Source organism: Coenobita brevimanus, chromosome 66, assembly GCF_032717465.1.
Source record: "Coenobita brevimanus isolate Jiangsu-jjx chromosome 66, ASM3271746v2, whole genome shotgun sequence".
Lineage (NCBI taxonomy): Eukaryota > Metazoa > Arthropoda > Malacostraca > Decapoda > Coenobitidae > Coenobita > Coenobita brevimanus.
Window position 1 is genome coordinate 8,080,866 of NC_137019.1, and position 72,089 is coordinate 8,152,954.

General features: G+C 41.7%; 1 protein-coding gene across 2 annotated transcripts; it reads left to right on the forward strand.

The window, feature by feature from the left end:
• The first annotated feature begins 10,822 nt into the window (after positions 1–10,822).
• Positions 10,823–48,042, forward strand: l(2)k09848 (WD repeat domain 74 lethal (2) k09848). 2 transcript variants are annotated; one of them, XM_080276790.1, is made up of 9 exons: positions 10,823–11,037; positions 14,484–14,596; positions 16,370–16,491; positions 23,620–23,830; positions 37,608–37,709; positions 41,496–41,596; positions 45,586–45,790; positions 47,459–47,674; positions 47,966–48,042. In XM_080276790.1, exons 1-8 carry the CDS (start codon positions 10,941–10,943, stop codon positions 47,648–47,650), a joined length of 1,143 nt encoding a protein of 380 aa, XP_080132916.1. In that variant the 5' UTR covers positions 10,823–10,940; the 3' UTR covers positions 47,651–47,674; positions 47,966–48,042. The 2 variants fall into 2 exon arrangements, with proteins under 2 accessions (XP_080132916.1, XP_080132915.1); XM_080276789.1 differs by lacking the exon at positions 47,966–48,042 and having other exon boundaries at positions 47,459–47,863.
• Positions 48,043–72,089: the final 24,047 nt, after the last annotated feature.

Consider the following 72,089-nt stretch of genomic DNA (forward strand, 5'->3'; position numbering starts at 1 on the left):
TGCACCTTTCATTTTGAAATGGAGAATATACCATTGAAATTTATGTTGCTTCAAATACAGTGTATATCTCCATCTATCTATCTATCTGTCTCTATCTATCTATCTATCTATTTATTGACTTTCTTCCCTTCACTCTTTCCTCCTCCTTTTGTCCAAGGGTGACTCTACACTGAGTGACACGCCAAATGGTTTCCTGTACACCAGGAAATCATTTACTACACTGGTTGGTAACCATATACCAAATTATGGCACCTGGTGGTTTAGAGGGTAATTAATGCACTCCAGTCAGATTGAGCAAGAGCAGGTTTATATCTGAGGGGTGGTTGGGGGTTGTTGCTCACGTAATGCCACTTATGGATGAGTGAGGATGGTCACTTTCATCTTAAATGTCAGGACCAACTTGGCTAGCATCAGGCTCCTACGGTTCTCATGGGGCAAAATAGGATTAGATGAATGAATGAAAATGTATACAGTAACTATATATATATATATATACTGTATATGTAAGAAGGCATGGATGAGTGAAACTGTGCCAGAAGAGTGAAGAAAGGCTGTGATTGTAGCTCTGAACAAAATTAAATGTGAGCGAAGTGAGTGCAGGAATTATTGTGGCATAAGTTTATTGAGTGTGGTAGGGAAGGTATATGGAAGGGCAGAAGATGTGTGGATCAAATATTTGCAGTGAGACAGATAGTGGAGAAGGCTTGTGAGAAGGACTATAAGGTGTTTATGTCATTCATGGATCTGGAAAAAGCATACAACAAAGTAGACAGAAAAGGATTGTGGAAGGTTGTGTGCTTGTACAGTGTAGATGGTAAGCTGCTAGGTGCCGTCAAGAGTTTTTATGAAGCGTGTGTAAGGGTAAATTGGCATCTAAGTGAGTGGTTCACGATCAGTGTGAGCTTGCGACAAGGTTGTGTGATGTCCCCGTGGTTGTCCAATATGTATATGGAAGGGGTGATGAGAAAAGTAAAAACACGAGTAATGGAGAGGGGGATGGCATTGGTAATGAATGGTGATGGATGGAACATCACAAATTTGTTGTATGCTGATGATGCAGTACTACTTGCAAATTCTGGACAAGAACTTGGTAGACTAGTGCTGAGTTCTGCTGACGTCTGTGAGTGTCGTGCCTTGAGAGTAAATGCAGAAAAGAGTAAAGTGATGGTTATGGAGAGAGAAGGTAACTCCTAGTATGATTTTACAGTGAATAGGGAGAGACTGGAACTGGTGAGAGAGTCTGAATACCTGGGTACAGTTATAGAAAAGAGAGAAAATGTGCAAAAGAATTGGAAAGTAGAGTGACACAGGGAATAAGTAGCTGGTGCAATGAAGGCCTTGATAAGAAACAGAGGCTTGAGTGCTGCAGCTACATGAGGCTTACATGAAGGAGTGTTAGTGCCATCTTTAACATATGGATGTGAGACTATGGTGTGGCATGAAAATGAAAAGTCAGTAGTGAGAGCAGTGGAGATGTGACTGCTGAGGAACGTATGTAGAGTACAGAGTGGATAGGATATGAAATAATGTGATTCGTGAAAGATGTGGAGTGAGGAAGTCTGCAGACACCAGAATCGAAGAGAGTGTACAGTACTGAGATGGTATGGTCATGTGGGGAGAATGATTAACAATAGAGTGGTAAAAAAGGTGTATCTGAGTGAATTTGAAGGAGGGAGGAGGCAAGGTAGGCCAAGGAGAAGATGGAGGGATATGGTGGATGAGTGTGTGAGGAAGAGAGGTTTGGAAGTTGGTGAGGCTAGGGGACTGAGAAGAGATCGAGCTGGCTGGATGAATATTGCGAGGACAAGTTCCTGATCAGGGATTTGTCACCCCTTTTTAGTGTGACATCATCCAGATTGACTCTTACTTCGTATCAGATACATTTATGTGAAGCTACAATATGTGATGAATATTTTTGGAATATCAGATGGAGGCAGGATTCCAGGGGCTTGAATGGTGAGTGAATGGAAGTGTGACCCATTGGACTGGGCAAATTTGGGCTGTCTGGATGTTGCTACTCCTCACTCTGCCTTAAGGTGGGAAAGGAGGTTCAGATGATGATGATGCTATACGTACAGTACCCTCCCACAGTGAACAAGTTTATAGGCGGCAGACAAGATCATTCGTTCACTTGGAACAACACATCTGACAGGAAAAATAGCATACAGTATGAACAGCTTCGCTCCCTCAAAGCCTACTTTTTGAGCCATAGAGACGTACTAATGGGTACATTTTGAAGACATAGAGTACAGGTATATAAAATATAACAAATACAGTAACTTCTCAAATAACGCGAGGGTTATGTTCCTGGAGAGGTCGTGTTATCTAAAAACGCGTTATTTAAATATAATTTTCCCATAAGAAACAATGGTAATGTTGGGGGTTACGTTCCTGGACTCGGGGAAAGTCTACCCATTTGGGAAGTTAAGCTACAGTACTCTAAACTTAAAATCAACAATATTAATTTGAAAGATTTCCACGTAAAAAACAAACACAGTACAGTATATTTGGGGAGAAGTAAACAAAATTTGAGCCATAGTTGGGCCGAAGCGTTGTTTACTTCTCCCCAAGTACATACAGTACTGTTTTCATTCTTTACGTGGATTTTCTTTCAGTTTTGCTTCTTTCACGGCATTGTGAAAGTTCCTCAACATTATTAATGCATTAGTAGGTCATAGAAACAATACAGTAAAAGCAACATTTTCATTACAGTAAGTAGGTCACAAACAATAACGACACACAGCATCACTTCATCTATGCATCACTCGTCATCTGCTGCTGTCCCTCCTCACCCTGCTCCCCCACCTCCCGTCACTCCCCCTCCTCGTCCTGCTGTCAGTCTTTGCTGTGCTGGCCTGATATGTAAAGACTTAATTTACCATAATGAAACAAGTACAATACATATATATATATATATATAAATATATATTCAGCTGAATAAATTACACCGTCCCCGAGACGGTTTATCAGCTCGGGACTGTCCAAGGCACACGCGGCTAATTTGAAAACATCACGTACGTGTAAAGTCGCATTAAATCGAGAAACCTTTGTTAGTTAAACATATCTCCTTAAATATTTGCTCGTGTTAAAATGAAAACGTGCTGTTTAAACTCGGGTTAGTTGAGAAGTTACTGTATATGGTTATTTTATCTTAAATAGAGCAGATGGCAGTCCTGATTGGCTTGAATACTGGTGGTTCCCTCATTCTTGTCACCAGTCTGACCTTCATCACTTGAATGAAACATGCCTCTACCTCATTCACCTCTCCTGTAAAACCTTCAAAGGCCAAAGATGACACCACTGACATCACATCATCTTCTTCTTCCCCAGGAAGTGTAGCAGATGATGTACAGGCAACTGGCTCCTGTTGTTTTTTAGTTCAGTAGTAGTGTGTGATGAGTGTTTGTTTTCGATAAACATATGCCTTATTTGAGGCAGTAGAAGCACCTTATCAAATTTGTTCTCTTCTTCCTGATAGTCTGTTATATTTTTTGTATTATTTCTGGGGTAGTAAATAAACATTTCATGCAAAATGTATTTCCCTCATTGTTTTTAGCTATGTTCCACTGTTTCAACTCGTTTGTTTTGTCGGGCGTAATAGTGGACGGGATGGAAGGGACTGCCTTAGGCTACATGTTTAATTAAACCAAACCTAACTTAGCTTAACTGTACCTAATAATTTAATCTAACAGCCTGATCCAACCTAACCTAACGTAGCATCCAGTTGAGAAATTGGGAAACGAAAACCACCTTTGAGTATGCTGTGTAAGACAGACAGTTGTAGGTACGGCTAAAGGAACTTGATGATAAAAACAGTGGGAAATTTTTCAATAGGATAAGGTACTTTACCACCCTGAAAATAGTCAGAAAAATACAAAAAAAAAACTGGAGGAATATGAAATTGAAATGCTAAGGTCCTCCTACTGCCTCAAATAAAGCATATGTTTACCTTGTTTTCTTCTATTGACTTCCATATTGTGCCTTTCAGTGTAATAAAAAGTGGTTGACGTCATAGAGGTGCTCTACTGGGGAGGGGGGGGCGTTCAGTTTGGGAGATGGCAGTTATGTCTTACTCTTTTCTTGATTTCGATCACTAGGGGCTCAACTTGTTCATTATAATTATGTGGACCTGATTACCCCCTGCTCGTTCATTGGGTGAATCGTTTACTCTGAATACATTCAATGTGGGAGGATACTGTATACAGTAGTATATATATATATATATATATGGAGCCTCAGTGGTACAGTGGTAGAGTGTGCGTCTCGCATGCTGGTGGACCCAGGTTTGCCTCCATCCAAAGTTGTAAAAGCTTTGGGAAGCATTTACCGAGCTACTTACTGCTTTGGCCGACATAAGGGGTGCTGTTGTTGAACCAGTGTCACATGCTAGTATGCTTGCTCCCAGTTGGCTTAAAGCGGGCCGATTACACTTGGTTCACAGACTACACACACATCCAAAGTCGTTCCAACATTACAGTCACACTCACAAGCACTTCTCACCCTATATACAGTCTCTACCAGACAGCCTAAGCCACTGGGTGGAGATACATTGGCTGTATTGTCCCTGCTTCGGTAGGGATAGGCCGGTCCTGAAGTGGACACTCAACGGCTGATGATGATGATATCTGTCTATCTGTCTCTCTATCTATATACTGGTATATATATATATATAAATATATAAAAATATATATATATATATATATATATATATATATATATATATATATATATATACCAGTATATATAGCGTGGCCTCATGAGAGGCAGACATAGAACTGATAGTGTGTTTATCTGAATATCATTGAAGAAACATGGCTGTTTTTATAATCCATTGGTTAAAATTGTTACTTCTCTTATTCTCACCATGTGAATTTGCATACCTATAATACATCACAGAAAGACTGATCATTTTTCTGGCATTTTAGAGAGGGTTATGACAATTTTGTTCATTGCTGTATGCATAGAAAAGCTTGGGAATTGGGAGTAACCCTTGTATGATTTTCTTCTTATTTGATATAAGAACTGGAAGTTACAGAGATTTCTCCTGTTTTTGATGACTTGTGGCAGCATACCAGCTCTAACTCCAGCAAATATATAGGATCCCTGTACTGTTGGTATCCCTTAGATTAAGTAATTGTTATAATAGGATGTGTAAGTGGAAAAGTGGTGCATGAATATACAAGTTTCATGAAGCATATTGTTTTTATTGCCTTTTTCCCTTTAGATTCTGTCAAATAGGTACAGTATATGTGAAGCTACAGTACATGGTGAAACTATTTGGCCTGTCAAATGGAGCCAGGATTTCGTGGGCTTGAATGATGTGTGAATGGAAATGTGGCCCATTCAACTGGGCAGACTTTGGCTGTTTGGACACTGCTACTCCTCACCCTGCCCTAGGATGGTAAAGAAGGTCCGGATGATGATGATGATTTTCTTAAGACCTGTACAGCACTGCACTGATGAATTTTAAGATTTTATCAACCTCGCTTTAAGAGTGTGGAGGAAATGGCTTAGCCCATGGCCCCTATATTCCTCATGACGGAGCAATATAAGGTTTGGATGAAAAATTCATGGTAAAACCAAAATTTTACTTATGACAGTACTGTATATAATACACAATAATTACACTGAAGGAGAAACTAGTAATCTATCTCTCTATCTTTCTATTGCCAGATGCCATAATCCCATAAGGGGTGGCCATTTGACTTTGAGTTCTTTGTTTTACGGGAAGGGGCACTAACCCTTCACCAACCCACTTGCCGACACATAGGGAGCATGTATGGTTTGGTTATATGGTTACCACCCAGCACTGTAAATGGTTTTTTGGCTTACAGGAAACCATTTGGCATGTCACTCAATGTAAAGCCACCTGTAAAGGAAAGAAAAGCAATAAGAAGTGACAGGAAAGATGGGAGAAATAGGAAGATAGGAGGGCAGGCACAGAAAAAGAATGATAAAGGCTGAGGAAGAAGTAGTCAGCACTAAATCAAGTGAGTGGATGAAAGTCACCACCACCTACCACTAGTAATCAGTTATAAAAATCTGATTTTAGTCGAGAAGCTTAGTAGCTGTACAGTGATTCCTTGGGTACTGTGCACCTGGTTATAGCAGTTTTCATTGTCACTGCTGGTTAGATTGATTATGGCTATGCATGTGGGAGCTCACACCCAGGTGAGAGTGAATGGAGATTTGAGTGATGAGTTTTCTGTGGTTATCCCCTGGGGGTAGTTTTTTTTTTTTTTTTCAAGAATACTCCCCCAGTATCCCTGCTTGTCATAAAAGGCGACTAAAAGGGTTGGCGGAGGGTTAGTGCCCCTCCCCGGAAAACAACTAACTAAAAAAACAAACAATAAGCCTCGGACAAGGACTGACCAAACGATGACGACCAAGGACCGGACAAAGGACATGAGTATTGGAACCTGGTATGTAAGGGGAGCGAATGATGAGGTGAAAGAAAGAGAGATTGTCCAGGTGCTTGAGGGTGCGAAAGTGGATGTATGTGGAATAACTGAAACAAAATGGAGAGGAGAAAATGTGAGAGAATGGGAGTATGGATGGGGTATATGTGCAGGAGTAGGTGAGAATGAGAGGGCAAAGGAAGGAGTATGTATAGTTGTGAGTAAAAGATGGAAGAGGAGCATAAGACAGTATGGATCAGTTGGGTCAAGGATTGTGTGGGTAAAGTTGAATGTTGGAATACAAATGTGGGCGATTGTGTGTGTGTATGCGCCAACGCAAGATCGTGCTAGAAGAGTGAGAGAAGAGTTCTGGACAAATGTAGAAGTGTGCATGGATAAGTTTGGAAGGAATGAGAGAGTGTTTTTGATTGGTGATATGAATGGTAAAGTTGGGAATGTGAAGGTGGATGGAATAGTTGGTGAGTGGGGTGTGCCTGCTGAGATAGATGAGAATGGGAGTGCGTTAGTGGACATTTGTGCTGGGAGGGGGTTGGTGATAGCCAATACCCTCTTCAGGCATAAAATGATCCACAGGTATACATGGCGAGTGATGAGAAGGGTGGGTGGTGAACTGAATGAAAGGAAGGCAATGATTGATTATGTGTGTCTGGATGAAAGGATGCGAAGATGTGTAATGGATGCAAGAGTTTATAGAGGTTGGGGGAGTGGACTTTCTGACCACTACTTGGTGGTGGCCAGAATTAGGATGCAAGTGAGATGGAGGAATAGAAGAAGGGAAAGACAAGAGGAAGGAGGAGTTGCAAGGAGAGTGGAAAGGTTACAAGAGGATGATAAAAAGGCAGAGTATAAGAGAGAAGTGGAGGAACGATTGGGCAAATATGAATTGGAGCAGATGGGAGACGTGGAAGGTGTGTGTAGGATATTTACAGAAGAAATATGTGCAGCACGTGATGTGGTGTGTGGAAGGAAGAGAAGACGGAGGGGGGTGCAAGGAACAGCGTGGTGGACTGAAGAGCTGAAACAGGCTGTGGCACAAAAGAAGAAAGCATACAATGAATGGATGAGAAATAGGGGCGTGGAAGAAGTTGAGGGGCGGAAGAAAGAGTTATATGTAGAAAGAAAGAGAGAGGTGAAAAGATTAGTAAGAGAGTGGATGAGGAATTTGGAAGGAATTTGAGTATAAAGTGGAGGGACTGTAAGAAAATGTTCTGGAAAGAGGTGAAAAGAGTAAGACAGGGTGGAAGTGAAGTTAGCAGGGGAGTGAAAGATAAAAATGGTAGATTACTAGTGGAGAAGGGAGAAAAAGTGAGCAGATGGAGAGAACACTTTAAGGATTTGTTGAACGTAGAGGATGGAAGTAATGCGAGTATAAGTGGCTGGGGAATGGCTGGGAGAAGGAGGGAGGTGAGAAGACAGGAAGAAATCAGTAGGATAGAAGTTGTGGAAGCAATGAAGAAAGTTAAATCGAGGAAAGCCCCAGGAATTGATGGAGTGTGTGGTGAAATGCTGAAGCATGGGGGAGAGATAGTAGTTGAATGGCTGTGGAAGATGTGCAGATTGGCCTGGGAGGAAGGTAGAGTCCCGGGGGATTGGAAGTCAGGTATAATTATTCCCTTGTACAGTACAAAGGAAAAGGGGAAAAAGAAGTGTGTGGTAATCATAGGGGCATTTGTCTTCTTAGTATAATAGGAAAAGTGTATGGTAGGATACTTATTGACAGAGTTAGAGAAAGAACTGAGAAATTAGTTGGAGAAGAACAGGGAGGCTTTAGGAAGGGAAGAGGTTGTGTAGATCAGATATTCATTCTTAGATCTTTAGTGGAAAAGTTTCTAGGGAAGGGAAAGAAGTTATATGCGGCTTTCATGGATTTGGAGAAAGCATATGACAGGGTGGATAGACAAGGATTGTGGAAAGTGTTAAGAATATATGGAGTAGATGGGAAGTTGTTGAATGCTGTGAAGAGTATGTACGATGGTGCGAAGGCTGCAGTGCGTGTGGATGGTGAACTAAGTGAATTTTTCTCTTTGAAAGTTGGTTTGAAACAGGGAAGTGTCATGTCTCCATGGTTGTTCAATCTGTACATAGATGGGGTAATAAAAGAGGTACAAGGTAGGGCAGTAGATGTTGGAGTGGCCCTGGTGAGAGAGGATAGTGTTTGGAAACTCCCTGTACTGTTGTTTGCAGATGATACTGTGTTGTTGAGTGAAGACGAAGGGGAGCTGCAAGGCTTGGTGGATGAGTTTGGGAGAGTGTGTAAGAAACGGAATCTAAAGGTGAATGTAGGGAAGAGTAAAGTGGTGGTCTTTGAGAGAGGTGAAGTCAGTGAATGTACAGCGAGGTTGGATGGTGAGGAATTGGAAAATGTGAGTACGTTTAAGTACTTGGGTAGTGTGATGAGTAAGGATGGAGGTTTGGAGGGTGAAGTGCTTGAAAGGGTACAGCAGGGAAGAAAGGTTGCTGGTTCTTTGAAAGCAGTGATAAGAAACAGGGAAGTGAGCATGGAAGTGAAAAAGTTACTACATGACAGTATTGTGACACTAACTCTAACGTACGGAAGTGAAGCTTGGACGTTGTTGGAAGGACACAAGTCAAGCGTGAGAGCAGTGGAAATGAGTTATTTAAGAGGAGCCTGTGGAGTCACATGGAGAGACAGGGTGACGAATGAGGATATAAAGGAGCGTTGTGGTGTTGATGTGTATGTGATAGGAAGCGTTATGAGGAACACACTGAGGTGGTTTGGCCATGTGGAGAGGATGGAGGGTGAAAGACTGACGAAGAGAGTGTATGTGAGTGAGGTGGAGGGGGGAAGAGGGAGGGGGAGGCCGAGGATGAGATGGAGGGATGGGGTGGAGAGGTATATGAGAGAGGGGGGTGTAAGTTGGGAGCAGGGCAGTGAAATGGCGGGGGACAGGGTGACTTGGAGGTGATTTGTTTGTGGCCACCCCAAACGGGATTGAGGCGTCTGGCAATAGATGGATAGATAGTTTTCTGTGAATGTTGGTGTGCATCAGGGGTCAGTCTTGAGCCCCTTATTGTTTTTGTGATCCTCAAAGCTGTCTCATGTGACTTCAGAAGTGGACTCCCAGTGGGGATGTTGTATGTTGATGCCTTGGTGTTGATTGCAGAGAATGTAGAGAAGGCTGAGGAAAGATTTAGGATATGAAGAGACGGAATTGGGCACAAGGATAATATCTAGGGCTGGTAGCAGTACTGTACTGTCAAAGCAGGAGAGTGTGGTTTGTCACAAGGGTGTGGGAAGTAACTCCATCTTGAGCAGTATTTGAGGTAAATGGGTGCATAAGAGATGTAATGGTATTTGAGGTCGGGTGCGAGATAATGCTGATTTTGTGTGTTCAGTGTTGGGGAGAACATCTAGAGATTTGCAGATGTGAAAGGATTGATCTTGCTGGTGAGTCTCTGAAGTGTATGGAAGAGTTTTATTTGGGAGACATGTGCTGGACCTGGGGCTGGAGATAGCTCTGTGGCTAGAGTGAGAAATGGTTGGAAGAAGTTCTGGAAGCTGATGCCTCTCCTGACACTGACAGGGCTACCCCTCTGTGGTAAAGGATCTTTGTATGTGGCATGTGTTAGGAGTGTAATGATGCATGGTAGTGAGACCTGGGCAGTACAGGAAGAGGATCTTTGCAGGCTCACACATACAGAAATGACAATGATTAGGAGGATGTGCAGTGCGTCCTTGGGTGCGAAGCCTGAGGGGGGTTACGTTTACAATGGAAAAGTTAAGAGATAGGATGGGACTGGAGTGTATTTATGTGATGAGGGGTAGACTGAGATAGTCTGGGCATGTGGAGGGGATGGAGGACAACTAGGTGCGGAGAGTGAGAAGTGTTAACGTTAGGGGTAGGGTTGCGAGAAATAGACCAAAAAAGACCTGGGTCGAGGTCACTGAATGTGACCTCAAGGATAAGGGACTACATAGGAAGGCTGCCAGAGACCGAGCATCATGGGGAGCCGCCATTTGGTGACCAAGGCCGATGTAAGCAAGCATGTTGGAGGCTTTAAAAAAACGAAACACACACACACACACACACACACACATATATATATATATATATATATATATATATATATATATATATATATATATATATGTGTGTGTGTGTGTGTGTGTGTGTATTGTCCAATACCTCATTTATCGAGATAAGGTTAAGCGATAGCCAATCCTAGAAAATGGTAATATATCTTGTACCGTTGTATATTCAGCATTTCATGTTTCACCAACTATATCTGTTGCTTAAGTGAATTACATATATAATTTTCATGTAATATTTTTCCTGCTACTTAATACTGTGCGTCAAAAAAACGAAAAATATCGACAACGAAATTCAAGATTACCCATAAGCTTATTTTGGTGCAGTCAGCAGTGGTAGTGGTACGTTGCGTTGCACGTGTTGTGAGTTTGTGATGGAGAGAGAGGGAAGGGATCTGTGGCATTTTACAGCACTAACTACTTAACCACTGCAGGTGAACTGCATACTCTCAAAAAGACGGTAATCGCTCATGATTATGGACATCCTTACCCCTGGCAAGTTGCAACAGGAGGAGAATAAGAAAGACTTCAATATTTACATCGGAACCGAAACCGGGATATTGAAAGGTAGGTCTACCGCACCGACGCATACCTTGACAAGTCAGGGGTGCGTTCACCGTACCCTGAAAGTCCGGTTACACGGGCGTTAATCCAGGCTGAAAATTGCAGACCTAGGCCTGCAACACCACCTCGGGGTAAACACTAGTCATGGGCGATACCAGCTATTTCATACCGATACGATACGAATTACTTTTTTTTAACTATTATCGGCGGTATCGAATACTGATACCGATACCTAGACCTTTGCTTAATGCCGTTTTATATATATATATATATATATATATATATATATATATATATATATATATATATATATATATATAAAATAAACCTAGGGGTGCCAGCACTGCTGTGACATAGTCCCCGATCAAGGTCAGTGGTGTCACATACAGTACGATCACACGCTTGGTGACGTGAGACGACAGGAGACAAAGACACCAGGGAGCTAGATGCAAAAATATTGTCCCTGCCTTTCAGCATACTAAATAATTATTTTTCTGCATATTGGTATTACTTAATTTCTCCTTAAAAATTGCCAGATTGGAACATTTTCCTTTAGTAATCGAAATATCGATACCTAGGTACCAGTATCGATACTTAAGCTTAAATAGCTGGTATCAAAAGTACTGATACTTTGCTATTGATACGCCCACCCCTGAAAACGGCTAGAATTGTCAAGGTATTGGAAACATGATCCTGTTCGTCTCTGCTTTCAAGGTATTCCACAGCTTTTACCTTGTGGACGTATTCAGTTGGGCATTCTGATGTGTTGAAAGGTATTTTATTAAGAAAAAAGAAACTCTTCTCCCTGTATAAGACGTGTTATTTGAGGTACGAGGTGTTTTCATACGGGTTTGTAAAGGCCACTTGAATGTAGCAAAGTGCAGTTATGCAATTGTTGCTAGCTGTAAATTTTTAGAATTGCACATAACAGATGAACGGTTAAGGTACACTATTTAAAACAATAGTAACACCTTACTAAATCAGTTTTTCTTCTTCCTGGTAGACTTATATTTTTCTCATTATTTCTGGAGTGGTAAATAAACATTTCATGCGAAATATGTTTCCCTGTTGATTTTAGCTATGTCCCACTGTCTCAGCTGATTTGACTTGTCAGCATTAATGGCGGAAGGAAGTCGAGCATATGACAGATACGGGGTCGTTATAGAAAAAATAAAAGAAAATTAAATCTTATAACCAGTACTAATTCATACTTTTTCCTTTTCAGGTTATAGGTACTTTATGATAGTCTGTTTTTCTTCTTTCACACTTTCCCGTAAAATGTTCACGCCAGTTTTTCTCTACTGCATGGTGTTCTTTCTGACTTTTCCCTGCCAGGTTCTGAGGGCGGAGGAGAGCTTTCTTCTTTGCTGCCCTTATCTCATTCTAGTAGTACAGTTACTCTTCAAGGAGCTGCGTAGGATGGGCCAACTGGCCTACTGCAGATATCCTCCCCTCTTATGTTCTTAAGTGTTTAACCAAACCTAACCTTGCTTAACTGTCAATCTGTATCTGTATATTGCCAGACGCCTTCATCCTGTAAGGGGTGGCCACAAACAATTCGCCTTCACGTCGCCCTGTCCCCCACCATTTCACTGCCCTGCTCCCAGCTCACACCCCACTCTCATGTACCTCTCCACTCTATCCCTTCATCTCATCCTTGGCCTCCCCCTCCCTTTCCCCGCCTCCACCTCACTCACATACACTCTCCTCATCAGTCTCTCACTCTCCATCCTCTCCACATGGCCACACCACCTCAGTTTGTTTCTCCTAGCTTAACTGTACCGTACCTTATGATTTAACCTAACCTCACCTAACCCAACCCAACCTAACCTACCGGTAAGCTAACTTAACCTAACCTACCCTAACCTTGCATCCAGTTGGGAAGTTGGGAAATGAAAACCACCTTTGAGCGTGTTGAGTAAGACAGACAATCGTACCTGTGGCTTAAGAAACGTAATGGTAAAAGTGGGAAATTTCTCAGCAAGAAAAGGTAATTGTCACCCTGAAAATAGTAAGAAAAATACAGAAAATGACCCTGAGGAATATGAATTAAGTTGGTAAGTCCTTCTGCTGCTTCAAGTAAAGCATACGTTTACCCAAATGAACACTTAAAGTTGCATGCTGACCATTAGTTTGTGCAGTTCTATGCAGTGTCTCTTTTATAATATGTTTATAATTTTTTTTATGGACAAAGGAGGGAAGAGATTCTTTATGTCCTGTTGCTGTCTGTTATTGCATATATGTTCAAATAAGTTAACCTAATGTTGATGCATAGTAATGGATGGATACAGAAGCTGGAGAATCTCCCCCTGACTTAGGTTTTGCCTTGAACATGAAGAAAGTAGAAGTACCGTATACAAAATAGGGGCTGCTGTCATTGTCTTAGTTGTATATTGGTGAGAAATAGAAGATGAAGATTAGGGGAGAGATCATCAGTTTTAAGGGGTTAAGAAGTCAGCAGTAGTTGGCTTTATAGCCTGTTTCTTTACATATCCATAATAGTAACTCTTAAAGTTTTTCAAACTGTGTTCTTGATTTTTCATGTGTAACTGTTTAATTTAGGCCTTTTTTTTTTTTTTTTTTTTTTTTTTTATAGTACTGGAGGCCCCCCTCCAAAGGGGGAATCACGTCAGCCCCGAGCCGACACATATCTAGCGCGGCTCGGAATATGACCTTGATGTTGACTTACTTTCACCAGTTTTGAACTCATAGATTTTCATCCCTACTACACACTTGTAATATTTTGCGATGATATCTTGAGCGGTTGCAAAGGTATCGTTGTAATAGACAGATTCTGACCTACTTCTACCTATTTCGAACTCATAGGGGATTTTCATCCCTTCTACACACCTGTAAAATTTTGTGACGGTATCTTGAGCTGTTGCGAAGTTATCATGGTAACAGACACACAGACCTTGATCCACTTTCACCAATTTTGAACTCAGGAGATTTTCATCCCTACTGCACACCTATAAAATTTTGTGATGATATCTTCAGTGATTGTGAAGTTATCATGGTAACAGACACAGAGCCCTTAACCTACTTTCACCAATTTCATATTTGTGATCACTTTTTTTCGCTACTACACGGCTGTAAAATTTTGTCATGATATCTTGAGTGTTTATGAAGTTATTGTGCTAACAGAAACACAGACAGACAAATTAAAAACAATACCAGCTTTGCTATTGCAGCTGGTAAATATCATTTTTTACTTCACAAGTTTAGAGTAATGGAAGTACAGATTTGAGGTGAAGGGATTGCAGCTTGATGGTGGTAGACAGTAAAACATGGTGTCAGTTTGTTTGTGGCCACCCTGTTTGGGATTAAAGTGTGTGATAATAGAGGAATAGAAAGATGGCTAGTTATTTAGGGCGGCATATGTTTAGTGGTGGCTTTGTGTGACTGCCACATTTATGACTGTAGAAGTACACTTTTTCATATATTTTCAGGTGTCAACTTGAACCAAAAAGCTGTTATTCGGAAAAGTTTCCACAACATTAAGGCACTGGATAAAGATGAAGAGATTACCTCAATGGCTTGGGGAAATGAGGAACAAACTGAGGTAAGGGTGAAAATGCAGTAGTATAGATTCTCGAGTCCTCATCCATAGGTACTCATGAAGAAGACCATACCATACAGTGCTTTAATCTGATGGGTGCGTGTAAAATTAAGGTATGAATGAATAATAAAAAAAGTTGAAAACAATAAAAGGGCTTATAGAAGGAAGGTTTAATGTGAAAACATTGAAAGAGACTGAAGCAGATGAATGGTAAATGGTGACGTGTATGGTTAGGCATGAGCACCCACGGACCGAGTAAAGAAGTTGATGGTTTATTGATGAATGGTGGAGAGGCATGTGGGGGTACAAAATAATGTATTATCAGATGGTAATTTAAGGTGTTTGTATATCAAGTTTAAATTTGATGAATGGTTTTGATTGTTGCATATGTACCATGTGGTAACAAATCTACCTCACAAGATGAAGACAAGTTTTGGAGTGTGCTGAAAAGAGTAAGCATATTATCAAGGAGCTATAGTGTGTTTGTGATGGATGATTTGAATGGAAGAGTTGATACATGTCCTTGGAGTGATGAAAAAGATTGTTTTGGTTAGCCAGGAGAAAGTAAATATGGTTGGCAGCTAAAGGACATGTCAAGAAAGGAGGTTGTATACCTGTCTAACTCCAGTATAGAGTGGTGGCCACAGGTAAATCACCTTCATATTACCATGTCTTCTTCCATCAGACTGCTCTCCCTTTGCCCCATGCCAGTCTCACTCATATACCTCTCCACCTTGTCATTCCACCTCATCCTTTGCCTCCTCTTTCCCCCCTCTCCTTCCCATTGGTTTCTATGGAGGCTTATTCATTGCCGTATGATGATGATATATACAGTATCGGTATTTAGCTACAAAAAAGTCATTCCTTTGTGGCAGATTCGTATAGCTGTCCATCACAAATTTGCAACTGAAAAGACAAAAAAGTCTAGTTCACATCCAGCTTGCATAAGAGTCACAAGGCCATTGTCTCTGAACAGATGTTTAATGTTCAGGTTTTCCTTCTGCTCAGTTCAGCTCCTCTGCTGTCCATTTTGGAGGCTTTTCCTGAGAGTGTTTCTAGGAGGTAATGTGAAAACACTACTATTAGCATGACCAGGACACTCACTTTTCCTTGCAACAAGTGAACTTGGAAGTATCAGCCTTTAAAGGAAGTGTGGCTTCCTCTTCCTTCCAATGGCACATTGACTAACTCCACACAGAAAACTATGGCAGTTGCTAGAGCACCACTAAAGGAGTGGTATTTCTGGCATTGCCAGGAGGAGGCATGACATGCACACCATGGAGCAGTTGCTTAATATGAACAGGTAAGATTCCAACCAAGGGGGAAGGTTTACATGCGATGTGCAGTACTGCATTGTAGCTAGAAACAAGAAAGATTTAGATCCATGGAATGGTTGAGATGTATTACGCACATAGTTCCTGCTATTCATGGTCAAGCAGCTGGTCATTCTTACTTAAATGTCTGAACGTAGTAGCATAGCCCAGAATTGTATGCTGCTAATGTGTCATCAGAGGTGCAGCACTGTAAAATACAGTAAAAAAATGAAAGAAAGAATGCACTCTGTCCCCATCACTCATGATTTTAAGATGTAATTAGTACATTCATCTCAAAATATGGATGGTGTCATGTCATAAGATAGCTAGAAGTCTTCCTAATGGTGCTTCCATGTTTATTCAGTATGAGTAAAAAATAGTTGGTTGACCTGAAAAAGAAAAAACACTGACATTACATATCTGATGAAGTTGTTCGGTATTTATTTATGTTTTTTACTTCTAGGTACTAATGGGCCTTCGGAATCAGACCATAAGAGTGTTTGACACGGATGTAAAGGCCTTCGTTTCTTCACGGAAAATTAGTATTGGAAAAGGACCTATTGTGTCTTTAGGAAGATTGGATGGGTAAGTTCTCAGAATGGCTTTGATGGCTAATTGTTTATTGAGGAATATATGTGGAATGCATAGATTGGATAGGAAAGATATACTGTGATTAATGAAAGATGTGGAGTAGTAGTAGTTGTTCCCTAGGCAGTCTGGCCGAACAGCCCTTGAATCCCTAAGGAAGGCCACGCCCGAGACCAGGGATTCCCACAGAGCTCTCAAGGGATGTATGTTGTGTTGTTGGTGCTGGCAGTTGTGTGTATTGCAGTCTTCCATAATGTGCTTAATAGTATGGGATGCTGTGTTGCACCTTGGAAAGGGATCAGTGACAGAGTCATCCAGCCTCTTCTGATAACTTAAGAGGGTTGGATGATGCCCACATCTCAGCCTGGCCAGGTGGACCCTGTCCTCACGAGGGAGGTAGGATTCAGAAGGGTGGATATCAGAAGGCCTTGCCTGCAGCTGTGTGTTGTCTTTGAGTGACTGAATGAAGCGGTGAGTGATATGAGCATGGATATGCTTCTGGAAGCTGGTTTGAGGTGGATGAGGGGATGGAGATGACAGTATTTGTGTATGATATCATGTGCTGGGTGTTGTTTTGATGTTCCTTGGTGTGTGTGGATATGCTGCCATGTAGTGTAGTGGATGGTGTGGGTTAGTAGAGGCAGTGGCAAAAATTTGTGTGCCTCTCATGTCTAGGTGATCTTTGAGGACTTTTGTTTCTTGGTGTAGGTGGCAGGGTTGGAAAAAATCACCGATTAAAAAAAAAATGATTTTTTTATTTAAATCAGGTGTCTGGCAATAGATAGATAGATAGATAGATTTTGTTTAAATCTGTGATTTTTTTTCCAACCTTTTTTGTACCTTTGGGAATTCTGTCAGAAGAGTACCATACTGGGTCTTTTTTTTCCTCCCACTTGTTGCAGTGCGTCCATTAGGCATGATTATATATCTATCTATCTATATACTTAGGCTGCTTCCCCCAAGGAAAGGGAGGTAGCCGAGACAGGACGACACACTCCCCATTTACTCATCCATTCAAACACATTCATTCGAATCTTAGCCCCAAAGGGGAGAACGGACAGATCCTCACCGCACCACACCACACAAGGGTCAACTGCGCAATGCAATCAGTGACATCCGCAGCAGGGCCCGACAGCAGAACTGGTTTACCCCTGCCACATCATAACAGACCCATCCCCTTACCCGCACCTGACCTGACTAGCTGATCGGACCAAATGCGGGAGAATATCCCCTCAGGGCTGCGTCATCACTTATTCATTCACAATTTCTCTCCATTTATTTCTGTCACGCACAGCCACTCTTCCTTGCTCAACAGACATCCCTCTCGCATCCAGCGCTCTCTTCACACTGTCCATCCATCCTATTCGTGGTCTTCCTCTCAGCCTTACACCTCTCACATCAGATCTAGTTATCTTTTTCACCAATCGCTCATTATCCATTCTCTCCGTATGCCCAAACCATCGCAACACCCTCTGCTCAACTCTACCAGCCATCTCCCGAACAACTCCAGTTCTCCTTCGCACTTCATCATTTCGCACCCGATCCATACGCGTCACTCCACACATACTCCTCAGACACCTCATCTCCATTACATTCAAACTTTTCCTCTCTGCTACACCCATATTCCATGTTTCAGCCCCATATAATGCAGTCTGTACCACAACACCCTCATACAGCCTTCTCTTTACATCCATTCTAAGCGAACGACATTTAAACACTTTTTTCATTCCTCCTAGCACCTTTCCTACTTCATTTATTCTAAACTTCACTTCTGCATCTATTCTTCCATCCACAGCAACATGTGACCCTAAATATATCACTGTTCAAATAAACAGACATACAATATTGAAAATAATAAATGTGAATGGGAAGTGGGAGTAAGGCAGTGCACCACCGGCTAGCACTTCTTGGTATGGTGAAGGTTACTCACACTCAGGGTTGGAAAAAATGGCATATATATATATATATATATATATATATATATATATATATATATGGAGCCTCTGTGGTACAGTGGTAGAGTGTGCGTTTCGTACACAGGTGGGCTAGGGTTCGCGCCCCGCCAGGGTAATAAACTGGGAGTGTTCACCCGACCACGTACTTCATTGGCGGACACAAGGGGTGCTGTGGTTGGACCAGTGTCGCTTACTGTAAAGTATGTTTGCACCCAGTCGGCTTGCACGGGCCGATTACACTTGGTTCACAGACTACACACACATCCAAAGCCACTCCAATATTACAATTACACTTGCAAGCACTTCTCACCCTATATACAGTCTCTACCAGACAGCCTAAGCCACTTGATAGAGATACATTGGCTGTATCGTCCCAACTCTGTCGGGATAGGCCGGTCCTGCAATGGATACTCAAACGGCTGATGATGATATATATATATATATATATATATATATATATATATATTTCAATCTTTAATATTTTATTTAAATCAGATTTTTAAATTTAAATTGAATCTTTTACTTAATTGAATTTTTATTTATTTTTTTCACTTTTATGAATACTTTTTTATTTTTTATTTATTTATTTATTTTTTGGTATGAAGCCTTTACCAGTATTAAATGAAATCATATTTTGGTATCATACATTTATTACCCAAAAGTTGCTATGCAACTTGAAAAGACATGATGCATTAAAGGCTTTCCTAACCAGAGCACATATTATTATCAAAGAGCCTTCTTTCCTCATTTTTTAAATATTTGCCTTGTAACAAAAGGCAACCACTTGTGCTTGACTTGATCAAGATCAGTACAGGAAGAGTACAGGCTATGCAGACTTGATGCATCTGTACAATACACATCCATCACATTCTGTGTTCTTCATTTTTACTGTGTTTATATTAAAAAAATCAATTTTGATTTAAATCATGATTTTTTTTCACTGATATAAATTGATTTAAATCACATGATTTAAATCATGTGATTTAAATCATAACAACCCTGGTAGGTGGTCTGTAGGTGTAGTAGCTGTGCAGCCTGTGATTATTTTTAGGGCCTTGTTTTGTATGGTCTCTAGGGTGTTGTAGAGTGTTTAGTGAGGTTGGAGGCCCAAGCAGGGCTTGCATAATTCGTCACTGAACATATGCAGGTATACGCTGAGATGCAATATCCCTAGATACAATAGCTCGGCTTAGCGGTGGGGGTAGAAATACCACTATACCCCGCCTAACGATAACCTCACTTTAACAATAGGTTTTGATTTTTTTAACTGATTTTGATGATATTTTAGACTTAAATTTTGTGTTTAGGTTGATTTATGAACTGTTTTTAGTCTCAGATTAATGTGTTTTAGCCATAGGTGGGGAGAACATTGTCATTTTGGGGTACAGTTTATTAAGTTTGATTTTTTCCAGTCTTATATTTGATCATTTTCAGATTTTATTTTTGGGTTAAGGTGAGTTATAAACTGCTCTTAGGCTTAGTTAGCTTGTTGTAAATCTAAAGTATTTGGGGGTTTAGGTTAGCCAGAAACATGTGTTTGGACTCATTTGGGTGGGTTTAGGACTTGTTTTGGGACGAAACCCAAGGCTCAAAAATGCATCGCTATTCTTTACATGTTAAATCTACCCCGAGATTCGATACACCACTTAGCAATGGGTTTTAACCTAACCAATTGCATCGTTAAACCAGGGTATGCCTGTGTATTGTTTATGTACTGTGGTGGTGGTTTCTTTGTTGTGTTCAACTGTTGTACGGGCAAGTGACCTTAAGGCGCTGTTTCATGGTGTTACTTAATTTTAATGTTTGTGATGTGTTGTTTAAATGACATTGATTATATTACACCAAGGATTTTGTGTGTGTGTGTGTGTGTGTGTTAGGGGAGTTTTGTTTAAGGTGAGGTGTGGAATGTGACTATGTTCTGATGCCCAGTTTGTGAGAAGGGTCACTGTAGATTTGGCTGAGGCTATTGTGAGTCTGTTTGTGGTGAATCATTCGTGTAATGTGTTGAGGTAAGGTTGGAGGATGTGTCCAGCTGTGTTTGTGTTTTGGCATGAACACGTAAGTGTAGTAGTAGTTGCTCCCTAGGCAGTCTGGCCGAACAGCCCCGAGTCCCTTAGGAAGGCCATGGCTGAGACCGGGCTTTCCCACAGAGCTCTCAAAGAGTGTATGTTGTGTTGTTGGTGTAGGTGATTGTGTGCAATGCAGTCTTCCATAATGTGCTTAATAGTATGGGATGCTGTGTTGCATCTTGGCCAGGCATCAACGACGGAGTCATCCAGCCTCTTCTTGTAGCTTAAGAGGGCTGGATGGTGCCCACATCTTAGCCTGGCCAGGTGGACCCTGTCCTCACGAGGAAGATAGGATTCAAAAGGGTGGATGTCAGGAGGCCGTGCATGCAGCTGTGTGTTGTCTTTAAGTGACTGAATGGAGCGGCGAGTGATCTGAGTGTGGATATGCTTCTGGAAGCTGGTCTGAGGTGGGCGAGGGGGGAGAGATGACAGTATTTGTGTATGGTATCGTGTGCTGGTTGTTGTTTTGATGTTCCTTGGTGTGGGTGGATGTGCTGCCATGTACTGTAGTGGATGTTGTGGGTTTGTGGAGGCTGCAGCAAGAAACTGGGTGCCTCTCATGTCTAGGTGATCCTTGACTTTGAGGACTTTGGTTTCTTGATGTAGGTGGTCTGTGGGTGTAGTAGCTGTGCAGCCTGTGATTATTTTTAGGGCCTTGTTCTGTAAGGTCTGTAGAGTGTTGTAGTGTGTTTTGATGAGGTTAGAAGCCCAGGCAGGGCTTGCATAATTCATCACGTATGTATTGTTTGTATACTGCGGTGGTGGTTTCTTTGTTGTGTCCGAATGTTGTATGGGCAAATGACCTCAAAGCATTGAGTCTTGGTGTTATTTTACTTTTAATGTTTGTGATGTGTTGTTTAAATGACACTGATGTATTGTATGTTACACCAAGGATTTTGTGTGTGTGTGTGTGTGTGTGGTAGGGAGGTGTTGTTTATTGTGAGGTGTGGGATGTGACTGTGTTCTGCTGTCCAATTTGTGAGATGAGTCACTGTAGATTTGGCTGGGGCTATTTTGAGCCTGTTTGTGGTGAACCATTCGCCTAGTGTGTTGAGGTAAGGTTGAATGATGTGTGCAGCTGTGTTTGCATTTTGGTACGTACATGTAAGTGTTATATCATCTGCATAGGAAGCTATGTGTATCTGTGGTGTGTGGGGTATGGGTACGTCGTGCATGTATAGGTTAAAGAGTGTAGGGGACAAAACAGATCCTTGGGGGATGCCGTTTGTGAAGTTTCTGATGTTAGAAGACTGACTGGCAAATGTTACATGTAAGTGTTATGTCGTCTGCATAGGAAGCTACCCGGTATGTGTATATGTTGTGTGTGTTTGTTTTTTTTATGCAAGGAAGAAGGAACCAAGGTCCAGGAGCCCGCAAATCGTTCCTTCTAAGAAAAAAAAAAAAAAAAAGAAAGAAGAGCCAGATTCAGGATCTGTTCTTTTCGAGATGCCTGGATACACTGCGATTGAAAGACTGGAGATCATAGGAGGTAGGATATACAGACAGAGGGACACAGTTCTAGAGTTGACCTGTTGCATAAGTGAAGGACTGGGAGTAATGGTTAACTCTTGCATTAGAGAGTTGGACAGAAAAGGGATGAGAGTTTGTTGCTAGACGGGTGCTACGCAACAATTGTAGAGGTGGAGGGATGCAAGCAGAAAGTTCAGAGGAGCATTGTGGGTATGTCATGCATGTATAGGTTAAAGAGTGTAGGAGACAAAACTGATCCTTGGGGGATGCTGTTTATGAAGTTTCTGATGTTCAGTGACTGACCGGAAAAAGTTGCCTGTGCTCATCTGCCTGCTAATGTGGAGTTGGGAAGTCTGTTGACAATGGGGTTGAAGAGACTGTGCATAGATGTTATGGTCATATTGAATGGATGGATTAAAGAGGGTGGTGAAAAGGTTATATGTGACTGTATGTGAAGGTGAGGGGATGTGTGGTAGGCCAAGAAAAGATGGCTAAACATGGTAAGTGAGTGTACAGTATAAGGAAGCAAGGGATGATAATTGATGAGGCTGGGGAACTGACAGAGGATAAGGTTGGTTGGATGAAGGAAGCTGTGTACAGAAAAGCACATCACAAGAGTTTGGAACCCCCTTCCCCCCTTTTATCATAACCTTATAGTTCTTGGATTATTGACACATATTTGATAAGGAATAATGTTGTTGCTCTTGGAACTGCAAGCTCATCTGGACATGAATGCAGTGAACTGCAGGAATGAGAGCACTTGAGATGTTAGGATAGGTAACAGTTCTCAGACCTTTTTCCATTTGCTCCTAACTTGGCAGTTACCTTGCTTGGTTCTGCCCCTTGCACTGATGACATCACCAAGGTAGCAGAACTTGTCTACAACCTGTAGTAAATCATATTTTGTTACTGTAGATCCCTTGTTGGTCTCCTATCAAGTGGTTTAACTGTACCCCTACATGTGCCACTAGAGATGTACCAATACCCAAATTTTGACCAATACCTATACCACAAAATTGGGCCGATAGCAATACCGATCTGTTAGGCTGTTTGTCAAGTTTGTCATTAAACTACTACGCACCATGTACTCAGAATAATATGATACTAAATAATTGGATATTACCAATAGTTTATCTTTCATCCCTATAAAACATCCAAATTCTTTTTAACAAAATACCTGGTAACTTCCAGTGAGTGATAAGCTACACAGTAAATTCCTTTAAGTATTGGTAGTATGGGCAGAAAATTAGCCAATACCTATTCCGATACCAATACTCTAAATATAGGCTGATACTACCGATACTGATACATTGGTACATCTCTGTGTACTGCACTATGGTACATCAGTATTCCACCTCCAAAATCAAGCTGTTTTTCACTTTTGAACATCTCTTTTGTGCCTATTGTTTACAGCCAGCACAGAACATACTATCCCTACCCACACTCTTGCTACTTACTGCAGGTGGCCAGTTACCCAAATACATAAATCTGTCCCAGCATATGTACAGATCATGGCTTTTGTCTTCTCGATATTTTCCTGCTTCCATTTCTGAATTCATTTCACCTATTTTATATTTTAGTGGGAAGTAGGGTTAGATGATGAATATATAAATACCAACTTTGTATTTCAGGGTGACTATAACTGCAGTGAAATCAGGAGAGGTTAACTTGTGGCGCAGAAAGGAATTAGTGGAGATAAATGCTTTAGGTGGTGGAGAGTTTCTGACATGCATGAGACAGAAGCCATCTGCCCCACACTTGTTGGCTACTGGTGGAAAGGAAGCAGACCTTACACTGTGGGATCTCAACACTCCAAATGAGCCTGCCTTCAGGGCTAAGAATGTATGTTCATATTTATAATTTACAGTATTCAATCATTATTTGAGGCCCTTAGAACCATAAGGTACTTTCCGCCATGTTTGGGAAAATGTTTTTTTTATAGCATTATACTCACCAACTTCTGCTTTGTCTGGAGAGCACGTTGGGTGTATTGTGTGGTCATGTCAAAGTGGTCAAAATTGCCATTCTTTACAGTGAGGTGTGAAGCCGTGCAGGTGAGTGGTCATTTGAGAGCCTGAGTTTAGGTCCAATAGATACATTCTGTCACACCAGCCCACGTGTCTCAGTCGGCCAATAAGTTCCTCATGGCCGGAAAAGGGCAAGGCAAACCCATTTATGGAAGAATGTTTTTTGTGGTGCAACACATAGGAAGATTTTGGAGTCAACACTCAACACGTTGATTATTGACGACTATTATTGCTCCATTGGCTTGGAAAGGATTATTATTTTTTTTGAAATCATTTATGGGATATAGTACTAGCTTATACTTACCATCAGACATACGATAGACTGAATATCTTTGTTGGGGGGAACAAAATGTTATTATTTTGTTGAACAAATGTTGCAGTGCGGTATTGCGCAGTTAGAGTTTAATGCATTCAAAGTTTTTTGCTTCAAAGTGCCACACACTTTTCAAGATGAAAGTGTTTGTGTGTTAAAGTAGATGCCATTAGCTAGATTTGAAAAAAAAGAAAAAGATTGAAATATCTTCAATAGTCTCAGAGTTAGGGCATTTTGAAAGTATGAAAACTTTAAATGCATTTTTCTCCATTTTTTATTTCTGGCAAATAGTACCTTATGGTTCTAAGGGCCTCATTTATGGTATTCATTTAAGTAGCTTCATTGCCTGTAGAAACTCTACCAGTAGTCTAAATATGATTGCTGCAAGAAAAACTCCACATGGGAAGTTTGTTACTTGCGTACGAGATACAGTATTAGCAAAAATCAAGTTTGAGAGTGGTGGGAATAGGTCTATGAGATGCATAGTATATTTGGGTATCATAGAATGAGTTATGGTATATGAGCAGAGTGAAACTTCACTATATCGAACTGCTAGACACTGGCACGAAGTTCATGAATTGGTACAGTTCACAGTAGAGTACTCCCTCAGTTATCTGACGTAATAGAGTCAAAGGCGTATCCGGGTAGTGGCATTATCCGGATAATGAACAATATCCCCCCCTATTACACCCAGACCCAACCTATACCCAACTTCTAATCTATTTGTACAGTACCTCTGCTTATATTGGCAGTGTTTTTAGGTCAGTCTGCCTTATTTAGACATCAAAACTCACATAGGAATATCCAAAGTAATGCTAAACACAAAGACAGCCATGCAAAAAAAAAAATAAATAAATAAATAAAAACCCTACCTACATGTACAACACCCTCCCAATTTTGGCAGGGTTTTCTGGTCATTCTGCCATATTGAGACATCAAAAAATACATAAGAATATCGATATTAATGCTAAACACCAAGAAAACAGTGCATTAACAACAAAAATCCACCAAAAACCTGTAGAAGGTTGGAAAATTAGGTATCTTTCTGTGACACTAGTGATAGCTGTTCCCAGGGCACACAAATTTCATGACCAAATATGCCACCGGAAATTGGTTATATTGGTAGAAATGGTGAACCATCATCTTCAATGGTGTTTATACTATAAGATAACCTAATAAAAAACACAAAACTGATTAGTAAAATAAAACTGCAGTGAGAATGATTGTTGTTCATGAGTAAAACTTACTTTCTTATAACTTCCCACCATTCTAGTGCAAAATTTTTACTTCACTTTGCAAGAGTTACGCATATGTCTTGATAGAGAATTTCACGAGCTTTCTCTTGGATTTCACGGAATTTTTATACAACCAGTAGTATTCAAATCCATTGCCAAAATCTTTAAAACCTAATGGGTCAGTGCTTTCAGTGCAAAGGAGGGGAGGGACTGGGGGGGGGGAGCTGAGAAACAGGGCTAGTAAGGTGGAGAGCATGGGAGGGTATGGAGGAGGGACGGAAGGAGGGGAAAAGCAAGGCTGTGGGCAGGATTTTCATCCTTCTCTCACGAGACGGACGGTCGCTTTCTCCTGACTTGTGGCTTGTGGTCTGCCTTACATGTGCGTTGACCGTCGGGAAACACACTCCTGGTGACTGGGCAACTTTGGATGTTTGGTGTAGAGGCGGACAGGTGCTTTCACCTGCCTTGTGGCTTACAGTCTGTTGCATGAGCGGTGGCTGTTTGGAAAGACCAATCATGGTGGCCACACAACTTTGGATATTTGGTGGGAATGCATACGGGTGTTTTGACACCGCCTGTAGGTTATGGTCGGTATTACTCGGGTGCTGTAGGTTCGTAGGGAGTGAACAGGCCAGCGCGCGAATTTGACCATTCAGTACAGGGGTTGACAGACATTTTAGTTCAGGTTGTGGGAACAGGCTATTTCCCGCGCATGGTTAGAGCCCAGTGGCCACGAGACCGATTATTTGAACATGTCGGCTGGCCGGCCACAGTTGTCAGGGACATTTACTTCTGGATAATTGCAAGTAAATTTGGATAATGGTTTAATAGATCCAAGGTCAAGTATTCGGATAATGAACAGGTCCGGATACTGCACGTCTGGATAAAGGAGGGATTACTGTACTGCTTTTTTATGGCTGTCTCAGATGGCATGACATCAGTGTCATCATGGAAGTGGTGGACCATGTAAGTGGAAAATTTGGAAAATTTCTGTGCTTTATGACAGATTGATTCAACACAAACATGGATGATGTCTTCTGTATTTTGACAGCCACCTTCTTTCTGTCAGCTACAGTAGGCCTTAGAGTTTGGAGGTTGATACAGCATGTGAGGTAGTTCGTCATATGACTGCACTTGGTGGTATCAGTGCAATGCGTGGTTATAAATATGTGAAACAGGTGAAGCAGTTGATTCCTCTACCTATTGTTGTACACTCAATGAAGGTTTTCTGTAACACACTTGCCCAGCACTTTGAGTAGTGAGTTTGAGACAGATGTTAGCAACACAGTAACCAGACACTTACCTGGTAACTGTGTGTGAGGCTGGTGGCAATGGGAAGAGGTGGGGTAGGAGCTATTAGCTCCCCTAATCCATCCATCCATCCATCATCCAATCCTATTTTGCCCCATGAGGAGCGTAGGAGCCCAAGGCTAGGCAAGTTGGTTCTGACATTTAAGATGAGGGTGACCAGCCTCACTCATGCCTGCATGGCATTATGTGAACAATAAACCTCAACCACCTCTTGGATATAAACCTACACAGGATTAGTCCAATTGGAGTGCCTTATTAAACCACCAGGCACCAAAATTTGGTCATATGGTTACCACCCAGCATAGTAAATGATTTCCTGATGTACAGGAAACCATTTGGCATGTCAATCAGTGTAGAGTTGCCCAAAGGCTGAAGGAAGAGGAAAGAATGAAGGAAAGACAGATAGAAGAGGAAGGAAGGAAGAGAGGAAAAGGCAGACACCCAGAGCAGCACTTCATCTAGTGAGTGGATAGTGAGTGCTCCCACTTACTCTCCTTACACATCCCCACTCCTTTTACTTACATTTACCAGATAGGTTAGTATCTGGCTGCTGCCTCTTTGGTGGCTGTCTCAGTTATTAAAGGTTTGAGCTGGTGGTTGAATGTATAATGCAGAGCTTCATGTTTACATGCAGTATACTGTAAAGTGCATAGTGTTGATTGTGTTCATTAATGCAGTGTATATCACTGGTATTTGAAAAAGCATTTCATCATCGTCATCATCATCATCATCCGGACCTCTTTCCCACCCAAGGGCAGGGTGAGGAGTAGTAACGTCCAGACAGCCCAAATTGCCCAATCCAATGGTCCACGCTTCCATTCACTCATCATTCAAGCCCCCGGAATCCTGGCTCCATCGGATACACCAAAAACATTCACCACGTTCTGTAGCTTCACACAATCGTATCCGACAGAGTCAGTCCAGACACTGCCACGTTAAAAAGAGGTGCCAAAAATCCCAGATCATGCACTTCTCCTCACAAAATTCATCCAGCCAGCTCTATCTCCTGTCAGTTCCCTAGCCTCACCGACTTCCAAACCTCTCTTCCTCACACATTCATCCACTGTATCTTTCCACCTTCTCCTTGGCCTTCCTCGCCTCCTCCCTCCTTCGAATTCGCTCAGATATACCGTCTTCACCACTCTATTATTATCCATTCTCACCACATGACCATACCATCTCAGTACACTCTCTTCAGTTCTGGCGTCCACAGACTTCCTCACTTCGCATCTTTCACGTATCACATTATTTCGTATCCTATCCACCTTCTGTACTGCACGTACATTCCTCAGCAGTCCCATCTCCACTGCTCGTACTCGACTTTTCATTTTCATGCCACACCATAGTCTCACATCCATATGTTAAAGTTGGCACTAACACTCCTTCATGTAAGCCTTGTGCAGCAGCAACACTCAAGCCTCGTTTCTTATCAAGGCCTTCGTTGCACCAGCTACTTTCCTTCCTTGTGTCACTCTACTTTCAGCTTCTTTTGCACATTTTCCTCACTTTTCTGTCACTGTACCCAGGTATTTGAACTCTCTCACCAATTCCAGTCTCTCTCCATTAAGTGTTACATTGCACTGGGAGTCACCTTCTCTCTCAGTAACCATCACTGTACTCTTTTCTACATTTACTCTCAAGGAACAACGCTTACAGACATCAGCAAAACTCTGCACTAGCCTACCAAGTTCTTGTCCAGTACTTGCAATCAGTACTGCATCATCAGCATACAACAAATTTGAGATATTCCATCCATCACCATTCATTACCAATGCCATCCCTCTCTCCATTACTCGTGTTTTCACTTCTCTCATCACCCTATCCATATATACATTGAACAACCATGGGGACATCACACAACCTCGTCGCACGCCCACATTGATCGTGAACCATTCACTTAGATGTCCATTAACCCTGACACATGCTTCACTACCATCATAAAAACTCTTGACGGCACCCAGCAGCTTACCCTCTACATCATACATGCGCAGAACTTTCCACAATCCTTCTGTGTCCACTTTGTCATATGCTTTTTCCAGATCCATGAATGCCATAAACATCTTATGGTCCTTCTCACAAGCCTTCTCTACTATCTGTCTCACTGCAAATATTTGGTCCACGCATCCTCTGCCACTCCTAAAGCCACCCTGTTCATCACTCACTAGGACTTCTGATATCTCTCTTACTTTCGCTATAATAATTCTTCCATATACCTTCCCTACCACACTCAGTAAACTTATGCCACAATAATTCTTGCACTCACTTCGTTCACCTTTCTTTTTGTACAGGGGTACAATCACAGCCTTTCTCCACTGTGCAGGCACAGTTTCACTTATCCATGCCTTCTTACATATTTCCAACAAACATTTCATTCCATTCTCTCCACTACAATTAAGCCTCACTGCATACACCTCATCAGCCCCAGCTGCTTTCCCATTTTTCAGCCACTTCACAGCACTCTTCACCTGTGCGAGTGTTACGTTTCCTGGCACTGCATTCCTTCTCTGCACACCCCCAAAACCAATCATGTTTACAGCTGCTCTGCTCTCTCTATCCTCGTTCATCAGGCTTTCAAAATATTCTTTCCATCTGGTCCTTACTTCATCTCCATGGGTTAATAATCTACCACCTGCATCCTTCGCACCATCCCATTTCTTTCCGCTTTCACGTCTACATTTCCGCACCTCATTCCAGAATAACTTTCTATTTTCAGAGTAGTTCGCATTCATTTTTCTTCCTAGATCCTTATTTACCTCCTTCTTTTTCCTCTTCCCTAGTCTCTTTACGTTCTTCTTGCTCTCAGCATATTCAGTTCATATTTCAACTGAACCCCAATCCTGTAACCCCTTTAGCCACTTCTTCCTCTTTTCCTCCTCTGCTCTCTTTACCTCCTCATCCCACCATGCCATACCTTTCTTCCTTGTTATTACTCTTGCCACACCACACACCACTTCAGCATTCCTAATTAAGCAATCCCTATATGCATTCCACAGTCTGTCCAGATCCATTTCATTCCAATTCAGTAATTTTAACTTGTCCTCTACTTTGGTCCTGTATTCATCTGCCATTTCTTTGATCCTCAGCTTCTCAACTTTCAGTCTTTCTCCCTGACTGCTCCTATCTCTCCTGATCCATCTCACTCCTCTCAGCTTGATCTTGCATACCACAATCATATGATCTGACAGACCTCCACCTCACTCCTCTCACAGCCCCCATATCCGCAACCATTCCCGTCGTCGACCTCTCTACGAGCATGTAATCAATCAGGCTTCTTTCAACATGATCCCCGTTCCCTCTATACCATGTGTATTTATGTGCATCTCTGTTTTTGAAATACGAGTTACAAATGCACAACCTCCCCTCCTGACACATATCTCTTAGTCGATTCCCATTATCATTTTCTCCTGGTACTCCACCCATTATGTCATCCTCAGGACCAGTGCCTACTCTTCCATTCATCTCACTTTTGTATTTTGACATATTTCAACAAGGTAATATGAACACTAATTCTGTCTGGAATGGACTGGATGAAATTTGCTTATCCAGCATTGTCCAGGACGAGCATGTTAAATGGGCTACCAAGAGAACCTTGGTGCACACTATATGGCCAACATGGGGGCTTGGCATGACTTCGTACTGTCTGAAACTGACATTAACCTATGGCGTCCAGCATATATTTCCTCTGACCCATCTCCTAGCTGGGCATTTCAGAGAAAATCACTTTTTTTTAAAATCTTAATACAGGGTATCTCAGCTAATCCATCTATCCATCCATCAACCAATCCTACGTTACCCCATGAGGAGCGTAGGAGCCCTGGGCTAGGCAAGTTGGTCCTGACATTTAAGATGAAAGTGACCAGTCTCACTCATCCCTGAGTGGCATTACGTGAGCAATAAACCCCAGCCATCCCTTGGATATAAACCTTCACCGGCTCAATCCGATTGGAGCGCCATAGTTACCCACTAAACCACCAGGTGCCAAAATTTGGTTATATGGTTACCACCAAGCATAGTAAATAATTTTCTGGTGTACAGGAAACCTTTTGGCTTGTCACGCAGTGTAGAGTCACCCACAGGCAGAAGGAAGAGGAAAGAATGAAGGAAAGAAAGACAGAAGAGGGAGTGTAAAGTCACCCGTAGGCAGAAGGAGGAGGAAAGAATGAAGAAAAGAAAGGCAGAAGAGGATGGAAGGAAAGAAGGATGGAGGAGAGGAAAGGGCAGACACCCGAGACCAGCACTACATCAAGTGAGTGGATGGTGAGTGCCCCCACCTACCACATAGTTAACCAAAAATAAAAAACTATGTGCCATAATACTATCCAATCCTTCAGTTTCAAGCCGATTGCCTCAGATTGTCTGTGAAGTGCATGTAGTCAGAGAGAGGGGGAGGGAAATGGGCAACTTCCCCCCCCCCCCAATGTCTGAATGCGTGGCAGAGGTGCGGTGGCACAACCAAGGATTATACTACCCCTCCACAAAAATTACACTTTCAGAAGACCGCAATCAACCACAAACACCATTTCCATGTAGGTATTTCAGAAGTGTGGCATGAGTGCGGTTCCTATAGCATCGACCTTGAGGCAGGCTGGCTTAGCTCATATGCAGCCTCATACGCCTACTGTCCTCACCATCGTGCCACCATGCCTCCACTAGCGCCTTACATCACATGCACGCACGCATGCACACATACACAGAGATGTATGTTTGGCTTGCGTTGTCACTTGATTCTAGCACTGCTGTGCCACTAGAAGTCTGGGTATTACTTCATCATCATCATCTGGACCTCCTTTCCCACTTTAGGGCAGGGTGAGGAGTAGCAATGTCCAAACAGCCCTTTGCCCTGTCCAATGGGCCACGCTTCCATTTGCTCACCATGGAAGTCCCCAGAATCCTGGCTTTATCAGATATGCCAAAAACATTGACCACGTTTTGTAGCATCACATAAATATATCCAGTAGAGTCATTCCGAATGTTGTCACGTGAAAAAGGGGTGCTAAATCCCTGATCATGTGCGTCTCCTCATGATATTCATCCAGCCAGCTCAATCTCTTGTCAGTCCCCTAGCCTCACCGACTTCCAAACCTCTCTTCCTTACACACTCATCCACCATATCCCTCCACCTTCTCCTTGGCCTACCTCGCCTCCTCCCTCCTTCAGATTCGCTCAGATATACTGTACCTTTTTCACCACCCAATATTGTTATTCATTCTCTCCACATGACCATAGCATGTACATTCTCTTCGATTCTGGTGTCCACAGACTTCCTCACTCCACATCTTTCACAAATCACATTATTTTGTATCCTATCCACTCTCTGTACTCCACATACCATCTCCACTGCTCTCACTATTGACTTTTCATTTTCATGCCACACCATAGTCTCACATCCATGTGTTAAAGTTGGCACTAACGTTCCTTCATGTAAGCCTCGCGCAGCTGCAGCACTCAAGCCTCCGTTTCTTATCAAGGCCTTCATTGCACCAGCTACTTTCCTTCCTTGTGTCACTCTACTTTCCACTTCTTTTGCACATTTTCCTCTCTTTTCTATCACTGTATTTGAACTCTCTCACCAATTCCCTCTCTCCATTCACTGTCACCTCGCACTGGGAGTCACCTTCTCTCTCAGTAACCATCGCTTTGCTCTTTTTTACATATACTCTCAAGGCACGACACTCACAGACATCAGCAAAACTCTGCATTAGTCCACCAAGTTCTTGTTTGGTATTTGCAAGTAGTACTGCATCATCAGCATGCAACAAATTTGAGATATTCCATCTATCACCATTCATTACCAATGCCATCCCCTTCTCCATTACTCATGTTTTTATTTTCTCTCATCACCCCATCCGTATATATATTGAAAAACCATAGGAACATCACACAGACTTGTTGCTCATCCACACCGATCGTGAACCATTCACTTAGGTGTCCGTTAACCCTTACAGATGCTTCACTACCATTGCTACAACTACAGTACAAATCTACTACTACTACTACTACTACTACTACAACTACTACAACTACTACTACTACTACTACTACTACTACAGTTACCCCTCATTTATCTGGACAAAATAGAGCCAGTGGCATGTCTGGGTAGTGGCAACATCCGGATAATGAACACTATTCTCCTACCATACCCAGACCCTACCCATACCCACCTCTAACCTATACCTAACCTATTTTTACAGTACCTTTGCTTAATTTGGCAGCATTTTCTGGTCATTCAGGCATAGTTAGACATCAAAACACACATAGGAATATCCAAAGTAATGAAAACTGTTCAGAGAAACCACTGAAAACAAAAAAACTCCCTACCAATACACTGCTGTATGTACGGTACCCCTTCTTAGTTCAGCAGTGTTTTCCGGTCATTCTGCTATATTCTGACATCAAAGCATGCATAAGATTATATCCAGAATAATTTTCAGCACCAAGAAACCCACACAAAGAAATAATTGAAAACCATAAAACACCCTACCTAAACATTACTGTATGTACAGTACTACTTCTATTTTTGGCACAGTTTTCAGGTCATTCTGCCATGTTTTTGACATCAAAACACACATGAGAATATTGTAAATAAATTTTTACACCAAGGAAACGATGAAAGAAACTTAAAGTTACCTGCCCCAAAACATTTGGTTGGGGTACTTACCACCTAGTACACCACAGGCAGGCTTCTTAACCTGCACACCTCCAGCAGGTGTAGAGTTGTCCCATTTGGTCTAGTGGCAAACATGCCTAGCAAATGTCCAAGAACTCCTCCTCCTCCTCTTCCTGAACCTGCTGGAGCTGAGCGATGACTGGTGACGTAAGGTGAGGTGTTGGTGGCCTACCCACCTCAGGAGACTTCGAAGACAGCCGCAAACTTACGTCCAGCGGAGAATCAGCGATTGTAGACATGGTCGGTTGTGGGCCCAATGGTGAAGGCGGGAAACGAGCTGGTGGTGGTGATGAGAATAGGCTGGCACTCGTTGGGGTCGCAGGCCTGAAGAAGGAGTCTATCCTGATCTGATGATAGGACCAACAATTCTTCCGGAGGATGTCAGCGTCCCGGACTCCCCGCAGCTCCATCACCAGGCTGAGTGGCACCAACTCCCTGTCACAGTCTGGGTGCTCGGCATACTCCAGCACTCCCTCCAGGTAACCACGGAGGACACTGAGATGAGGGAGTGAAGGAATTGCAGAGAGCTGTGAGTCAGGGCCCTCATCCTCTTCCTCGTCGATCTCGTCGTTCTCTTCTGTGCCCGCAGAGACAGCAGAGGCGATACAATGGGATCATTATTAGAAACATGCTATTTGGTTGACTTCAAATTGGAGGGTTGAATATAATGCCTTTACTTTGCAGAAACTCTTTCAGATGTGAGGTGTATTGCATATTTTTCTTTCAACTTACATTTTGAACAATATTTCGCGCCTCTACCTTTTTTTTTTTTTTTTTTTTTTTCTCAGTAATATCACAATTTTAAGCATGTGATTAAAGATACTTAATAACTTTTTAAAGATTGAGAAACAAAGTGGAATACGTGGCTGCCAAGCATAGGGATAGAAAAAAGTTTACTGGGCAAAGTCTTAGTCACAGAGACCTTACTTGATAACCTAAAGCATGTGGAAAGGAAAAATATGATATTTAAGGTGGCAGATCAGATGAAGAGAGAGAACAGGGTTATGATAGGTGAGCAGTGTGTGAAGAATGATGAAGGAAGGGTAGTGGTGATCAGTGGGGATATTAAAAGCGCATGGAGAGAGCATTACAGGCGGTCGTTGAACGGGGAGTTTGACTGGGACGGGAAAGGTTTGGAGCCTCCAGATCCAGTGTTTGGCCCTTGGCCTTTGATTGATGCTGCTACTGTGAACAGGGCAATAGGCAGGTTTCAGGTGGGGAAGGCAGCAAGTGTGTCTGGGTTGACTGCTGAAATGTTGAAGGCCCTAGGAGATATAGGGATGAGGTTAGTCATTGACCTGATAAATATGATTATATGAGTGTGTTGTCCCAGATGATTGGCTGAAGACTGTAATTGTAAATGTGTACAAGGGGAACGGTGATGCCCTGGAAAGAGGAAATTATAAAGGTACAAAGCTTTTAGGACAGATAATGAAGGTAATAGAGAAAGTTCTAGAAGATATGATTAGAGAATAAATGAATATTGATGAAATGCAGTTTGGGTTAATGCCAGGCAAATGCCATATTCATTGTTCAACAGCTTCAGGAGAAACATGTAGGAAAGAAAAGGGAACTGTACTTTGTTGAATTAGAGAAGGCCTTTGACAGAGCCCCTAGAGAGGTGGTGAAGTGGACAATGAGAATGCTTGGGATCAAGGAGTGGCTAGTTAGGGTGGTTATGGCCATGTACTGTATGTGGGTGCTCGCACCAAGGTAAGGGTGAATGGAGAGTGATGAGTGTTCTGTGAATGTTTGTGTGCACCAGGGGTCAGTGTTGAGCCGTTTGTTTATCGTGGTACTTGAAGCCCTCTCATGTGACTTCAGAAATGGACTCCTGTGGGAGATGTATGGTTATGATTTGTTGTTGATTGCAGAGAATGAAAGGGAGGGGGGGAGGAAAGATTTAGAAAGTGGAAATGGCATGGTGCATAAGGGCTAAAGAGTAAATGCAGATAAAACAAAAGTGATGGTATCTAGGGCCGGTGGCAGAACTGTCAAAGAAGAGGGAGAGTGGCCATGTGCGATTTGCCTCAAGGGTGTGGGAAGCAATTCCATCTTGTGTAGTGTCTCTGATAAGTGGTGCATAAGAGATGTAGTGGTATTAGAGGTAGACTGCGAGATAATGCTGATTTCACGTGTGTGATGCGTTGGGGAGAACAGGTGGAGATTGTCAGGCATGAAAGGTTTGAATTTGCTGGTAAGTCTTGTGAGTGTGTGGAAGAGTTTTGTTATTTGAGAGAAATGTTATGTGCTGGAGGTGGGGCTGGACCTGGAGCTAGGTCTGTGGCTAGAGTGAGGAGTGGTTGGAAAAGTTACGGGAGCTTTTCCCTCACCTGACATTGAGAGGGCTCTCCATCCGTGCTAAGGGGTCTTTGTATGCAGCATGTGTTAGGAGTGTACTGCTGTATGGTAGTGAAACCTGAGCAGTAAAGGAAGAGAATATTCACAGGCTCAAACGTACAGAAATGACGGTGATTAGGTGGATGTGCAGTTTGTCCCTGAGTGTGAGGCCTGTGGGGACTAAGTTTACAATGGAAGACTTGAGGGGTAGGATGGGACTGGAGTGTATTGGTTTTGTGATGAAGAGAGGTAGATTGAGATCGTTTGGGAAGGTGGAGAGAATGGGGGATAATAATTGGGTGCAGAAAGTGAGAAGTGTAAATGTTGAGGGTAGGGTTGCAAGAGGCAGACCTAAAAAGACATGGGATTAGGTCATTGAGTGTGACCTCAGGGATAAGGGACTGAATAGGGAAGCTGCCAGAGATCGAGCAGCATGGAGAGCTGCCATTAGGTGACCAAGACTGACGCTTGCAGGCATGTTAGAGCCTTCAAAAATGAAACAAAATTTAAGATTGGACATTATGTGGGAAGCCATCTGATAAATGAAAGGGGATAATATCAGGTGGTTCATACTTGGCAACTCCTATGTAGGGTATGATGACTATGAAAATAACTACAAAAATAAGATAAGGAGAGCAAGCAATATATAAGTGAAATTTTACATTCGTGAGAGTTTGAGGAATGTATCCCCATGAATATTGGTGTTCATGTAGTGCAGTCTGCAATTCATAGGTGGAGAGAGAACTTTTTTGTGTGTGAAATACTGTACTGAAACTTGTGACCTGGAAAACACTGTATCACTCTCCCCCTTCCTTGGAGGAGATCCTTGGTGATGATTCACACTAGCCTAGGACCTACTCAAGTGGGTGGCAGAAATGTTTTTGAGATTTTAGATTATGTGGACCTTGAGCCCCAACATATCCTGGTTGAACCCTTGTTAAATGAACACTGATATACAATAAACGATGTGAGATGAGTTATCACATGACGTAACCCCGTTGCGTAAAGAGCTGTGACTGTATATTGGTACAAGAGAAGGAAGAAGGTGAGGAGTGCTTGAGAAAATGTGTATGAGGACAAAATAACCTGGGTGCAGTTTTGTGATGTCCCTCCCCTGTCATGGGGGAACAGGACATTCAGGATTGTAAATTATGCATATACTATTGCTATTATTTTCTAAAGTTAATACAGTATTGTTGCTTATTAGTTGTTCATAGAGTAAAGGTTTGTTGACTGACATCATTATTCTGGAATATGAAGAGGTGTGTGTTTGTAGCATACAGTATTCAGGCAGCCATTTCAAATGACATCATGCTTCCTCTTTAAAAATTCTGCTTATTAAGGTTTGCCATGATAAAGTGGATGTTTTCTGTGGATTGGAAGCTGAACCAAGTGTTATACCCAGGTAATTAATCTCCAACAGTTGCCAGAAACTTTTGGAAAAAATTAAGAATTCTCAGGTTTATAACAAGGTGTGTAACAATGTCAGAGTATTGGCTTAGATTTTTTTTTCTTTTTGTCAGGCTGAATGTTTCCTCCCTGATAGTCATGATGAGGTGGCTATTTACCAGGCTTATACTGTACGTTATTAGCTGACACAAATGTTAGTGTAAGATGCTGAAGTACTACGGTACCCAGATACATGTTCATGAAATTGTATTTTAAATAATATTGCAAAATACTGTACCAACCATCCCACAAATGTAGTCCTCATCTTTCCTTTCAGGTAAAGCCAGATATGTTAGAACTAAGAGTTCCTGTTTGGGTGACGGACATTGCCTTCCTGGATGATCACGACACTGTGGCTGTATCATCTAGGCACAAACATGTAAGGAAATTATGTTAGCCTTAGGCACAAACATATAAGGAAATTATGTTAGCCTTCGGCACAAACATGTAAGGAAATTATGTTAGCCACCCAGTTGCCTGGATTTTTTTTTTTTTTTTTTAAATTCCAAAGTCCTTCAGTTTATTCAGAACAGGAAGATTCAGAACCACCTTTCTCCCCATTATCTTTCTAAATGTCAGTATGGGTTCCATTAGGATGTTTCACTCTCAAGCTTCTAGCCTTCAATTCAAGTTCCTGTTTCTTCTCTTGGGATGTTAGGTACACCTTTGGTGCTGTGATCAATATCTCATAGGCCTGCGACCAATTAATGCACAGACCTGTAGTTTTGAAATTGCCCAGGTATGGATTCAGTCCTTCAGTCTATGCCTGTATATAATTTGTTGTTTATTTATGATACTGTGTGTGTGTGAGTGTGCATTTTATCCTTGTTCTGCTTTTGCACATGCATGGGGGCAGTTACCGATACCTCATTTGTTTAGCCATCATGATGTATTGTACTTAGTCAGTACTCATACCATAGCTGCTGTTCTGGATAGTAGTTATTATTCTGAAGTTGTCATTAATGATGTTCCTCAGAGTTCTATCCTTCCACCATCTTCGGTTTTTCATCTGTGATTTGATGTACTGTATATATCTATCCCAAGCCACAAGAATATTAAAGGCCCAACATATGATGTGGATGTCTCCTTCAGTTTGCTGAAATAAGTGAAGTCATCCCTGATACTTCATTTTCACTAATGAATACATCCATCATCCAATCCTACCTTGCCCCATGAGGAGCGTAGGAGCCTGGGGCTAGGCAGTTAGTCCCGACATTTAAGATGAGAGTGACCAGGCTCACTCATCCTTGTGTGGCATTACATGAGCAATCAACCCCAACCACCCCTTTGATATAAATCTTCACCGGCTCAGTCCAATTGGAGCACAATAATTACCCACTAAACCACCAGGCGCCAAAATTTGGTTATATGGTTACCACCCAACGTAGTAAATGGTTTCCTGGTGCACAGGAAACCATTTGGCTTGTCACTCAGTGTAGAGTCACCCACAGGCTGAAGGAAGTGGAAAGAATGAAGGAAAGAAAGACAGAAGAGGGAGTGTAAAGTCACCCATAGGCAGAAGGACAAGGAGAGAATGAAGGAGAGAATGAAGGAAAGAAAGACAGAAGAGAAAGGAAAAAAAGAAGGATGGAGAGGAAAGGGCAGACACCAGAGGGCAGCACTACATTGAGTGAGTGGATGGTGAGCGCCCCCACCTACCACAAAATGAATACATACCAGGTACAAAAAATGTAGATGCATCCCTGATGACATCCATTTTCATCATTTTCCATCCTAAACTTTACTCAGTGATCAACAACCACCATTAGGTTGTAAAGAAGAGCATAGAAAGTAGGCATATGGAGTGACAGTTATTCCTTGGTCTATCTCCTTTGATCCAGTGATGTATTGTTCATTTTTTTTTTTTTTTTTTACCACATACTTTTATTTATCCAGGGAAATATTGCCCTCATAGTGAAGGGGTTAGAAACACAGTAAAGTTTTGTTTTTACAAAATGCCTCTTTTATGAAAATGCCATCCATCCATCATCCAATCGTACGTCGCCCCATAAGGGGTGCAGGAACCCGGGGCTAGGCAAGTTGGTCTTGGCATTTAAGATGAGAATGACCAGCCTCACTCATCCCTGAGTGGCATTATGTGAGTAGTATAACCCCAACCACCCCTTGGATATAAGCCTACACAGTCTCAATCCAACTGGAGCACCTTAACCTGTGGATTGCGAGGCACAGCTCACTCTGTGCTGGCCATACATCATCGCTAGCAACTCCACCCCTATGCAAACTTACGCATGGCGCTACGCATAGATGGAGAGAGAGAGAGATTTTTTTTTTCTTTTCACCAGATGATGCCGTAGATCTTTAAGTTTTTAATAAAGAAAAACTTTTTTTTTTTTTTTTTCCCTCATTTCTTCACTACTCCGCTACGTAAACTTACATATGATCCTGTGCAAAGATAGAGAGAGAGAGACTATTTTTTCTTTCATCAGATGATACCTTGGATGTTTATTTTCAACTTCATAATAAACAAAACTAAAGAAACTTTTTTTTCTTCATTTTTTGCACATCACAGATGGGATAAAAAAAAAAAAAAAGGTAATTCCACTGTCTACGGGTTAATTACCCACTAAACGACCAGGTGCCTTAATTCTGTTATATGGTTACCACCCAGCATAGTAAATGATTTCCTGACGTACAGGAAACCATTTAGCATGGCACTCAGTGTAGAGTCACTTATAGGCAGAAGGATGAGGAAAGAATGAAGGAAAGACAGACAAGGGAGTGTAAAGTCACCTGTAGGCAGAAGAAAGAATGAAGGAAAGAAAGACAGAAGAGGAAGGATGGAAGAGAGGAAAGGGCAGACATCCAAAGCTGCACTACATTGAGTGGGTGGATGGTGAGTGCCCCAACCTACCACCTATCATTTTTTTGTTTTCCAAAATTGGAATTCCCAGCTGCTTTCTGTGTCTTGTTCTCATAGTCTTTTGACACTTACAGCAGCTGTGTAGCACAGGCCAACTGTTCTGTTGCAATTATCCATTTATCCTTTAGCAAGATTAAAATAAAAAGTACATAATTGTATAGAAGAGGTAAAACCTGCAGGCTCTTACAACCACTTCCATTCACTACTGACTCATACAGTACAACCACCTCCAGTCACTATCTAATCAGTGATGCATTGTGATGTTACTATCTCTTATTTTTTGTAGTTACCACCAGGTTTTTTTTTTATGACCTGGTTGTTTAGTGGGTAATTAAGGCACTCCAACTGGGTTGAGCCTGTGTAGGTTTATATCCAAGGGATGGTTGGAGTTTATTGCTCACGTAATGCCACTCGGATGTGAGGCTGGTCACTTTCAGTAAAAATGTCAGGACCAACTTCCCTAGCCTCAGGCTCCTACGTTCCTCATGAGGCAATACAGGATTAGATGATGATGATGATGATGATTTTTACCAAACAAAGTTGTCATCAGTCAGTGCTGTGTAAGTGCAGTAAATTCCATCTAACTCATTCATAGCCTTCTTGATCATCCATTTATTACCACAAAGTGTCATTCTTTCTGAAATGTATATGTGTTTTTGTTTTGCACCATAGATTGGAAAAGCTTTTCTAGTCATAAAGGAAAGGATACGTACCGGTAAATAAGTAGATCACAGGAGAGGCCAGTCTTGTTCGAATTCATCTTTTCCGATGATCTATTTGTAATCAGCTGGAAGCATCATGTCTCTGGTATAACAGAATATAAAATACTTGTCCCAAGTGTGTCATAATCCCTTGCCAAAGAGCTTGTAATGTGTGTTGTGGGGTACAGAGTAGCTAAACTGTGTTACTAGGATGTGTATGCCCTAAGTACAGTATAGCTTTCGATGTACTTGTAGTACTTGTTGGATGCAAAAGTTGAGCACTGTCTGGGGTGGAAAGGTTGTGCAGTAAAGATACTGTGAATTTTGATTCCAAGTGGATTTTTCTATTAAGTTACTAAGCAGCCTTACAGGAATTACTCACATAAGGTTTTCCTTGTCCTACGATAGCCAGGAGTTGCTCTGATCTCTGTCGTAGAGCCTTAGAAAATACCATACTTTATACAGGATAGCAACTTGTTAGTTTACTTGGAGGTAAAGGTGTTAGGGAGAGTGAAGCTCACAAACCTTCACTACCAATTTTATGTCTTAAAAAAGTTTATTAGATAAGTTTAATTTCCTGCAGATACGGCTGTATGATCCTGAACGACAAAGGAGACCAGTTGTTAGTTTTGAATGGGGTGACTCTCCTCTCACCTGCATAAGTCCCATATCTGCTGCCAACAGGTAGTTATATATACAAGGGGTTCCTGATGTTATAAGTAGTTATGTTTATGGAAATCTGCTCATTGAGTAAATGCTTGTATAATGAACAGGAGATTTGGTTTTTGACTACCACCAGCTTACACCTTTAATGCAATGTAAGGCAATGATAAGCAAGAATAAAGGTTACTTACATCTAAAACACACATACAGCATTATCATATGACCTATACCAATACATATCTAATGTATGGTAATGTCAGTGTAAAGATTCTCAAGAAATGCCACTGCAGTTGCATTCATATCCTTGGACACTAGACTAGCGACGGTACACAACTTCTAGGATAAACATGAGTGTAGTAACCCTGAATAATAAGCATTCCAGCAGAGCAGTGCGATTTGTATAAAACACTGTAAGAGTTGAATTTTCCTTTTGCTCCCAAACTTTTTTCTTACAACTGCAGATTTGCGAAGCTCAGAAGCTCGGATGACCAAAAGGTTTCTCGTCTAATGGTCACTCCATTATTGGGACATCTGTACTGTATACCTTCCTGTTTAACTCTGTCATTCTGAGTAGTGTCTCAAGCTGAATAAAGTAATTTTGCGTGTGCCAGAATACAAGCATAGAGTACATCCTGTGGTTGGAAGGGTTAATTGAGAATACATCATTAGTTTTGGTTGTACTGTACAAATCTCTGTCATTATATGGCTGCTTCATCATTCTTTCCTCTCCCCTTTTTACTGCCTGCACAGAGGGTAGGTAATTATTTTTGTTGTGGTTTATGTGTCCATCTGTTTGGGTCCAGTATGTCCTTGACCCCCCCCCCCCCCCCCCCCCCCCCCCCAAAAAAAAAAAAAAAAAAAAAAAGTTTTATAGCTTCTGACCAACTTCGTCAGTTTCAGAGGCGAAGGTCATTGATGAAAAATCAAGGTGACTAAAGGGAAAGAAATCTTCCACAAGTGGGTGGGTGACCCTGCTGTGGGGACATTCTAGTTCATCATAGTAGTAGTACTGTATTACAAATTGCTTAATGTAAACTGTATAAACTTTATTGCAATTAAGCATTGTAGAAGGGTGCTTATATGCCAGCTTATAGCAGCAGCATCAATCAGAGGAGAGGATCTAGTGTATGGCCTCTGACATTTGCATGATACTGCTACTGTGAACAGCACAATATGCAGGATGCAGCTGGGTATGGGTATGGGTTGACTGCTGAAATGCTGAAGGCCTCAGGATATAGACGTGAGTTTAGTTACTGATTTGATAAATTTGAGTATATATGAATGTGTTGTCCCAGATGATTGGCTGAAGAGTGTGATTTTAAATATTTATAAAGGGAAAGATGATGCTGGGTGGTAACCATATAACCAAACTATACGTGCTCCCTACATGTCAAGTGGGTTGGTGGAGGGTTAGTGCCCCTCCCTGTAAAACAAATAACTCGGAGTCAAATGGCCACTTCATACAGGATTATGGTGTCTGGCAATAGATAGATAGACTGGCAAAGATGATGCCCTGGAAAGAGGAAATTCCATCCATCGATCCATCATCCAATCCAGTGTTGCCCCATGAGGAGCATACGAGCCCGGGGCTAGGCAAATTGGTCCTGACATTTAAGAGGAAATTATAGAGGCATAAAACTTTTAGACAAGATAATGCAGGTACTGGAGTGTGTCCTAGAAAGTATGATAAGGGAAAGAATGAATATTGATGACATTCATTTTGAGTTTATGCCCTGCATAGGGACCACTGATGGCATATCTGTTGTCTGACAGCTTCAGGAAAAATAGATAGGAAACAAAAGGAAGCTGTTCTTTGTTTTTGTTGATTTGAAGAAGACCTTTGAAAGTCCGTCTTGTGGTAGTGAAGTAGGCAGTGAGAAAGCTTGGGATCGAGGAGTGGCTGGTTAGAGTGGTTATGGGCATGTATGTGAGTGTGTGCACCCAGGTGAGAGTGAATGAAGATTTGAGTGATGAGTTTTCTGTGAGTGTCGTTGTGCATCAGGGGTCAGTCTTGACCTCCTTGTTTATCATTGTACTTGAAGCCATCTCACGTGACTTCAGAAATGGATGCCCGTGGGAGATGTTGTATGCCAATGATTTGACGTTGGTTGCAGAGAATGAAAGGGAGGCGGAGGAAAGATATAGGAACTTCACTCTCATCTTAAATGTCAGAACCAACTGCCTAGCCCCGGGCTCCTACGCTTCTCATGGGGCAACGTAGGATTGGATGATGGATGGATGGACGGAGAGATGGTATGGGACACAAGGGCTTGAGAGTAAATGCAGGTAACAAAGGTGATGGTATTAACCCCCTCATGCACCGCAAGTTTTCTGTAAGTATGACAAGATAAGAGAAAATGCCATGAGGGCAGGCTGGGCTTGCGCACAAAAGAAGACATTCCCTTGTATTTTATTTGCCCCAGAAATTGGTTATAATGGTATAAATTGTATACTGCTATCTTCCCTGATGTTTATACTGTATGATAAGCTAATAAAAGTAAACAAAATTGATGAGTAAAAGTACTGTGAAAGCACCAAAATGAGGTGAGAATACTGTTGTTCAACAGTGAAAATAACTGCCCTACACTTTAGCACAAAATTATGCCTGCATAGCGCAAGAGCTAAGCATATGTCTAGATGCAGAACTTCATGAGCTTTCATGTGGTGTTGTCGGAATTCTGATACGACCAATAGTTTTCGAGTAAATCACCGAAAATCGTGCATGTGCGCCCCTCCCCCCGAACCAAAGACCGAGAGACTGCCAACTATTTGAGAGTGTTGGCCTGGGAATAAACACCCTCCTCTATGACGCACCAAATATTGATGCATTTCATGCTTTAACATAATTTTTGGCGAATACTTTTGTCCAGAATTGCCTAATCAGCATCTCTTCAGACCAACACTGACAAGTGCGTCATAGTGCGTCATCGGTTCCTCTTTAGACTAACATCGTTTTGAGTCATTTTGAGTCATCATGCATGAAGGGGTTTCTGTCAAAGAAGAGGGAGAATGGCCATGTGTGGTTTGCCACAAGGTTGTGGGAATATGCAAGTTGTTTGTGATAAGTGGGTGCATAAGAGATATAGTAGTATTAGAGGAAGACTGTGAGACAATGCTGATTTCATGTGTACAGTGTGTTGGGCAAAGTGTATGGAGATTGTCAGGCATGAAAGGATTGATCTTGCTGGTGAGTCTTTCGAGTGTGTGGAAGAATTTTGTTATTTGGAAGACGTGTTTCGTGCTGGAAGTGGGGCTGGAGCTAGCTCTTTGGCTATGGTAAGGAGTGTTTGGGGAAAGTTCAGGGAGCTGTTGTCCCTCCTGTCATTGAAAGGACTCTCTCTCTGTGCTATGGGAAATTTGTATGCGGCATGTGTTAGGAGTGTAATGCTGTATGGTAGTGAGACCTGGGCAGTAAAGGAAGAGGATATTTGTTGGCTCAGTTGTATGGAAATGACAAAGATTAGATGGAAGTGTAGGGAATCCTTGAATATGGGGCCTGGGGGGCTAGACCTGTGATTGAAGAGTTGAAAAGAAGGATGGAACTGAAATACTGTATTCTGTATATACAGTAGGTGTTGTGATGAGGAGAGGTAGTTTGGGGAGGTTGAGAGGATGGAGGATGAGAGTTGGGAGCAGAGGGTGAAAAGTGCGATTGTCGGGGTTAGGGTTGCGAGAGGTAGACCAAAAGAGACCTGGGATGAGGTCATAGAGTGTGACTTCAGAGATAAGGGGCTGACTAGGGAGGCTGCCAGATATCAAGCAGTGTGGAGAGCTGCCATTAGATGAACAAGGCTGATGTATGCAAGCATTTTGGAGCCTTTATAAATGATACATTAAGATGAGGGATATAGTGAACTCCCCCTTATTGTATAGCATCTGTTTTGTTACTTTTTGCCCACAATCATGGTGAATCTTCACATCCTCTTTGCTTGGGAAATATGTGACTTCAGTGTGAGGTGAGGAAAAGCATTCAAAATTAAGTGCTTAATACTGCTTGTTCATCCATACAGGCAGGTGGTGGTAGGAACTGCCCATGGTCGAATGGGTCTGTTTGACCTTAGAGGCAAGGTGGAGGAACCACTACGTGTGTTCAAGGGCTTCTCTGGGGCAGTGAGAAATGTTACCGCTCACACAAACCACCCACTTCTCTTCTCTGTCTCTCTGGATCGTTTCCTTAGAGTGCATCATCTTCACTCCGGGAAGCTGTTATTTCAGGTAAGATTAGTACCGTATAGGTTTTCTTCTCATGAGTTACAACTGTGTTCTTCATATCAGCTATATTAGTCAACGAAGTTGTGTAATTTTCAGAAAGAATTCCTTGCAGACCCAAGGGTAATGTTATGTATTGTTTATGGCATAAAAGTTATTTAAACTGTAGGGTTAGGCTATGCATTGCAGTAAAAAAGCTTGAGTTAAATTATTTTAAACATAGGCCTTCAAATATTTCTTTATTCTTCATGTATGCAACGGGTCGACTCTGGAAGTGTCCCCCTGTGTCTGTATTTCCTACTCCCTACGACCCCCAGTCTTTCAAACGCAGTGTGTCCTTGCATCTCGAAATGAATGATTCTTGGATTTGGCTTTCTGTTACAGTAGGATCTCGCCAATAACGTCTAATTGGTGCCAGAAAAACTCCGTTATTGGCAAAAACGTTATTTGTGTGACATTAAAATACCTGCACATGTATAAACGTGGTAGGTGGGGGCGCTCACCATTCACTCACTCGATGTAGTGCTGCTCTCGGGTTTCTGCCCTTTCCTCTCCTCCATCCTTCTTTCCATCCATCCTCTTCTGTCTTTCTTTCCTTCATTCTTTCCTCTTTCTTCTGCCTGCTGGTGATTACACTCCCTCTTGTGTCTTTCTTTCCTTCATTCTCTCCTCTTCCTTCTGCCTGTGGGTGACTCTACACTGAGTGACAAGCCAATGGTTTCTGTACACCAGGAAACCATTTACAGTAATACGCTGGGTGGTAACCATATAACCAAATTTTGGTTCCTGGTGGTTTAGTGGGTAATAAAGGTGCTCCAATCGGATTGAGCCGGTGAAGGTTTATATGCAAGGGGTGGTTGGGGTTTATTGCTCACGTAATGCCACTCAGGGATGAGTGAGGCTGGTCACTCTCATCTTAAATGCCAGGACCAACTTTCCTAGCCCCGGGCTCCTACGCTCCTCATGGGGCAACGTAGGATTAGATGATGGATGGATGGATATATATACTGTATGTATATATATATATATATATATACAGTATATATATATATATATATATATATATATATATATACAGTATATATATATATATATATACAGTATATATATATTATTGCGCACCAATCGCATTGAGCCGGTGAAGGTTTATATCCAATGGGTGGTTGGGGTTGATTTCTCACGTAATGCCATTCAGGGATGAGTGAGGCTGGTCACTCTAATCTTAAATGTCGGGACCAACTGTCTAGCCACGGGCTCCTACGTTCCTTATAGGGCAACGAAGGATTGGATGAAGGATGGATGGATGGATATACTGTGTATATATATATATATATATATATATATATATATACTGTATATAAGAGGGAGCAGTCTTGAGGGCTTATTCCCTTTGGTACCATCCCTCTTGGATTAAAAAAAGAAAAAAAAGAAAAAGTCCGATGATTTCTTCTTTCCATGCCAGTATGGTTAAAACTGTAGTATGTCTGCTATTTGCTGAGGCCACCATACTGCAGCCAGTGTATGAATGCATAGCGAGAACTGCTGTCATTAATGAATTCTAATTGATTTTCTGGGAGAAAAAACAAAACACCATTGTGTTTTTTCACAGTATGTACTGGTTGTACTGCACATTAAATATTTTCGTTACTAATCAGTTTTTTATTTTATTTTCAGGAGTATTTAAAATCAAGATTGAACTGCCTTCTTGTTCGGAAAGACTTAGATTTCAGTGACTTTGTTACGAAACCTAAGGAATCAAGAAAGAGAAATCTTCAGCCTAACACTGCTCCTACTTCAGAGCCAAATGCAAAGCAAAGTGTAATTCAAGAGCTCCCCGATAAGATGTGGGAGTCTTTGAAAACATAAAGGATCATCCTGTAAACACAAGAGGTATGTCTTGTTATCTCTAAATTTGGTTATAAAGGAACTCCAATGCTCCTTTTTATTCATTTTAAATGTAGATACTGTACAAGGTTAAGGAGGTTAAGCAGGATATGAGTTTTCCAAAATTCAATCCAAATTTCATCCCATTACTGTATTTCAAAGTATGACATTCACATATGGAAGTTTGGCCTCTTTTTTTTTTTTTTTTTTTTTTTTTTTTTTTTTAATCCCTAGTTATGTGTATTCCAAGTTGTAGAGGTATTTATGATTTTTTTTTTTTTTTTTTTTTTTATACAGGATTCCAGTATGCAGTACCATTATCTCAAGATAATGACTGGAGCAATTAAATGTTCTAAATAAAAAAGAATCCATTTATCTTTTTCCTTTATTCCAACATGGAGTTGTTTGTCTTTGTACAGCAGATTGAAATATTGCCAGTCCAATGAAATAAGATAAACCTATGTAAAATAAGTAACATAATCATCATCATTATCATCATTGTCATCGTCATCATCATCATCCTGCCAGCTGTTTCACTATCATAACCTCTGAACCGACATGTCATCGCCACCCTTACCCATCCACACACCCACACCCACACCTCTATCGTTGACTATGGTCGACACTGCTTCGGATATCATGTGTCGTATGATGATGAGGCGATAAAAATATTTTAGTTCACCTTAAATTTCCGACTCAACCGTTTTCTATGATTAATACAGGGGTAACTAGGATAAATTTAGTTTTTAAAATCCTCTCCTCGGGTTTCTACGCTACTGAGGGTGCAATGAATGTTACTCTGTGGTGTATTCCATTTATTAGATTGCAATAAAATCAATTACACACTCGTAGACTTCGTTTTAATCACCCCTTGTTGCTGTTGCTTCTACTGTCCTTGTGGTCGTAGGTTGGTCTGTACGTGATCCCAGTGGACTGCAGGCTGAATTCTCCCTTTCCTGAAGTCCATCGTCCTCCTGTTGGGAGATAGGGGGCGTTTAATGATGGTTATGTGACCTGGCAGCTGCACCGCCTGTTGTGGTGTGCTGGGGTGTGTTATGATGCATGTATTGTGTGTGTGGTGATATGGTGTTCTGTGCTGGGACAAAAACTACCCATTCAATAAATATAAATAGTAAAAAATACGTCAATTATTGATCCAACCTTTCGTTGTACGTCTGGCAAACCAATCTTTCAGGCACTTGATCGTACAACATACATAAAGCGATAACTTTACCAAATTATCAAAATCCCTCTAAAAACATTAATTTATCACTAGTGTATTACCTTATTGTAGAAAATCTGGTGGAATTACAAGCAAATTAAGGAGAATAGACTGGAAAATCCTTCGAGCTGGGGTCAGAGTGGAGTCGGAGCTATTGTGGCAGCGAGAAAGACATCAGTTGCCCGGGCAGGGTTGCCAGGTCTACAGAAATTTCTGTATTTCTACAGATTTTTGGAAGGATCTACAGAAATACAGAATTTTGTGCTTAATCTACAGATATTTAGATATGTTACAGAAATTCTCAAGAAATTTTACAAGCAATATGGAAAGGAATTCAATTTACAAATACCATAGAGAAATTTAGCAGTGGGCAAGAGGACAGTCCTGAAAGAAAGCGTATTGTATACAGTAGTTAACCCTTGAAACGTAAAGGTTTCTATGAAATATTGTATTTTCTTTAATTTCAAATCATGTCGCTTAAGCTATATTAGACTAGTACTTGCAGCATAACAATTAATATACTTATAAACTGCTTAATCTGTGAACTAATACGAAAATTTCAATATTAAATATATACATTTTTCTACTATCGAATGCGCCGGTGTACTGCCATTTTTGTTTACATTCTGAGGGAGTCAGAAGCAGGTATGTCAGAGTTAGTTTCGGAAGTTTGGACATATTTGGAATATATTAGTGGTGTTAGCGACTGTTCCTACGGTTATCTAATATAACAAGGTTATAGTTATTTGGCCTAGAAAGTTATGAGCAAAACGAAAAGTGAAAAAGGGGCTCGCCCTTTTAGCCCTTGTTTTCAGTATAAGTTTTCAGTTAGGTTCGTGTCTAACTTGACCCATAGTAACTGTGTGTTAACCCGCATTTTATGAATTTGAAATATGAAAATTCATACCATATTCTTAATAAAACTATTAATCTTAGATTATTCGTATGGAATTAATCATATTTTTTTTTCTTTTAAATAAAGGCACAGATAACTTCTAAGACATATTTGCATACCTTTTGTCAATATATCCACATACACTGCAGCCTTAGCACCCTCTCAAACAACTCATTTCCATTGCCCTCTCTCTTGACTTGTGTCCTTCCAACAAGGTCCAAGCTTCACTTCCATATGTTAGTTGTTATCACAGTACTGTCATGCAGTAACTTTTTCACCTCCATGCTCACTTCCCTGTTTTTTATCACTACCCTCAAAGAACCTGCAACCTTTCTTCCTTGTTGTACCCTTTCAAGCACTTCATCCTCCAAACTTCCATCTTTACTCATCACACTACCCAGGTACTTAAATGCACGCACATTTTCCATTTCCTCCTCATCCAGTCTCACTCTGCATTCACTGACTTCACTTCTCTCAAAGACCATAACTTTACTCTTCCCTACATTCACCTTTAGATTCCGTTTCTTACACACTCCCCAAACTCATCCAACAAGCCTTGCAGCTCCCCTTCATCTTCACTTAACAACACAATATCATCTGCAAACAACAGTACAGGGAGTTTCCACACACTGCCCTCTGTCATTAGGGCTGCTCGAACATCTGCTGTCCTACCTTGTATCTCTTTTATAACCCCATCCATATACAGATTGAACAACCATGGAGACATGACACGTCCCTGTTTCAATCCAACCTTCAAAGAGAACAATTCACTCAGTTCCCTATCCACATACACTGCAGCCTTAGCACCCTTATACATACTCTTCATGGCTTTCGACAACTTCCCATTTATTCCATGTATTCCTAATACTTTCCACATTCCTTGTCAATCCACCCTGTCACATGCTTTCTCCAAATCCGTGAAGCCACATACAACTTCTGTCTGTTCTCTAGAAACTTCTTCACTAAAGACCTAAGAATGAATATCTGATCAGTACCTCATCCCTTCCTAAAACCTCCCTGTTCTTCAACTACAGTAATTCTTCTGTTATTTCCCTAACTCTGTCAGTAGGTCTCCTCCCATACACTTTTTCCCCTTTTCCTTTGTACAGGGGAATGATTATACCTGACTTCCAATCCTCCGGGACTCTGCCTTCCTCCCAGGCCAGTCTGCACATCTTCCAAATCCATTCTACTGCCAGTAATGATAATTCTCCACCCCTTAGTATGAGAACTCCTTATCTCAAGTCTATCTCAGGTCTTTCTATGGTGTGTGTTCCTTATTGTGTCTTCACTTTCTATTAATCTAACCATGCCTGTGTGTGTTTCTGATACACAGCATATCATAATGTATGTATTTAGTTGGTCTGTGTTATTGTCAAAGGGAAAATTTGGGATTGCACTTGGGATGCCCAGTACTATAGGGTAAATCCCATAGGTAGTGTGCTTTTGTTATTGTGCAAGTTCTTTATCACACACCAAGCCTGGTACCAGTTAGGCATGATAACCAAGGGATCACAGTACCGTATATAAACGTGTGTTGCCAGGTGAGCTTGACTGCGACATTTTCTCTCATTTTTCTGTGTCTGTCCTCATCTCTTCCTATTTCTGCCATCTTTTCTGTCACTTTTTGTTAATCTTGTTTTCTTTTTCAGGTGGCTTTACATTGATTGACAAGCAAAAAAGTTCCCTAGATGCCAGGAAACCATTTACAATATTGGGTGGTAACTATATAACCAACCCATACATGTTCCCTATGTGTCAGCAAGTGGGTTGGTGGTGGGTTAGTTTCCCTCCATATAAAATAACTAACCTGCAGCCAAACGACCACCTATTACGGGATTATGGTGTCTGGCAATAGATATATAGGTAGATAGACAAGTACAGTATCCTTGAGTTAGTGAGTAATGTGGTGTGGATGGTTTTCAGGAGTAGAAGGATTGCCATTGCTGGTGACTCAACTCTGGCCATTTCTACCTCTTCAGCAAGTTAGCTGCCATCCATGACTGGACTAAACCACATATCTGCAGTTGGTACTACACATCAAGTTAAGCCATAGTGGAATGAAGGTTAGTATTGCTTTGCAGTTCTGTAGCAATTATCAGTCATTGGTATCATTATCCATGTGTAGTTTTCTTTGGGGCAGAGGGCAGTGAAATGGCAGGGGCAGGGCGACATGTAGGTGATTTGTCAGTGCCCACCCCTTACAGGATTAAGGCGTCTGCTTAGATAAATATAGTTTTCTTTGGCACAGGATGTAAAATATCCAGAACTATAAAAGGAGGCAGGTAAATGGGAAGGTTTAACAGAAGAGTAATGAGTAAAATGGGCTTTACATCCATTTATTTTACTGTCAGTCTTTTAAAAATTCTCAGCTCCATTTAGAAGGCATTACTATCTATCTATCTATTGCCAGACGCCTCAATCCCGTTTGGGGTGGCCACAAACAAATCGCCTCCAAGTCGCCCTGTCCCCCGCCATTTCACTGCCCTGCTCCCAACTCACACCCCCCTCTCTCATATACCTCTCCACACCATCCCTCCATCTCATCCTCGGCCTCCCCCACCCTCTTCCCCCCTCCACCTCACTCACATACACTCTCTTCGTCAGTCTTTCACCCTCCATCCTCTCCACATGGCCAAACGACCTCAGTGTGTTCCTCATAACGCTTCCTATCACATCCACATCCACACCACAACGTTCCTTTATATCCTCATTCGTCAGCCTGTCTCTCCATGACCAGCATGTTAACCCTGTGGAGGAGTCTGGTACTACCCAAGCTTGAATAAAAGTTCCGTAGCAAGAGGGGAAGATCCTGCCACGTCAAAGGATATTTCACAAACGTGTTAACCTGCACCGTAGAAGCCTTCAAACCGAAATTAGACGCCTTCCTGCGAAAGATGGGAGACACACCACCTCTTGCTGCATACTGCGACAGGCTAGGGTATTTGCAAGAATATATTGATGCCACGGCACTGCGTAACTGAGGCTTAGTGGCTGAGATCTCCATAGGGTGTCATAAGGTAAGGCTAAGCTTCACTTCCATATGATAGAGTAGGGGTCATTGTACTGTAATAAAGTTTCTCCCTCTTTCTCTCTATCTCTATCTCTATCTGTTTATCTATCTACTTGTCTTTTTCTCTCTCTCTTTGTCTTTCTAAGCTCACTTCCCTATTCCTTTTGACCTTCTACTATCTCATATTCTCCATCAGCTCTGCCTACACAGTGTCAGTCATCGGTAAACTCCTTGTAGGGTTATTGCCTTGGGTGTGCTGTGTGGCAGATCATCTGTGCTGCACCATCTGTCTATCTATCTATCTATCTATAGCCCGACGCCCTAATCCCGCAAAGGGTGGCCACAGACAAAACGCCTCCAAGTTGCTCTGTCACCCACCATTTTACTGCCCTCCCCTCAACTCACTCCCCCCTCCCTCGTATATCACTCAACTCCATCCCTTCACCTCATCCTTGGTCTTTGCACCATACTGTCACATATAAACAGATTGTTAGGATTATAAAACAAAAGTAAAAAAACTTATATTTATGGAGGGGTAAACAGCACCCTTAGAAACCAGACTGTTTGTGCAGGTACATGGCTGAAAATTCTGGTCAGTACCTGGTGTGACTAGTTTCGTTTTTGAAGGCTCCAACGTACATGTGTCAGCCTTGGTCACCTAATGGTGGCTCTCCATGCTGCTCAATCTCTGGCAGCCTCCCTGTTCAGTCCCTTAACCCTGAGGTCACACTTAATGACCTTGTCCCAGGTCCTTTTTGCTGTACCCCTTGCAACCCCACCCCTAAAATTAGCTCTTCTCACTTTCTGCACCCAGTTATCATCCCCCATCCTCTCCACATGCCCAAACCACCTCAATCTACCTCTCCTCATCACAACACCAATACACTCCAGTCCCACCCCACCTCTCAACTCTTCTGTCGTAAACCTAGCTCCCCCAGGCCTTGCACTCAGGGATGCACTGCACATCCACCTAATCATTGCCATTTCTGTACATTTAAGCCTGTGAATATCCTCTTCCTTTGCTGCACAGGTCTCACTACCATACAGCATTACACTCATAGCATGTGTTGCATACAAAGACCCCTTAGCTCATGTGAAATCTTTTGTGATTGAAAGTGTTTAGAGAAATACTTTGATGTGGTTTGGCCAAGTGGAAAGGATGGAGAATGAGAGACTGGCTAGTAGAGTGTATGAAAGTTAGACTGGCTGAAAGAGTGTGTAAGAGTCTGAATAGCTGGAAGATTTTTTTTTTTTTTTTTTTTTTTTTTTTTTTTTTAATGTGAGGAAGAAGGAACCACAGTCTGAGCCCACATTAATGTTCCTTCCAAGAAAGAAACAAAAACAATACAAAAGAGAGCCAAATTCAAGATCCGTTCATTTCGAGGTGGAAGGGGAGACCAAGAATGAGATGGAGGGATGGAGTGGCGAGATGTATGAGACAGAGGAGTGTGAGTTAGAGAAGGGTAAACCAAGTAGAAGAGGACAGGGCAACATGGAGATCTGTTTGAGTCAGGTGGAGGGGAGACCAAGGATGAGATGGAGTGGAGAGAGATCGGAGAGCGGATGTTGAGTTGCAGGGAGGTCAGTGAAATAGCAGAGGACAGGGCAATATGGAGATTTGTTTGTGGTCACCCCTAATGGGATTAAGGCGTCTTGCAACAGATAGACAGACATCAGATGAGTTAAAGCTAAGGACTAACCCCCCAATGTTGCACAAATGAACCTGTGTGTGTGTGCAAATTTTAAGGGTACAGATAAATGAGAAAAGTAATCTTGAAGTATAAACACACCCTCAGTAGTTGACTAAATTTTACCCAGCAAGGAGATATCATGTAGATGGTTAGTTCTGCACTTTCTAAGGTAAAAATATAGAAGTGATCTTTTTTTTTTCTGTCTTTGTATGCCCACCATGTCATATATAATTAGGGATTTTTTAGTTTCATCATGTAAGTTGATTATTGTTGCAACAGGAGTTAGGGTATAAAAATGTACATGAAAACATTATTGTGATGAGGATTGATAGATTGAGATGGTTTGGGCATTTGGAGAGGATGGAAGATGACAACTGGTATGGTGAGAGATGTTGATGAAGAGTTGATAGGAAGGATGGAACTAGAGTGTATTGATGTTGTGATGAGGAGGGGTAGCTTGAGACGGTTTTGGCATGTGGAGAGGATGAAAGATGACAACTGGGTGTGGAGGGTGAGAGGTGTGAACGTTGAGGGTCGAGTTGAGAGGAAGGATCGGACCGAAGTGTATTGGTGTTGTGATAAGGAGGGGTTGATTGAGATGGTTTGGGCATGTGGGGAGGATGGAGGATGGCAATTGGGTGGGGAAAGTGAGAAGTATGAATGTCAGGTAGGGTTGTGAGAGGCAGACTGAAAAAGACCTGGGACGAGGTTATAGAGTGTGACCTCAGGGATAAGGGACAGAATAGGGAGGCTGCCAGAGATCAAGTAATGTGGAGAGTTGCCATTAGGTGACCAAGGCGAATGTATGCAATCAGGTTGGAGCCTTTATAAACAATATGATATGACACAATCTTATTGCACTTGCACTTGCCAGTATGATGTTTTAAGTGTATTAAGGGGTAAATCTACCAGGCATCGCCCCCTTTTGTGTGTGTGTGTGTGTGTGTGTGTGTGTGTGTGTGTGTGTGTGTGTGTGTGAGAGAGAGAGAGAGAGAGAGAGAGAGAGAGAGAGAGAGAGAAAGAGTGCTGAGTCTGTTCCTGAATGTTGTTAAGTCTGATTCCATTATTTGTTTTGAAAGACACATTAATTCAGTCTATGGTGACATTTTTTTTTTTTTCACTCTCAAATGCAAGAGTTAACCATTACATTCAGTCCTTCATGTATGCAACAGGTCAACTCTGGAACTGCCTTTGTATTTCCTACTGTCTGTGATCTTTAGTGTTTTAAATACAGTGTGTCCAGGCATCTTGAAATGATTGGGTCTTGGATATGGCTTCTGTTATCGTGTTTTTATTTTTTCTTGGAGGGAACAATCTTGTGGGCTTGTAGCCTTGTGTTCTTTCTGTGCATTAAAAAAAAAAAAAAAAAAAAAAAAAAAAGTATCAGTCTATTGCCAGACGCCTCCAGGGGTGGCCACAAACAAATTGCCTCCATGTCACCCTGTTGTTGTCCCCAAATGATATTGTTCTTGATGCCACCAGATACTTTTCTTACCAGGTAAACTTAAGGTTCAGAAGGAAAGGACTAATTGTGTAATATATTTTTCAGGTGCGTGAGTTGTTTGTCAGCCGTGGAAGCTGCCTAGAGAGAGGCGGAAAGAAGAGGAGGAGGAATCCCCAGCTAACTCGAAATTGTAATGGACGTTAACCCCAACACTTGCCTGTACAATGTGGTAAGTGTGTGAATGTGATGCCTCTTTGTTCTTGTTATTGCTTCAGGCCCATCAGGATATGGTAAGTGTGTGAATGTGATGCCTCTTTGTTCTTGTTATTGCTTCAGGCCCATCAGGATATGAATCTTTGTGTGTGTGTGTGTGTGTGTGTGTGTGTGTGTGTGTGTGTGTGTGTGTGCATGTGCGCGTGCTTATAGTGAAGGTATGTGTGGCATGTTACCATAGGGCACGTGTGGTTTTGTTGCTTTCATGTATCTGGGTTTGTTTATCTGTGGGTGAAGCGATGAAAGTGAATCAAAAGGTAGATTCTGAAATATAGTGGACTGCAGGCTGATGTTGCTCTTCTCCTGCAGTCCACCATCCTATCTCTCTGTCTGTCTATTACCAGACGCCTTAAACCCGTAAGGGTTGTTCACAAACAAATCGCCTCCATGTCGCCCTGTCCCCTGCCATTTCACTGCCCTGCTCCCAGCTCACACCCCTCTCTCTCATATACCTCTCCACTCCATTCCTCCATCTCATCCTTGGCCTCCCCCTCCCTCTTCTCCCCTCCACCTCACTCACATACATTATCTTCATTAGCCTCTCACTCTCCATCCTCTCCACCATCCTCCTTATTTGAAATTGTGGGTTGAGGGAGGTTGTATATTAGTGTCACCAGGTGAAGGCATCCCTCTTTAGCGTCAGTTCTTTTTTTATGTTAATTTACACAGTTGGTGGATTTATACAAACCAAGGATGAACATATTTTTTTTTTCCATCCTCCTCCAAGGAGAGATAGGGAAGGTGTTGAGGGATGTTTAAATACCTGGGCAGCTCCACCACTCACACACATCAGTGCCACCACATGAAGGCACCTTAGACTAAGTAAAGGAAGTCTAGTATTGGACCTTATGTTGTATATGTGTTGGTCAGGAAATTATATTCATCTTGGACATGTGTTAGGAGTTTAATGCTGGATGGTTGTAGAGACATGGGCAGTAAAGGAAGAGGATATTCATTGGCTCAGACATACAGAGGACATTGATTAGATGGATGTGTTGTGTGTTCTTGAATGCTACGCCTGGGAGGGCTAGGTTTACAATGGAAGAGTTGAGAGGAAGGAGGTGACTTGAATGTACTTTTGATTTCACTTCTGTAACCCAGGAACACACACCTGTGAGTGGTAACCATTTTTGTGAGGTGAACCATTTTATGAGGTGAAGTGAAGCCAACTATGGTGCCCCTGGTAACTGATTGGAGAGATGTAAATGGGTCATTCCATCGTGAGAAACGTTATATTCAGAGATAAGTTACTGATCTACCCTCACTTGTATTATGTAGGCCATATAGATAAATGCTGTTTGCAGGTATACTACCAACACCTCACAATACATTATGCCATGGTCAGATTATTCATATGTTTTTATTCTGATTTTATATAAATGTTTAAAAGGCGTGAGAAACGTTATCGCGATGCTACCCCACCTTTTACTTTGCATGAGTATTTTCAAAAACTCTGTGATTTTACTGGTTCGGTCAAGAAGTGCTTTATATCAGTCAAAGACGAGGGAAAGTGGCCATGTGTAGTTTGACACGAGGGCGTGGGAAGTAATTCCATCTTGTGCGGTGTTTGTGATAAATGGGGGTGCAAGAGATGTAGTGCTGTCAGAGGTATACTGTGAGATACTGCTGATTTTATGTGTACGGTGTGTCGGGGAGAGCAGATGGAGATTGTGAGGCGTGAAAGGATTGATCTTGCTGGTGAATCTCTTGAGTGTGTGTAAGTTTTGTTATTTGGGAAACATGTTGTGTGCTGGAGGTAGGGCTGGTGCTAGTTCTGTGGCTAGGGTGAGAAGTGGTTGGAAGAAGTTCAGGGAGCTCTTGCCTCTCATGACATTGAGAGGACTCTCCCTACGTGCTAAGAGGTCTTTGTATGCAGCATGTGTTAGGAGTGTCATGCTGTATGGTAGTGAGACCTGAACAGTAAAGAAGGATATTAGCAGGCTTAGACATACAGAAATGACAATGATTAGGTGGATGTGTAGTGCGTCCCTGTGTGCAAGGTCTGAGGGGGCTGGGTTTACGATGGAAGAGTTGAGAGGTAGGATGGGACTGCAATGTATTGGTGTTGTGATGAGCAGAGGTAAATTGAGATGGTTTGGGCATGTGGAGAGGATGGGGGATGATACCTGGGTGAGGATGGTGAGAAATGTTAATATTGGGCGTGGGGTTATGAGGGGTAGACCGAGAAAGACATGGGACGAGGTCATTAAGTGCGACCTCAGGGTTAAGGGACTGAACAGGGAGGCTGCAATAGATGGTGCAGCATGGAGAGCCGCCATTAGGTGACCAAGGCCGACTCATGCAAGCATGTTGGAGCCTTTAAAAATGAAACGATTATTATTATTATTGTCGTTATTACTATTATTATTATTATTATTTATTATTATTATTATTATTATTACTACAGACTTCGTAAATTCTTACTGCCATGTAATTAAACCTTACTGTTCCCAGGTTATATTGTTCTTGCTGCTAACCAGATACTTTTGTTAATCAAGGTTTGGAAGGAAAGGACTAATGTGTACTGTTTTTTCAGGTGTGTTAATTGACCCAGCTGTGGAAACTGCCAACAGAGACGGAGAAGGGGGATAAGAAAGCCACAAGCAGCTGCCAGATTAATACCAACCAGCTGCCCAATCACGGTAATACCAACCATCTGCCTCCACTCTCAGGTAAGTGTCCTATTGTGGCTTTTTTGAATTTTGCCAAAGGGACCTGTAGTATGGGGCCTTCTGCTCTTGTCATAATATACTTGCTACCACCAGACTCTTTCATTTATATTAGGAGACGGCCATCATTGTGAAGGAATCTATCTACTACCCAGTTTCCCACAATCTATCTGTTTAAACTGCCATCTGTCCTTATTCAGTGCTGAGTTGTAACAAAAGATTAACACAGGAATAAAGCCAGTCATGAAGAGTTCGGTAAATAATGCAGAGTCGTCGGAATTTCTTGTTCTGCTGGGAATAAGGAAGTACTTGAGGGACCATAACCAAGGAATTGACCTAGACAGATGATGTAAAATGGATTTGTTCATCTTAGGTCTTGTGTACTAGTAGTAGTTCAACCCCAGGCACAGCAGAACATTATCCCAGTGGACTGCAGGCTGAGTTACCCTTCTGTAGTCCATCATTCTCCTCTTGCGGGATAGGTGTGGCATTGAGAAGTGTAAATGTCAGGCAGCCCTCCCCCCCCCCCATCCAGCACCAATACACTAGGGGTTAATTAAGATCCATATTGAACTCCTCCACGGACAAAAGGATTAAGTTTGAACACACTTGAGATTATCTCCTAAAACCTTGCCTTATTTTCAGGATCCGTCTGTGTTACTCAGGCTGCTGTTCCTGCAATTGCTGAGTTGGTGCTGCCGTGCTGGCGTTGATCCTGGTGGTGCTGCCGTGCTGGCGTTGATCCTGATGGTGCTGCCGTGCTGGCATTGATCCTGGTGGTGCTGCCGTGCTGGCGTTGATCCTGGTGGTGGTGCCATGCTGGCGTTGATCCTGGTGGTGCTGCCTGCTGGAGCCGGCGGTGCTGGCTCAATTTTTCTCATCATGCAGTGGCTGTACCCAAGGGTGGTTGGGGTTTATCGTTAACATAATGCCACTCGGGGATGAATGTGGCTGGTCACTCTCATCTTGAATGTTGGGACCAACTTGCCCAGCCCTGGGCTTCTTCGCTGCTCATAGAGTGATACAAGATTGTGTGGTGAATGTTGAAAAATACTAAGTGGCCTCAAAACTCAGGAAACATCTGTGATAGATATAGAGGTTCCCAGCGCCGTTGATCCTGAAAACCTTTCTACATCTCAGTTCCTTCTGCTACAACTACAGCTACAACCATCCGTCTGAAATGTGAGTTAGAAAATTTTTGGATGGTCCACCTTGACTTGGCAGAGAGTTTTGTCCTTAGCAGCCTAATTTCATCGGCCAGAAGCAGAGTAAGACAAGGCTAGCAATACTGTGGCTCTGCATCCTTTCCAGATCACTTTTAAGCCAAGTTGAGATGGACAGAGTATAACAGTTGCTCCCCTACTTACGATATTTTAATAGAGAACTCCTGACCTCATCGTTGGGTGGGAAGAGGAGTCAGGAATGATGATGATAATGCCTAATGATGATTTTAATTATGATCAGTGGCAGTGCTGGACTGCATAACTAGATCATTCCACCACTAGGGTATACAAGACCAGGTAACTTAGTCTAGGTACTGATTTTACTTGCCTATTGATGACGACGACGATGATTGATGATAGAATAGTTAGTGCTAGGCTCCATAACTAGATCATTCCACCACTAGGATATAGAAGGCCAGTTAACTTAGTCTAGGTGCTGATTTTACTGGCCAATCAACGACGACGATGATTGATGATAAGCTAGGATGATGCAGTGCCAGGAGTCAATCCCTGGCACTATCAGGCTGGCAACCACACAGCCGAATGAAATCTCAAGCCGGTAAGTGTTTAATCTCAACATCAATTCTTCTTAGCTCTTGTTCGTAAGTGGGAGAGCAACTGTCTTTATTCCAACTAACACCAGATGGTTTTATTCAACTGAGAGTGATGCATTAGGGGTCTAAGGATGATAATGAGCTTTATTTTTAACTTATTTTCATCTTAAATGTCAGGACCAACTTGCCTAGCCCTGGGTTCCTACGCTTCTCTGTGGGGCGACGTGGGATTGGATGATGGCTGATTGGATGGATTTTTAACTTATTTATATTCGTCTATGATCAATTATCATACTTCTTGCACCGTAATGTGGCCTGGGATTTGTCCATTCACCTGCTTTTTTCATATATCTCTGTGGTAGAATAACAGTACTACAGGTCTACATCCATCCCACTGCACTTCTTCATGACTAGCATTCTGCTTGATAAACTATTGCTAAGATGCTTATTTTATGCCTGGGTAGAGTAACAAGAGTACAGTAAGTAAATTCCCCAGGTTTACCAGTAGCAGATAGTTTTGAAACCTTTCCCCTGCACTTCATGATTAGCATGTCTCCTTGCTAAGGTGTTGCCTCAGCTTAGCAATATTTCAAGCTGATAGATAAAGTACACAGATAGGTAAACACTACACAGATACACATAGATAGTAGATATATTGTAGTAAGTGTTTGCTAGGTAGATACCCGGTATACTGCAAGAATTTTGTGATGGAAAGGTTCCTCGTGTTATTTTTTATGCTTTTGACTACTAGTAGTGTTTCTCTCAATTGAACAGTGTCTGGTGTTAGTTCAGTCAAAGTGGCTTGTCTTCTTTGTGGCTGGGGTGATTTCCTAACGTGATTTCTTAGCAAGCCTCCTGAGCCACCTAGAAGACACCCAAGTGAAATATGCATATGATTATTGCTTGATTATTATGTTGATGTTTGTATTGTAATTGATGCACAGTGGACAGGTTTTTGTTATGGCCAGTTGTTTGATACTTGTGTATATTGTTGCTATGTTGTCCGTTTAAATCACCCACACCAATCGACCCTGCAGTTCTGGCGTTACTCATTGTTTACGAACCTCGGCCCGTCGATTCCCCTGTGTGGAAGTTGGAACGCTAAGTACTGGTATGCTTAAAAAAAAAATTAGCGCCAAGTCAGACTGAGGAGATTAAAGTTTTGCGCTGGCAGTAAATGAACAAAAAGTCTACATCGTAAAGATAAACTTTAAAAATTTTGTGCCAAATTAGTTGCCATAATACTGTCATGTAGCGTGGCCCCAAGTCCCTTTGCTACTAGTGGGGTTTTGGGGGATTGGGGATGCCTGGGGGGTTGGGTCAATACTTTTACAGCACACACAACCCACCATTGTGTGCCATGACATATATTCGTTTTGACGTGGGTAATGAGGACTGTCGGACAGTGAGAAGGAGTCCATCATTGCATATGTTGGAAGGATAAGTGGCACACAGGTGGATGATTATATAAGTAAACATGCACTCAGGCCTTGCTTGCAATAACCACGTTGTGGCCGTACAGTAAGGGGGCGGAATGCTCTATGAGGGGGTTGTGTTTGATGGCCAGTTTTTTTGTTTATTTTTTACGGCCTAGGCAATGCCTCAAGGATTGGGCATACGTTCTTAAGTGGATATTGCAAGCCAGACGTTGCACACTTTGTTCACATCTATCAGATGCTGGACCTCACATTCACAGCCACCCAGTCATTCACCAATTTTTTGTTTCCCCATTTTGTGAAGAGACCTGGGACTAGCTACTGACTAATTTAATACCGGATATTGCCACATCCAGCTGGAGCGCTGTAACTCTTTACACCACCACGTGTCTGTCTAGTTGTATATTACCACCAAGTGTAGTAACTTATATCCTGGGTAGCCAGAAGCCACTTGGCTTGTCATTCATGATAGTCACGAGATGTCCACTTTGACTAGTAATCATATCAAACAACCAGTTTCTTTACCTGCTGCCGTCAGCTCTGAAAGAAGACAACTGGCCAGCCGTACACAACCATTGGCTATGAAATGCTTTGCATAAATCCTGTCCTGAGCATGAGCAAAGTATGTAGACACTTCTCTGCCAGCTCTAGGAATGGAAGGTATTGTTTGAAATATTTTATGTGGTAAGGACTGCACATCAACGTTACTATTCTTTCCTAGTCCACCATTCTCCTGTATGGGGATAGTAAAGGAACTGAAGGCTGTTATTTTAAACTGACATTCAATATCTGATCATTGCCATATGAAGGTGTCTGTTCCAGGCATCAGGAAAACAGGCAACAGAAGGAATGTTATCCTCTAGTCATTTGGGGAAGAGTGGCAAATATGAAATACAAGTTAGTGCTGGCAGAGTATTGTTGGCATACTTTTGCACATGCCTGTACATCACAAACAGATGCAGTTAAGTCCTGGTTATGTGCCACAGATGCTAAAAAATACAGGGTGGTTCATATATAACATGTCTGATCCCATGTGTTTTGTTGCTGCATTTTGAACCATACCTTACCCCATCCTTAGGTGGGAAGAAGAGGCTGGGATGATGATGATGACGATTGCAGTGATGATTTTAATAATAATGAATGATGATTATTAAATTGATTTTGATTATTTGATGATTGATATGGTGGAGGCTCAGTCGGCTTTACCATCACTACCCTGCATCATTTTGTTTCCCATAACCCTTTCTTACTTGATAGTGATTGCTTGTTTGCATCCATTGGTTGCATTTTTTTTATCAAGTAATTTAATATCTCCTCTTGCATTTTCTTCAGTAATTGCTTAAAGTTCACTCATTTTGGTAAGCAGAGATTTTTACCCTCCACTGACTTTTATCTATTGCCAGACATCTCAGTCGCAAAAGGGGAGGCCACAAACAAATTAACTCCATGTCATTCTGTTATCTGCTATTTGACTGCCCTCTCTCCAACTCACACCTCCCTCCCTTGTATCTCTCCACTCCAGTCTTCCGTCTCTGCTATGGTCTCTCCTCCTCTTCACATCATACACATACCTTCTAGTCATTCTCTCATTCCCCATCCTCTACATGGCCAAACTATCTCAAAGTATGTCTCCTAATAGCACCACAGCACTTTTCCACTTCCTCATTTGTATATCTGTCTGTCCATAAAACTCCACACATTCCTCAGGTCATTTCCACTGCTCTCACTCTTGTGCCCTTCCAACAGGATCTAAGCCTCATTTCTCAACGTCTTATCACAGTTTTCAGTGATCCAGCAACCTTTCTACCCTGCTGTACCCATTCAAGCACATCCTTCCATCCTCACTCATCACTCTAGAGTACTTGGATGCACCTTCATTATCTATTTCCTCACCATCCAGTCTCACTCTGTATGCTGTGATTTCCCTCAAGACCATAACTTTACCCATACGTATATTCTCTTTAGGATTCTGTTTCTTACATCCTCAGACTCATGCACCAAGCCTTGCAGTTCACATTCATCACAATACAGTATTATCAGCAAGCAACAGCTCAGGAAGTTTCCACATCTTACCCTCCCTCACTAGATACCAATATATTCACATTCCTTCCTATTACCTCTCTTACAGCTTCATCCATATACAAATTGAACAGCCACTGAGACATGACATGCAGAAACACGACACACACAGACATGACACACAAAAGCATGGCACAAGGTATGACACAAACATGACACAAAGAGACAAGATTTTTGTCCTTATGCAGATTTATTTCCCTCACGTCACTGGCAGAATAAGATAGCACTGTGGCCCAACATCCTTTCCATAGCACTTCTTCATGACTAGCACCATATTAGTCATGTTTCAACTAGCATTTACAAAGGAATGATGGTAATTTAATACCCAGTTAAACGGAGCATAATTGTCAAAATACGTGCTTCCCCCATACCCGCAGACTGAGCCGACAACACCAGATATATATGGACAGCCCTGTATTTTGGTTTTGTAAATCGTGGGCTGCTGTTGCTGTGGTCCTGTATTCCTGGCTAAGTAGGACAGTGGCAGGTGTTTGGATATGCCTGTGTAGTAGTGCTGTAATCAAACCACTTCTCTGAACCAACATAGCATCAATTTCAGCCTTTTTGCCAGTACAGTATTTGCTGCCTAAGTAAAACAGTGTCAGTTGGTTGTAGCTTATCTGTGTGTGCTGAACATCTACCTTCTTGAATGAGATGTGGCTAAATGAGCTATGAAACTTTGCTAAGGATATATGCATGTCATTTTCCAGAGTAAACTCCTGAAAGATGCACACACACGTCTGAAGAATATTAGAGGATAATCTTGGTTGTAAGAATTTTGGAGCTCCTATTGCCTCTTTTCTTTGATTAAATTCGAGTATTTAGTTTCTCCAGCATTGACTCTGATTCTTAGTAATTAAAATGAGCCAGGGACCACCACAACAGCAGGTATTATCATCCCAAAAGATTGTAAATAACTGTGGCAAATAAAAGGACTCTGCAAAAAAGCCATAGTGCTTGTTTACCCAACAATAGAAATGGGTGTTTTGTATATATTATCCCTCCTGAACTGTTGATGTTGGCTGTTGTATTTGTACGCCAATTGTTATGCCCATTTTCTTGTTATATTTGCATTATTATTATTACCATGTCATTGTGATGTAGTGCACAGTCAGCCACAGGAAAAAATATGCTGAAGAAAATATGTACTCTTGTCCTTCTTTGGTTGATTGTAATTGGCAACAGGTCAACTTGAATTTATTTTTCTCAATCTCTATTTCCCTCTGCCTGTGACCTCCAGTCTTGTAAATGCAATGTGTGCAGGAATTTCAGATGTAAGATATCTTGCATTTGGCTCTTTTTTGTGTATTATTTCTTGCACTCTTCAGTTTCTGCTTCTCTGCATTAAAAAGAAAAATGTATTGTCCTAAATAGCACTGAGATTTTAAAACTAACAAGCATCCTTAGTTAACGACCATTTATGTCAAAGGTTGATGAGCAGCTTGAGTCGTTTCCCTTCATTTATATCCAAGAATAACAGTCATTCTGAGTTTATTCCCCTCATTAAATATAGCAGGTGATTCCCTTCATTTAGGTGAGAGATTAACAAGATTTTTCCCTGCATATATACGAACATTTATCGTTAATAAGGTTTATGTTTTTTATATTTTTTTTCCTGTGGCTGACTATGTTTTATATATTGATGTGGGAGTGTTTTTTTGGTGTCTTTATTTCTGTTGATTTATTCTATAGTCAGTTTGCTTCACCTGACAGAGATAACCGTTAGCTTTATGGCCAAGTGTAGTCAGACTGGAGAGTTAATTTGACTAGTAACCAAGGAGACTCATCCGTACCCCATCACTAAGGCATACTGAATTTTATACATTAATGATTTAGTACTGAAGTGATAAAAGTTGCCTTGTTTTGTCAGATGGAAAGAAACTGACTATAGTTATATGTTGAATTGGAATATGTTATACTCTTATCCTTATGGTGGAAAATGTGCCACGTGTTTGAAATGTTATAACTATATGGATTAGGGTGTCAGGCTATAGATAGATTGATAGATAGGTAGGGAGAGATCCTAGAGTGCCCATAGACTAAACTATTTTGATATATCTCTTCCTATCACACAGTCATTTGCCATATTTTCCTAAGCGTGAGCAAGAACCAATTTGCCTGTCAGGTCTCTGTCATCTTTCAACCCAGGGCATCTCAGAAATCAGCAGTATTATGTGTTGAGCAGATAATTTTGTGCAGTATGCCTGGCCCTGGCTTCCTACGCTCCTTATGGGGAGACATAGGATTGGATGATGGCAGACGATGTTGTATAAAGTTGCAAGGTCTCCAACATGACAGCCAATGGTTGATACTTTTTTAGAATTACTATCGTTATGCTGATTCTTAGGCTATGCTGTTGATATTTCTCCTTCATTGTTGCGTTTTCTTGGTCTGTGTATCGTTTGGGTGTTTGTGATGGTGTTGATGTCTGTTGGGTTGGGTTGTCATGGTTTATGATTAGAGAGAGCAAGGATGTGTGATGTCCCCATGGTTTTGTGTGTGTGTGTGTGTAAGATACTAGGATTTGAATGGTAAGTGAATGAGTTTATGAGCCATTTCATTGGGCTTGCAGTTAGTTTCACTCTCTCTTGGGTTTCCTCTTTGCTTTATGGGCCCTATGCATTTTATCCATGTGTAAAAAAAATAAATGAACAGGTTAGGAGTGACTGCTTGAAAAAGGAAAAAAAAATGGTTACGATGATTGAAAAATAATTGGTTACGAAGATGATGATGATGATGATGATTAGTCCACTTCACTAGGCTTTGTACTGATAGTTGGCCCCCTTAATGCTTGTTTATTCTTTGTTCTTTGCTCCCACCTCAAATATTTCTGTCATGAGAGATAGAGAGACCCTGTTGTTGTAGTGCTAAAATCATTACATGCCTCTGACCCTCGTATCACCTGTATTGGCCGTCATAACCTTCCCTTCCTGCAAATTAATTCTCATGATAAATTGAATTCCTTTGTCAATGGATGATAAACCTATTATATCAAAATTATGCTGTTTTGAAGAATATTTGCTATGTATTAGTAAATCTTGGCTTGTAATCCCACTTGACTGACTACAGAAACCCTTGCAGCCCCAAAGGTATATGTTGAAGGATTGTCTGTTGTGGTAGTGTGGTGTGGTGTGTGGGAGGAGGCCTACACTGTGGTACATGTGGTGAGTGTTTGTAGTAGTGTGTTGTGGTGAGGGGGGGAGGCCTTACACTGTGGTAAATATGAGTGTGGTGTTATGTGGCAGGAAGCATTACACTGTGGGCATAGTGCATTGTGTGTGAGTTGTGTATTGTGTTGGCATTGAAGTAGAGAAAGATGATGATTGTGTTGAAGTCTGGGTATACTCATTTCACTAACTTGGCACAAATTTTCATGTTTTGGTAGTTTTTTTTTTTAACGTGTCCCACTGGCAGAAACAAAACTTTAGACCTGCATTCACTCCATAGCTTTTCATTGTGACAGGCATCATATTTTAATGCCTGTTTACTGTATTCTTACAACTCAGCATTCGTGAGAGAGCATAAGCCATTTTTAGACCAAGTTAGAGTTGTGTTTCTCTGGGTATGGTGAGTCTGAAGGGTGGGTGTCTGGTGATGGTTTTTGAAGGTTTCTGTTGTATATCTAGGTAGTAGCTATGTACCGTCTGAAATAGTAGAAATAAAGTTTAAGAAGAAAGAAAAAAAAAGTGGATGACGGCTACAGCCACTTGGCGGTCTGCATTTGGGCTACTGGACTGCACTTAGGCCACTGGTATTGCAGATGGTCGGAGCCAGTGACCTGTACTGTGAAATTCCATATGCTTTTCACAGCACAGTTCCTTTGGAATGGGGGCCGTTTTAAGAGGGTAGAAAAAAATGTGTATCCTTCTGAAAAATAGTGTTGGGTATAGGATGAGAATAGGTTGTAAGTACTCTTTGTAATGTGAGTTCTTATTACATGCTTTCCATAGCTGTTCTTCAAAACCAGCATCATATTTTAACGCTTATATACTATATTCTTACAATACAGCATCCATGAGAGAGAGCACAGGGCATTTTTAGACCAAGTTAGAGTAAAAAGAGAGAGAGAGTATAGGTTGTGTTTTTCTGGATGTGGTTGTGTCTGAAGGGTGGGTGTCTCATGATGGTTTTTGAAGGCTTCTGTTTGGCTGTAGTGGCCATGTATATCTAGGTAGTTGCTATGTACCGTCTGAAGTAGTAGAAATAAATTTAGAAAAGAGAAAAAAAAAAATTGGATGACAGCCACAGCCACTGGTGGATCTGCACTTCGGCTACAGGTATTGCAGGTGGACGGAGCCGGTGACTTGTACTGTGAAATTCCATATGTTTTTCACAGTATGGTTCTGTTGGAATGGGGGCCGTTTTAAGGGGGTAGGAAAGAAAATATGTATCCTTGTGAATTTTAGTGTTGGGTATAGGATGAGAATATCTATCTATCTGTCTGCCTACTGCCAGCTGCCATAATCCCGTAAGGGGGGGCCATTTGACTTTTATTTATGGGGAGGGGCACTAGCCCTTCACCAACCCACTTGTTGACACATAGGGAGCACATATGGTTTGATTATATGGTTACCACCCAGCATTGTAAACAGTTTCTTGGCTTACAGCTTTTTTTAAAGTACTTTTTGTAATGCAGGTTTTTATTACATGCCTTCCATAGCTCTTCTTCATAACAAGCATCGTATTTTAGTGTTTATATACTATGCTGACAACCCAGCATCCACGAGAGAGGCGATACGTTTGTGGCCATCCCGTACGGGATTAAGGCGTCTGGCAATAGGTAGATAGATAGATCCATGAGAGAGAGCACAAGGCATTTTTAGACAAAGTTAGAGTAAAGAGAGGGTGAGAGAGAGTAGGTGTATTCATGTTTCTCTGGGTAGGGTTGTTTGTGAAGGGTGGGTGTTTGGTGATGGTTTTTGAAGGGTCCTGTTTGGCTGCAGATTTGTGGATGTCTGTAGTGGCCTTGTGTGTATAGGTAGCTAGGTACAGTGTGAAATAATAGAAATAAAGTACTGTGTATGTATATATATATATATATATATATATATATATATATATAAAAGCTGTGTACACTCTGAAATAATAAAGTACTGGAATAAAAAAAGAATAAAAAAAATAAGAGGTTGACGGCCACAGCCATCGGCGGACTGCGACAAGTGCAGGTGGTCGGAGCCGATGACCTGTACTGTGAAATTCCATGTATTTTCACAGCACAGTTCCTTCTGAATGGGGACCGTTTTAGGGGCGAGAAAAAAAATATTGACTATATCTTGTGAAATTTAGTGCTGGCACGCAGTGTAATAGGCTTTGAATGGCTGTAGTGGCTAGGTAGGCAGTATGTACAGGATAAATTATTAACAGAAAAAAAAGGAAATAAGAAAGAAAGGAGGAAAAATAAAAATGGTTGCACATTTTATTTGGATTTAGGTAACTTTCTAATTTGGGGCAGTGGTCAAGTAATAGGTCTAGTACAACTTCTTTGGTGGTTTGAATGGCCGTAATGCTTTTATGTTCCTTTGACAAAGTGGGGCCAGACTGGAGGGTCAGTTGAACTAGTAATCAAGGAGACTCATTCCTGTCTCAGTACTAAAAATTTCACTGTTTCATGGGATTAGTTATTATGAAGAGGTACATAGTGAGGCTGGGGGGAGGAGGCAGCCTTATAACTTTGTGTGGAGGTCTTATTGGGTTGTGGTGGTGGTTTATGTGTTCGTGTTTTTCTGCATTGAGAGTCCCCTTGTTGTCCTGTGTCTGTGTGTTTAGCCACGAGGGATTTTTGTCACTGAGAACACCAGCTGGTATTGTAGTGGTGTTGGTCTGGAATAGGAAAGTCCTGGAGTTGATAATTTTGAAGCACTTATGTAGGGAGAAATATGTGAGGTAGTCAGGATTCCAGGGGCTTAAATGGTCAGTGAGTGAGCATCTGGCCCTTTTCACTGGACATGGCCTGGTTATATCAGTGCCACCACCTGAAGGTGTCTGCCCTGCACCGCAATTTTATAACAATTGGGTGCGTAAGGTGAGAAGTGTGAATTTTATGGGTAGGGGTTGTGTGGCAGACTGGGAAAAAAATACGAGACAAGGTCATAGGGTGGCTGCCAGAGATTGAGCAGCATAGACAGCCACCATTAGGTGACTGTGGCCAATGAATGCATGTTGGAGCCTTCATGAATGGTACGATACAAATGATATAAAAATACTGAACTGTTTCTACAGGCCCATCATGTACACCTCAGTATACTGTATATATGCATAGCTTTGAAATACTGTATATATAAACACATCATCTGAGATCTAGTGGCACATTTTCCACACAGTTAAAAACAGAATATGTGTAAATTGTGAGTTTTGTTTGTGTATATTGCCAGCAGTAAGAATTCCTCATTTAATAATTGATATATATTCCCGTAAATTGCCGATTGCGTGAAGTTTGGGTCGGGTCCCAGCAAGAGGGACTTTTTCTCCAGCATTTAAGGATCATATGCAAGACAGAACTAACTAGCAAGATTTATTTGTGTTAAATTTAAAAAAATTATATTTTTAGATGAATTAACATTGATCTTTCACAGCACACCTTTGAGATTAATTAAGAAGTTTGTGAAAAGTGTATTTTTGAGTGACATGAAGAGAGAGACTGTGCTTAGTGAAAGTATCTTAAATGAGGAATTACTGATAGGGGTTTGCCAGTAAATTATTATTATTATTATTATTATTTGACCCACAAGCAGTTTTTGAAGCATAAACTAATGATACCCCTTGCTGGCATTAATATTACAAAGGAAAACAAAGTTCAGTGTTTATTCTCTGTGTGTTTTAGTACTTCATATAGTTAAGTATTGTATTAGGCTTCCTCTTCTCCTCCTCGTTGTTCTTCTCTTCCTTCCTCTTCCTCCCCTTATTGTATTAGGCTTCCTCTTCTCCTCCTTGTTGTTCTTTTCCTCTTCTTCCTTCCTCTTCCCCTCCTCATTCTTCTCCTTCCTCCTCCTCCTCATTCTTTTCTTCCTTCCTCCTCCTCCTCATTCTTTTCTTCCTTCCTCCTCCTCCTCCTCATTCTTTTCTTCCTTCCTCCTCCTCCTCTTCATTCTTTTCTTCCTTCCTCCTCCTCCTCTTCATTCTTTTCTTCCTTCCTCCTCATTCTTTTCTTCCTTCCTCCTCATTCTTTTCTTCCTTCCTCCTCATTCTTTTCTTCCTTCCTCCTCATTCTTTTCTTCCTTCCTCCTCATTCTTTTCTTCCTTCCTCCTCCTCCTCCTCCTCATTCTTTTCTTCCTTCCTCCTCCTCCTCATTCTTTTCTTCCTTCCTCCTCCTCCTCCTCATTCTTTTCTTCCTTCCTCCTCCTCCTCCTCATTCTTTTCTTCCTTCCTCCTCATTCTTTTCTTCCTTCCTCCTCCTCCTCCTCCTCATTCTTTTCTTCCTTCCTTCCTCCTCCTCATTCTTTTCTTCCTCCTCCTCCTCCTCCTCATTCTTTTCTTCCTTCCTCCTCCTCCTCCTCCTCCTCCTCCTCCTCATTCTTTTCTTCCTTCCTCCTCCTCCTCCTCATTCTTTTCTTCCTTCCTCCTCCTCATTCTTTTCTTCCTTCCTCCTCCTCCTCATTCTTTTCTTCCTTCCTCCTCCTCCTCCTCATTCTTTTCTTCCTTCCTCCTCCTCCTCCTCATTCTTTTCTTCCTTCCTCCTCCTCCTCCTCATTCTTTTCTTCCTTCCTCCTCCTCCTCCTCATTCTTTTCTTCCTTCCTCCTCCTCCTCCTCATTCTTTTCTTCCTTCCTCCTCCTCCTCCTCATTCTTTTCTTCCTTCCTCCTCCTCCTCCTCATTCTTTTCTTCCTTCCTCCTCCTCCTCCTCATTCTTTTCTTCCTTCCTCCTCCTCCTCCTCCTCATTCTTTTCTTCCTTCCTCCTCCTCCTCCTCCTCATTCTTTTCTTCC